This window comes from Thermobia domestica, chromosome 4 (assembly GCF_964235325.1).
Source record: "Thermobia domestica chromosome 4, izTheDome1.hap1.1, whole genome shotgun sequence".
Taxonomy (NCBI): Eukaryota; Metazoa; Arthropoda; class Insecta; order Zygentoma; family Lepismatidae; genus Thermobia; species Thermobia domestica.
The window spans coordinates 162,579,174-162,651,262 of NC_137457.1; positions in this window are offsets into that span (position 1 = coordinate 162,579,174).

Below are 72,089 nucleotides of genomic sequence, written 5' to 3' on the forward strand. Positions count from 1 at the left end.
GCCGTTTCCCCAGCCCCCCACTTCAAACTCCTATAACTTCGTACCGGAAGTGCTACAATCGAAAATTTTTGCGGTGCATTCCGGCACAAACGTAGCACAAACGATTGGCATAGGTTTCGTTTCGAAATTCCAAGGTGCGGGGGTGCCGTTTCCCCAGCCTCCCACTTTAAAACTATTATAACTTCGTACCGGAAATGGTACAAATGAATTTTTTTCCGGCACATTCCGGCACAAACGTAGCATACACGAATGGCATAGGTTTTGTTTCGAAATTCCAAGGTTGGAGGCTGCCGTTTCCCCAGCCCCCACTTTAAAACCTTTATAACTTCGTACCGGAAGTGGTACAAACAAAAATTTTTCGATACATTCCGGCACAAACGTAGCACAAACGATTGCCACAGGTTTTGTTTCGAAATTCCAAGTTTGGAGGCTGCCGCTTCTCCAGCCCCCCCACTTTAAAACCCTTATAACTCGTACCGGAAGTGGTACAAACGAAAATTTTTGCGGTACATTCCGGCACAAATGTAGCACAAACGATTGCCATAGTTTTTGTTTCGAAATTCCAAGTTTGGAGGCTGCCGTTTCTCCAGCCCCCCCACTTTAAAACCCTTATAACTTCGTACCGGAAGTGGTACAAACGAAAATGTTTACGGTACATTCCGGCACAAACGTAGCACAAAGGATTGGCATAGGTTTTGTTTCGAAATTCCAAGTTTGAAGGCTGCCCTTTCTCCAGCCCCCTCCACTTTAAAACCCTTATAGCTTCGTACCGGAAGTGGTACAAACGAAAATTTTTGCGGTACATTCCAGCACAATCGTAGCACAAACGATTGGCATAGATTTTGTTTTGAAATTTCTAGGTGGGGGGCTGCCGTTTCTCCAGCGCCCCAATTTTAGACCCTTATAGCTTCGTACCGGAAGTGGTACAAACGAAAATTTTTGCGGTACATTCCGGCACAAACGTAGCACAAACGATTGGCAACCTAATAATAATAAATGAAAAATAACCTAATAATAATAAATGAGGAAGGGAATCCACCAACATTTAAGAACAGTCAGGGGGAATCAAACATTGATCAGACAATAGCTTCTACAAGATTGAGTAATAAAATAAAAAATTGGAAAGTACTTGATTCAGCAACAATAAGCGATCATAATATAATAATATTTGATATCGTAAAACCAACCAAACAAGAAGAAACAAATTATTTTTAATCTTCAGACGAAACATTAATATATAACGCAGAAAAGATAAATTGGACAAAGTTCTGGCAAACGATAAATTTACCACAGATAGAAGAAGAGAGCAACTTAGATGAATTAGCCCAGAAAATAGAAGATACAATAAAATTAGCAATTAAAAGCTCAACAAAAACAAAAAAGACAACTAAAGGATTACACACGAAAACAAATACCTTCTGGACCAATGAATTACAAGACCTGAAAAGAAAAGCACGTAAAGCTAAAAAACTTTATCAACATACATCAGAAAATAATCTAAGACAAAACAGATTAAACAAATATAGAGAGTTAAAACAAAAATATGAAAAGAAAATAATAGAATCAAAGAAAAACAGCTGGAAAACATACATTGAAACTAATTTAAATCTAGATCCTTGGGGTGAACCCTACAAAATTATAAGTAATAAAGTTAAAATACCTACCACCCTCTCAACTCTAAAAAGAACAAATGGTACATATACAAATAATTGGGAAGAAACAATAGACTATCTAATAAAATCTCTTTTACCACAGGATATACCTGAAGAAGATAATAACTCACAAAGTTTCATAAGAAGAGAAATGCAATTACCACCTTTAGAAGACAGAATAGAAGTAATAGAAAACCAAGAAATAATAAGTAACATAAAACGACTTAAAAGCAAAAAAGCTCCTGGACCGGATGGAATAAAATCGGAAATTTTTAAACATAATGCTGACACATGGGCACCATACCTAGCAAAACTCTTCAACTTGTGTTTTAAAAACGGACAAATTCCAAAAAGGTGGAAACAAGCAAATTTAATCATATTCAAAAAGTCAGATGACAAGAAAAATGACGATCCAAAATCTTATCGACCTATCTGCTTATTAAATGTAATAAGTAAACTTTTCGAACGAACCATTGTGGAAAGAATAAACAAAAACAGAATTTTAAATAATGACAAATTGCAATATGGTTTCAGAAAAGGAAAAAGCACCGAAACAGCTGTAAAAAGACTAATTGACCTCATAGAAGAAGGTAAACTGGAGAAGTACCAAGTTGTTATTTATGCCGACATTAGTGGTGCTTTTGACAATCTATGGTGGCCCGCACTATTTAAAGAACTCAAAAAACTAAAAATTAGTAAAGCTCTTTACAACATCATGCTGGATTACTGTACTGACAGAACGATTACATTAAAATCTCCAGGAAAAGATATAACAACAATAAGCACCAAAGGATGCCCACAGGGTTCAATATGCGGACCTACAATGTGGGACATTACTTTCCAACCATGTTTAAGAAAACTAAACAATCTGAAAGAAACATTAGGTGTATTTGGATATGCGGACGATTTAGCAATTGTGATGATAGCATCCTCAAGAAGACAAATAGAGCAAAAACGAAATATAATATTAGAAAATCTAGAAAGATGGTGTATAGAAAATAAATTAACTCTATCGGTTAATAAAACGAAAATTACAGTATTTGGCCAAACTCTACAGAGAGAACCCATAATCAAAATTAGGAACACTAAAATAGGAATTGTGAATGAATTCAAATATTTAGGTGTATGGCTAGACAAACGACTAAACTACGAAAAACATATAACTGAAACAACAGAGAAGATGAAAAAAAATAGCCAACAAATTCTTAACAGTGGCTATGAAAGATTTTAAAATTGACAGAAAAATTTTTAAATTGTATAACAAAGCTATTCTAATGGCTATTGCACAATATTGTGCCGGAATCTGGGGTCATAGACTGTTTCTAAACAAAAACTTAAGGCAAAAATTAATAAGAGTGCAGCGATTAATGCTAATTAGAACCCATGGCATCATAAAAACTATCTCTGCAGAAACAATACAACTTTTGGCCAATGAAGAACCCATACACCTTCAGATATTAAGAAGATGTATTAAGACGTGGCTAAAGAATAATGAGAGAACGAAGATATTGGAAATTACGGGAGAATTGCCAAGCACCGAAGACGATATTAACAAGCTGATTAAACGGAAGTGGGAAGATGAATGGAGGGATTCGATAAAGGGACAAAGAACAAGAACCATTATCCCAAACTTAAAAATAAGAGAAGAAATGGGAACAATAAGCAGTGAATTAATAGAATACATCTCGGGACATGGACCGTATAAATCTCATCTGAGAAGACCTAATATAATTAATGACGATAAATGTACGTGTAATGAAGTACAAACACCAGAACATGTCTTCTGGAATTGCAATAATTACATAACAAATAACAAAATAAGAGAAATAAGAGACCAATTAAAAAGGGATAATATACAAACTTTAATAAACGATAAAATGAAATTAGGAAAATTACAATTTGTTGCAAGACATGTATCAAAGAACTTGTGGAAGGAAAGAAACGATGAAAGAAGAAGAAATTAACAAGACCCACATCCTATATTGTAAATATAAAGAAATAAAGAATTAGAAGAAAGTAAACTAATCAAACAGAAAAAAAACTAAGTTCTGATGACAATTCCAGAACTTAAACCTTCACGTTCCTTATTTGTGTTAGTGTATAGTGCCTTGTTTAGTGTTTTGCTAGTGGTGGCAGGATTTTAAAATATAACAAGTGTTTTAGAAGAAGAAAGAAAATAAGAAGACTTTATAAAGCTGGTGAGAGAAATTCAGACAGACCAAAACAGTTCTGATGTTGATTTCCAGAACTAACAACTAACGAAAAAGTGGAAATCTGGAAGTCCGATTTCCTTTCAAAGACTTTTCTTTTTAGTGGGAAAGACAGGTATGAATAACATCAAGAAATAAATTCATACAGGGGAGATAACTATTTAAAGACAAAAAAAGATCCTGGTAATACTTGTTTAAATTGTTTACTAATTATTTCTTTTCTCTTTTCAGCTTACCTTAACATTTTATGCAAGGTGTTTCCTGCTCATGTATATATATGTAGTATGTGTGTGTGTGTAAGTGGCTTTGTGTATCTTTTCAATTTTTTCTAGAAAAGGAAATAAAACAACAACAAAAAATAAAGAAAAAATAAAGAATAGGGCATGATTTAAATTTTGTATTAGGTATCATGCCAATAAAAGGTAAGCCTCGCCTCACCCTAACTGAGGCCAATCATAAAAAGAGGAGAGAAATCATACGGGGGGGAAAAAGGTAGTAGAGAGAGAATTACGAGTAAGAGGCAGTAGCGTCTGCCATTTAATAAGACCATATGAAATGGCAAAGGCAGGGGAAAGTGGAGGCTTAAAAAAAAACGATTGGCATAGGTTTCGTTTCGAAATTCCAAGGTGGAGGGGCTGCCGTTTCCCCAGTCCCCACTTTAAAACTATTATAATTTCGTACCGGAAGTGGTACAAACGAAAATTTTTGCGGTACATTCAGTCACAAACCTAGCATAAACGATTGATATAAATTTTGCTTTGAAATTCCTAGGTGGGGGGCTGCCCTTTCTCCAGCCCCTCCACTTCAAAACGATTATAACTTCGTACCGGAAGGGGTACAAACGAAATTTTTTGCGGTACATTTTGCACAAACGTAGCACAAACGATTGGCATAGATTTTGTTTTAAAATTCCTAGGTGGGGGGCTGCCGTTTCCCCAGCCCCCGCTTGAAAACCCTTAAAACTTCGTACCGGAAGTGCTACAAACGGAAATTTTTGCGGTACATTCCGGCACAAACGTAGCATACACGAATGGCATAGGTTTTGTTTCGAAATTCCAAGGTTGGAGGCTGCCGTTTCCCCAGCCCACACATCAAAACCCTTATAACTTCGTACCGGATGTGGTGCAAACAAAACTTTTTCGGCACATTCCGGCACAAACGTAGCACAAAGGATTGGCATAGGTTTTGTTTCGAAATTCCAAGTTTGAAGGCTGCCCTTTCTCCAGCCCCCCCCCCCACTTTAAAACTCTTATAACTTCGTACCGGAAGTGGTACAAACGAGAATTTTTGTGGTACATTCCGGCACAAACGTAGCACAAACGATTGGCATAGGTTTTGTTTTGAAATTTCTAGGAGGGGGGCTGCCGTTTCCCCAGCGCTCCACTTTAAGACCCTTATAACTTCGTACCGGAAGTGGTACAAACGAAAATGTTTGCGGTACATTCCGGCACAAACGTAGCACAAAGGATTGACATAGGTTTTGTTTCGAAATTCCAAGTTTGAAGGCTGCCCTTTCTCCAGCCCCTCCCCCCCACTTCAAAACCCTTAAAAGTTCGTACCGGAAGTGGTACAACCGAAAATTTTTGCGGTACATTCCGGCACAAACGTAGTAAAAACGATTAGCATAGTTTTTGTTTCGAAATTCCAAGATTGCAGGCTTGCGTTTCTGCAGCCCCTCCACTTCAAAAGGATTATATCTTCGTACCGGAAGTGGTAGAAACGAAAATTTTTGCGGTACATTCCGGCACAAACGTAGCACAAACGATTGGCATATTTTTTGTTTCGAAACTCCAAGGTTGGAGGTTTCCGTTTCTCCAGCTTCCCACTTTGAAACCCTTATAACTTCGTACCGGAAGTGGTACAAACGAAACTTTTTGCGGTACATTCCGGCACAAACGTAGCACAAACGATTACCATAGGTTTGGTTTCGAAATTCCAAGTTTGGAGGCTGCCGTTTCTCCAGCCCCCCCCTCTTTAAAACCCTTATATTTTCGTACCGGAAGTTGTACAAACGAAAATTTTTGCGGTACATTCAGGCACAAACCTAGCACAAACGATTGACATAAATTTTGCTTTGAAATTATTAGGTGGGTGGGATGCCGTTTCCCCAGCCCGCCACTTCAAAACCCTTACAATTTCGTACCGGAAGTGGTACAACCGAAAATTTTTGCGGTACATTCCGGCACAAATGTAGCACAAACGATTAGCATAGTGTTTATTTCGAAATTCCAAGGTTGCAGGCTTCCGTTTCTGCAGCCCCTCCACTTCAAAAGGATTATATCTTCGTACCGGAAGTGGTACAAACGAAAATGTTTGCGGTACATTCTGGCACAAACGTAGCACAAACGATTGGCATAGATTTTTTTTAAAATTCCTAGGTGGGGGTCTGCCGTTTCCCCAGCCCCCCACTTTAAATCCCTTAAAACTTCGTACCGGAAGTGCTACAAACGAAAATTTTTGCGGTACATTCCGGCACAAACGTAGCACAAACGATTGGCATAGGTTTCGTTTCAAAATTCCCAAGGTGCGGGGGTGCCGTTTCCCCAGCACCCCACTTTAAAACTATTATAACTTCGTACCGGAAGTGGTACAAATGAAAATTTTCCGGCACATTCCGGCACAAACGTAGCATACACGAATGGCATAGGTTTTGTTTCGAAATTCCGAGTTTGGAGGCTGCCGCTTCTCCAGCCCCCCCACTTTACAACCCTTATAACTTCGTACCGGAAGTGGTACAAACGAAAATTTTTGCGGAACTTTCCGGCACAAACCTAGCACAAAGGATTGGCATAGGTTTTGTTTCGAAATTCCAAGTTTGCAAGCTTCCGTTTCTGCAGCCCCTTCACTTCAAAACCCTTATAACTTCTTACCGGAAGTGGTACAAACGAAAATTTATGCGGTACATTCCGGCACAAACGTAGCACAAACGATTGGCATACCTTTTGTTTCGAAATTCCAAGGTTGGAGGCTTCCGTTTCTCCAGCCCCCCGACTTTGAATCCCTTATAATTTCGTACCGGAAGTGGTACAAACGAAAATTTTTGCGGTACATTCCGGCACAAACGTAGCACAAACGATTGCCATAGGTTTTGTTTCGAAATTCCAAGTTTGGAGGCTGCCGTTTCTCCAGCCCCCCACTTTAAAACTCTTATATTTTCGTACCGGAAGTTGTACAAACGAAAATTTTTGCGGTACATTCCGGCACAAACGTAGCACAAACGATTGGCATAGGATTTGTTTTGAAATTCCTAGGTGGGGGGCTGCCGTTTCCCCAGCCCCCCACTTTAAAACCCTTATATCTTCGTACCGGAAGTGGTACAAACGAAATTTTTTGCGGTACATTCCGGCACAAACGTAGCACAAACGATTGCCATAGGTTTCGTTTCGAAATTGCAAGGAGGGAGGGCTGCCGTTTCCCCAGCCCCCCCACTTTAAAACTATTATAACTTCGTACCGGAAGTGGTACAAACGAAACTTTTTGCGGTACATTCCGGCACAAACGTAGCACAAACGATTGGCATAGTTTTTTTTTCGAAACTCCAAGGTGGGGGGGCTGGCGAAATGCACCTGCGCTAGTCTCCAAATCAACTAACCAATTTAGTTTTTTTCCTTTTTCCTATATATTGAAGATTTTTCTAAGCAAAGTTGCTTCATGTGCTAATGTTAAATTATATACAGTGATATTCGTTAAAACTAGTTGTTTCCCTTGTGTGTTCGAATCTTTGATTTCACTATACTTTAAGTTTGGTTAGTGCCTTACTCTGTATCAGACTTTTCACGTTTTAATTCAGCATCCTGATATTTCTTTTAATATTACCTTGAGTCCCTTGTTTGGATTTTTTATTCTATATTTCACACTTTTACAAAATATGTAGCAAGCCCACAACCAAAGGGGCTCGGGATACTGGCCTCAAAATATCTTGTGGCCTCTTAACAGAGGGACTTTTACTATAAGAAAATATAGATAGACTTTCAGTAAACATAGTTAATTGGCACCCCTAACTTTTCTTATCTCCCAAATCTTTTGTGACCTGCTGTGGGCTGTTATATAGCTATGCGACGAAGGACAACGTATGCGAAGTTTAGGCACGAAGCTTCAGTGAATACTGACAGGTAGATACTTCGTTAGTTGCTAATATTTGCACATTGTTAAATGTTAACTGATTAGTAGTAGTAGGTTCTATTTCAAAAGCTTCATTCTGTTTCCTACAGAGACAGCAGTTGATAGAAATAGGAGGAAATAAGGCTCCAAACTTTATCCGAGGGATATGTCGAAAACTCATCTCGGATCAAATAGCTTCTAACTTCAGTTGGGTCGGAAGAAAAGGAAAGAAATCTCTCATGAAGACTTATCCCAATCTGAGTAAACTTATAATTTGTAAGTATTAATTACTTTTGCTTTTACTTTGCGAAAAACTCAGCTTTAGAGAATGCAATCTAACTTCATTTCTCTCATTCCATTTAATTTCCGAAGGGATTTTGTTATACTGCTTCAATGGACCAGCAGTCAGTGACAAATATATTTGTAATATAACTTATGGAGTTACATTGCACATAAAAATACAAATCTTAGTCGTTTAAAAGAAGACCCAGGCTTCTGAGAACATCAATTTTGTAGATATGTCATAAGTTTCAAAATACATATACAACAGACGAGATATCAGTTAGTCAAAAATGTGTCAAGTGGCGTAACCAGAATATTTTTCCCGGGGGGCATGGCTCCTTACTACTGAAAATTGGAAGAACCGTTTAGAAGTCCTTCATATAATGCTTTTATAATACCTTAAGTTCAGCTTCCGCCGCCCTCACGACCACGTTCACAATAATAATAACAATATAATAAAATTCGTAAAGATTCCATAAAGAAATCATGGTCAGTAGTTGGATCTCTGGACCTTTAGTTTTAGTAGCAAACACACCACCAGCAAATACTCGAAATTAAATGAAATACTGTACTTTCTGACGTATAAGTCGCAATTTTTATCGGAACTTTTGGATCCAAAAGCTGGTCGTGTCACACAATAGTGTCTTCTTCCTTGCATTTTCCACTTTGTTGTTTTCGCGCAACATGTCTTTCAAGTTTCTAGCTTCTTGCCTTTGTGCTCATTGTTAGCCCAACACGTAACAAGATACTAGTAAAGTAGTTAATAATACGTGCTTTTGGTGTTTCTGTGCGGACTTGTTGTAGTGCTCATTGTGCATTTTTTTTAAATATCAGGTTACGTTTTCCAAGATATGGCTGCAAAAAGACATTCGTGCAATGCTGAGTTCAAGTTAAAGATTATCGGATAAATAAAGCTTGGTTCAATTACTTTATGTATTATATAAGGTATCATTTTTTCTAAATTTCGAATCCAAAAATCATGGGGAACAATGGATCTAATTTAACGTCCCAGGTTTATGCACCAAGGCTAAGTGTGATGGTGATGATGATAATGAGAATCGAAGGAACTCGTGGAATGAAGAAAGTGAGAGGAAACGGTAGAATCTTAAGAAAACCTACGCACACGGTGTTTCTTTATTATAAGGCTCCCTTGGCGCGAGTTTGGATCGTCCCTGGGTCCACGTACTAGAGACAAACGCTCTACCACTTAGCCACTGCGGCCCCCTAGCAAGTACTCGAGCTTTTCTAAATACGCATAAAGTGATTATAAATTAACGGAGAAAATTTTGTGGATTAAGTTTCACACCCTCAATAAGTTTCACGGTTTTCTCTTTGCTACTCACAGCTCTGGATTAAATGCAATAACACGAGTTAAAATGTTCTTCTTGTCAGTATTTCCACGCTCGCTCTGCAAATGTAATGATCTATACTTATCAAGGGTTGCCCCCTCGCCAGAGCTTATTTTAATGTAGAAAGTAGAGAAAGAAACGGAACCAATTACATTGTTTGGAAAGAAGCTAATCAGGGTTGAATAGCAACGATTGAAATAAAAGTAACGGAAGATGTCGAATAGTCACTTTTGAGTGGGTAATATATGCTTGTCCTTGTACGTAGAAGTTCAACAATCGCTTAACCCGTAAGTAGTCGCGCCATTTTTTGTAACGTAAGTACTCGCGTGGGGGTGCCACAGACCCCCATATTTTTTGTTGTTTTTAAAGCTATTAATTAAAATATTGCGGTGAGAATTGCTAGAGACATTCCTGATAACCTTTCTTTTCAACTCAGTGATTAATAAAAGGCAAAATATTGATGTCTCTCAGGAAGGTGCTGTAAGTGGCAGCAGTATAACCAACTCCATTTTCAACAAAATCACTAAGAAAACTTGCTGGGGGTCCAGTAGACCCCCACGCGAGCACTTACGGGTTAAGATTAGAACCTTAAGGATACCGCTTCTTCTTTCTGTTGTTTTTTACAATACCTTAATACAGGAGTTTGCTCTGAGAATCTTAACTATTCAAACATTAATATGCCATAATACTGGCTTTTCATATATATAAAGAAGAACTTATTGCGTCAATAATGTTAATTACTTGAGACAGTACAAAAATAGTTTACATTAATGAAGCTATTCAATTAAAGAAACGTACAGCGCAAGTTGAGAGGTTTCTATATTACCCACTATCACAGGGGTTCAGGGATTTTATTACATCCAGGCATCAGATCATATTTTTAAAAAATCGATGGGTGGACGAAATATAGTCATTAAGTGGATCAAACGCAAACACCATTAAAATGGTTATGCGTAAATTTAGGTAAATTTATTACATTATTCTCGTCCTGTAAAAAGAATCTAGGGGGTCAGCTTTGGTTTGGGGATGGCTAGTCCCCCCTGGCCCCCTGTAGTTACGCCTATCGTCAACTAATGCATCGATAATCTACCTGAATATTTTAATGATTCGAATAAAAAAATAACCTCTTTCAATTATCTCTAATTTAGAATGTCGCGAAACCTGGTAATTATAAACGAAATCATTGCAAACAGCTGTACTAGTTAAATTACTGCTGCAAATTTAAATTTCTTTTACTTCTAGTAACCATGTAAAAAAGTATGAAAAACTATACTGCAGCAATAATAAATTTATTTTACTTGTAAAATGTTAACAGTAACTATGTAGGAAAAGGAATAAAACGTATAATATGTACATTTCACAAATGTAAAATTTATATCAAATTAATTCATATTTAATATTGATGTATTTGTCTTTCACGTATGCAAGCCTTTCACTAGAATATCTTCGTAGTTCCTAATATGTATTATAATTTATATTCTTTGCTTTAGTTTTTTTTTTTTTTTTTGCTGTAGTTTAACGTTCCTTGGTGGTTATGGAGACTGGGACCTACTGATTGTAGTGGAATCCGAACCACTTTTTTTCGTTCAACTGTACCCTCACCGGGAATCGAATCCAGGACCACGCGCACAGAAGGTAAGTGTGCTAGAATTAGGCAAATCGGGTGTCTTCTTCCCTTTAGTAGTATTTGCGTTTTAACCAGTAAGTGTGTTACTTTTAGTACATTAATTTCCAAAAAATGTTTTATTTTTGAGGTTCTAAATTTTAAAATTTATTTTGTTCACTGAGCAGTTTCTGTCATGGGGAGGATAGATGGGGTGACGGAGGCATTTATAATTGATGTAGTTGGAAGGTGGTTATTTCAAGCTTCTTTTCGAGGAGAAGAAAGCCGAAGGAAAAACAGCATGTAAGTATATATTTTGTTGCCTAAATTAGTATGCAGAGGGGAAAAAATTTAATTATAGGTAGTTACGTGGGTGAGAAATTTAATAGTTAGAACAATTCAATTACTACTAAAGCAAAACATATAATTCGCGAGTGTTCTAAACAACTCGTTACTAGCAATGTGGATTTCAAAGTATCAATGTATCAGCGCCTGTTCTGTTGATGATTCTGGCGGAGAAATCTATTGTATTGAGAATATCGGGAATATTCTGGAAGCGATTTCCACGAAGTTCCTTCATCTTGACTAAATGTGGACCCGGTCGTACGATTCTCACTTCAAACATCATTCCAATAAGTAGTGTTTAACGTCCCACAGATAGGCGCCGAGTACTGAAGACGGTGATGATGAGAAATGAATGAAGAAAGTGGGAGAGAACGGGAGAATCCCAAGAAAACACCACGCATACGGTGTTTGTCCACCACAAAGCTCACTTGGCGTGAGATTTAATCAAACCAGGGACCCTTGCACACTAAATGTAAACGCTCTACCACTGAGCCTCGCTGCCTCTACCTAATTAATTCATTTGTACTCTTCTTGTTTAGAAACATAGACGAGAAGCTGACAAGTTGAAACTGCAAAAACGCAGTCGTCATAGAGGTATTTATGTATAGAACGAGGTTTAGGGAGACGGTGATGATGAACGGAATGGAGGAATGAAGAAAGTGGGAGGCAACAATAGAACACCGAGGAAACCCTTGCACATAGTCTTTGTCTACCACACAGTTCACTAGTGCGAACTGGGTACAAATGAGGGGTCCCATTCATTACTATTTGTTTATACAAATAAGAACGTATGCATATGTTAGGGATTTTATAAGTTTTGGCAAAAGATTTTTCTAGTAAGAAAATTGTTAAGTGCTGGCGCCGTTTACTAGAAAATTAAACATTCCATAAATTTCAAGACAAGAGATGAGTGTTACAGAATAGTAATTGAAAATTGCAGAGGCATTTACTAAACCGCAACACAATATATGTGTGGAGAAATTGTTTTCATGTAGTATTGGCATTGTTGTTGCCTCCCTTTTTCTCTATTGCTAGTGTTCGCAATCCCAGCTTCTGTTCCCGGCTAATACACATATTTTATGGTGTTAACTGAACGCTGTGAAGGAGATTGTAAATTACCAGCTTGTCGTACAATCGGCAAGGAATTTTGATAAACGGAAGTTCCATATGATGATTACGTCCGTTTCACCGCAGCGGAGTAGTTGATTCAGCTGAGAGACGGATGAAACCAAATACCCGCAAACTCAGTGATGGACGAACAAACCAGCAATACTAATCAATGCAGCAGTGGGTTAGATTACTTGTCAGCTCTTCCGTGCGTTCCCCTAAAACTTGTGGAGATGTTCTGAAAGACTTTATCTTCTTGTTTTCTCAAAACCTAAAGCACTTCAGGATAAATAAAATTTTATTTTCAGACGTTTCCTATAATTGTTAAATACAAATGGTGAAATCAATCTTTTTCATTAAAATGTATTTCCAACCACACTATTTATGAACCATAAGATAAGTTTCCGTAAATCCGGAATTTGAAGATTTCATTTCTTTCGGAATGTATATGAAAAGGGTCATAACTCATGACTTTTCTTTACGTCTTTGTGCACGAAGGTTATGAAGAACGGAATATAATCGTATTCTTATATATGAGCCATAACCTAGGCTTGACTGTTGTGTACAATTTGCTTGTATATGGTGTACAATTAGAGTATGCACAGTCATTCATGTGAAACGATTTCGGATCACATAGTCTTATTGCCCCTTCCCTATACATTATGTTATTGCCTTTAAGAAAAAACAATATGGATACTCGAGCAAACCTTTAGACTCTGACGTTACTATTTTTTTGAGATATGATAATAGGTACAATGACATCCCACATGTTAGAATATGAAATAATAAGTACATATTTTAAAGCTTAGTTTCAGTATAATAAAGTTTATTTAATGAATTTAATTTTCTTCTAATTTTGTATTTAGGCTAACGGAGAAAGAAACAGAAGAAGCACAACCTACTAATGAAGAAAATCCTGTTAATGACTAAAGTGATTTTATACGTACCAAGAAACATTTTGAAATTATCATATAAAAACAAACATTGAGAAGTATAATTAAAAAGGATTAAATGCATATACTGTTAGTAATGTGAAAAATGTGGTGCAAATGCTCTGAGGAGCTAAATATTTACTTCACTAAACTTATCGATAAAACACAGTTTCTGAAATGAGAGATTATAGTACTATACAATCAGAAAAGTGCTGATGAAAGTAATTGTTACTTGTAAATTTGTAAACTATATATTTTTATGCAATAAATATCCATAAAACATTTCAGTCAGCAATATGATATAAACAATTATTACTCTTGTGGATACTGTATTTTTTACGCTTAATAAATATTCACAGAATATTTAATACTAATAAAATTTCAACATTCAGTGAATATTTAATAAGCCCTCAAAACAATGAAAATAAAAATTTGCAAATATTTTTACAATTTTATTACATTAATATTTAATAAACGTATGTAAAATAATTCTTTTTTGCTTAATAAATATTCGTAGAATATTTCATAGTGATATAATTTCAACATTCAATGAATATACAATAAACAGTCAAAATTAGTGCAAAATAAATATTTACAAATATTTTTTCAATTTATCAAAGATATTACTTGAATATTTATTAAACTTGTGAACAATATTTCTTTTGGCTTAATAAATATTCATAGAACATTTCATAGTAACATAATTTCAATATTATATAAATATTTATTTAACTTGTGAACAATTTTTTTTCTTGGCTGATTAAATATTCATAGAATATTCACGTTAACATAATTTCAATATTCTATGAATATTTAATCAACTTGTGAACAAAATTGATTTTTGGGTTAATAAATATTCATAGAATATTCATAGTAGCATAATTTCAATATTCAATAAACATTCAATGGGCGGTCAAAATATGTCGATTTTCAACATTCTATAAATATTAGCAATTCAGAGGAAACAATATTTAAAAAATATTATTTCAACTTTCAATGCTGTTAAGGTGAGTATTTTTGCAATCGAAAATACACCCAAATTCCTCCTCTTTATTTAAAATAAATAAAATGTGCTCAACAGTTAAACTGGTATATTAGGATAATGAAAATTTAGTTTTACAAAAAAATGTTAACTTAGAATTCTGAAAGAGAAACTAAACAAACAGACGTTTCAAAGCATAAACATTTTGTGAGCAAACCCTTTGGATTATGGAAGTAATATTCAAAGTCACTTTCCTATCAATAATATACATTATTACTAGGGTTTTTCTTAATGATATCGAACAAGTTTTCGATTACTAGAGTTTTTTGGATCTCGGAGAAAAGTTTGTAGTACAAGCTAGGAAGTTTATTTCGCATGTTAGTCCTTTGTATTCAAGTAATGAAGATATTACTGATGCAAACTTCAGAACATCTATGTTTTTTTTTTCTAAAATCTTTCTATCCGTTTAAGCAGACTAAGTCATATACGTTTTGGGTATAAGATATAAACATATGCTAAAAGATAATGTTGAACTACTAACTGTATGTAAAACCTGAAATTAAGGGAGATTGACCCTGGTTATCCTAATTATAACCCGGCTTCAAGATTGTACTTAGCAATTATTAAATATTAATTGCTCTGATTTTAGCAGAAATGTATGTGCTACCCGTACTAAAAGAACCAAGAATGTGATAATATTATAATGAAACCACAATAGATGAATACTTGGTTTTCACTGAAAACTTGTTAGGTAAATTGTTGATAAATGTAAACTTCCCTAAGTCTCAAATTTTAATTTCTATACAAATGATTGAGGAAACAGAAGTTGCTTTTTATGATTTGTGTGAACATTAATTAGGAGTGTACATTACGCAAAGGTCTAGCTACAAACTGTGAAATAATGTGAGTTGAAGTAAAAATTGCAAAAAGTAAAAAATAATATTTTTTTCGGTTGTTACTATAGATCGAGCAAAAACTTTACTATCTCTATGCTCGAAAATTTTAAGAATTCTATACTTGCAGTCCTTAATGAATGTGATATTGTTCTCCTTTGTGATTTGAATTTACCTATAGATTGGATATATCCTAGACGGGTGTACGTAAGTATCCCTATGACGACTGGTTTTTATATGTTTTTCCAAGGTTTAACTTATTTCCAACTCGTCCTGAGAATTTTCTTTAATATGTGGTTTCCGCCCTGAATGATCTTGCCACCACCACACATAGATTGTTTCTTTCATCTAACTTGAATCTTTGTACGTTGATATCCTTATTTCTAGGCTGTCATCGAATAAATACAGCTAGGAGCCTAAACAGTTTATGGAAGACGGCACTTTACATATCGTGCTCTTAATTTAATTCCATGGTGTATACTGAAGAACGGTAATATTAACGGTGCTATTTCAAGTTTTACTTATATTATTTCGAAGGTTATTAAGAACTTTCTCCCGCGGAATCTCAAACGGTCGAGTCTGTTGTTTCCGAGGTTTGATGCAGAAGCACGTTTATTTCTTCAAAATAAACATCGAGCTTGGATCTTGTGAAAGGAGTTTTCGAGAGAACAAACTTATAGCCTTATTCTTCTTCGAACAATAGGCGACATTCGAAATATCCCCTAAGTATGAAAATAGGACATATGTGGAAACTATCATGCTAATACACTTCTGAACCGAATAGTTTCAGGATGCTCATAAATTCCTGGAGGCAAGAACTCAATATCCCCGAAAACGTAGACTACAACGGATATATTTTCGACGGAAAGCAGAGATCTGTTGCCTTGAACGATTATTTTTGCAATAGTTTTCTAAGCTTCGGACTCCCCCTCTGTACCTAAGATCCAATCTATTTTGTGAAGATTGGCTGACTACAATTACCATGTCCCTTGATGAAGTGAAATCAGTAATTTCCTCAATATTCTCTCGTCGTTCTTCTGATCCAGATAATATCACTACAATTTTTCGCTGTAACGCAGCGCATTCAATTGCACACCCTTTGTCTTTGTTATTTAATAGATGTTTCCCCTGGAGGTGTCTTTCCCAATCAGCGTATGGTTGCGAATATCATACGCATGTTTAAAACCCGAGATAGAAAATAAATTTCATCCTGCTGACTAATCTCTCTTCCCTTTTCTGTATCGATCCTTTGTTAGAAAATATTTAAAGAAAGAGTGTATCCTGCTGACTTATCTCTCTTCCCTTTTCTGTATCGATCTTTTGTTATATAATATTTAAAGAAAGAGTGTACAGCTTTGTGAATCCTTTTCAGGTAGCTCTCAGTATGATATAGTACCTGAATCATCATGTCTTACAAATTTGCCATTGCTAGTCACTCATGCTGCCCAAGCATTCAATAAGTTGTGTGTAGTTTATGTTGACTTTACAAGAGCCTTTGACACAGCAAACACCAAGTTGCTTCTTTACAAACTCTTTATTAGACATAAGATTCATGGCAACATTTTTCCTTCCTAGATTTATATCTCTCAGGGAGAGAATCACGTGTCACTCTTTCTGGATACGTGCCTCTGTATAGTCCCACCTTATTTGAAGTGCCTCAATGAAACACGTTGGGTCCACTTTTGTTTTTCCTCTATCTGTGCGACTTACGTAATATCTTCTCGACTCTTACTCAAATATATTGATTTTCCCTAATGACTGTAAACTCTTCAGTGTCGTTAACATTGCAGACGATGCTTGTTCACTGTAATCAGACGTAGATATAGTATGTAATTCGGGCTCTACCTGGAATCTCTCTCTAAAGTCTTATACATATACTACAATCTCTATTTCCTTAAAACAACATGTTCTTCGACATATAATGTTAACAGTGTACCTATCAATGTACTTATCTCAAGGAGATTTAGCTGTTGTCGTTTATGAAAATCTCTCTTTTGCGGATCATAACAGATGGAACTCAACCAGAACGATGAAACTAATATTTCTACTCTTTAGATTTCCGGAAATACAAAGTTCCCCTCCTATTACGATGTTTAATAAGAGTTTTATATCCATTATTATTTAATTATGTTAACTTGTATGTACTATGCAATACCTACTAATATATTTCACATTGTATTAAACTTAAGTCTTGGCATTGTTTGATGCAGAAGTCCGCAACTACGTAGTAACGCAAGAAAGGAACTAATGTCTTTAATGAACTTATGTGGCCGTGACAAATGACGCCACAGAACTGCCTTACTTCACCCGTATAAGATCATCAATGGCAAAATTGATTCTGAATATTTTATTATTGCAAATTAATTTTCTTGTTCTTTAGCGGCGAACTCGCTCTCTTAACTTTCTAACATACTAGACATTTATTTTATCTCTTGTAAAGTGTTTTTTTGTTGTACAGACTAGCGCACGATAACAATACATTGTCAGACGTTACTTTTTACCTCTAAGAGAAACATTAGAACACAATTGGTCAGAGGTGTATATATTAAGATATGAACCTTTTCTTTGTATTTTATTATCTTATGTATTGTTTTTTTTCTGTCTCCCTTTATGCTGTACAGTTTCAGCTACTTGGCCTAATGTTGTGTGCAACATTGTGAATAAAATAAATTAAACTGAATGTTAGGTGTTTTTTGTTGAAAACGTACCTATTTGCCTTACTCCCTACTAGTGTCGGCATAATAATGGAAGTAAAAAATTTTATTTAATAATATTTATAAGTTTTATTTAATAATATCAAAGTAATTATTGGCGAATATAAGACCATATATTGGAAAACGTGTTGTCGATTGCCCGTGGTAAATAAATACATATTACAGGAAACGAGTGTGAACGTAGGAGGTCCACTTTTGAAATTTATAAATATGTGCATACCATACGTTTGTATTGCGTTAAAACGGTTTTGTACCGTAGAAAGTTTCGTTTTCACCGGTCTCAAATTCGAAAAGATCGAAAAATAAAGTTGTCCTTCTAAGTTCACGTGAACCTAGCAGAACCTCAATACAAGTTTCTACAAATTTAAAGATGTTTCTCTACGAATCGTTTCTTCTGCGTTTCTACAGGATTGTACTATAAACATTTTCGTTCGTATAAGTCTCAAACTCCAAAAAGTTGAAAACTAAAGTGGTCCTGCTAAGTTAGAGATAAGAGATATTAGAGATAAAATTAGAAATTAGAGATAAGATTAGGGATAAGATATAACCTAAAATTTCGATAAACATGCTTATAATTGTTGCAATACTCAACAATTATTGACATTATATTGGCATTAAAACGTGCGGTCTGAAAATTATCGGTGCCTTACAAGTGAGAAAACTGCAAGTATTGTTTCAGTCCAGGATTGATAGTAATAAAAGATTCCTTTAAATATATTCAAAACAGTAGTTTCACAATTGATAAGGCAAATGCCACCTTGTATAATTTCCACATTAGTTTTATAATAGAGCCCGAATTTTTATCTGGAGTTACACTGCCAACTTCTTGCTGAACTTCTCATTGTCACAGTAAAGAGCAATAATGCATAGAATAGAATCAGTAGCTCATGTATTTTTGCTGCGTTTGGGACATTAAATACTGTTCCAAAATTTTTGCGGTACAATTCGGTACAAAAGCACTACAAATGAATCACTTAGAAAAAAAATTCAGAAATCAGGAGAACAAACGATTCGTAGATAAAAATCTGATTTGTATCCTGGTCCTGCTAAGTTCACGTGAACGTATCATGACCACTTTATTTTTCGAATTTGAGACCGGTATAAACGAAACTTTTTACGGTACAAACCGGTACAGACACAGTACAAACATATAGTATGAAATATTTATAATTTTCAAAATTGGTCCTGCTAAGTTCACTTTCGTTATCAGTAACTGTAAAATAACTTTTTAAACGTGTTATTACTCCCCTTTACATTCTGAATATTTTCCGATTAACACAAAATCCAAAGAGAAATTCGGAAGTACTTTTTGGTCATGGTAAACAGTAAGCATCGACTCATACCAAAAATACGGTGTATATTGCGCACCTTGAAGCATTGTTTGTATTTTCCAAAGAAGCTTTTGAAAATCGTGTGGACATTTGTCGGTAGTTGTTAGAAATGGATTCATGTAATAGCATGTTTATTATTATCACATATTATGTTCATCATTATAACATATTATGTTCATCAGCACAATTTTCTAGGAACGGGTAACTAGTGCCATTATATAGCAATCGAAAATTTATTAGATATGGCTACTTCACTAAACAAAATGCTTCTTATATCATGCATCTTACATTTTGAGTCTTTCTAAATAACATTCTACCATAACTACTTAATGCTCAAATATGTTGTTGCACTTACTAAGTAACTCTTCTGAAAAAGAAGAAAAATTCTCTCAGAAATAAGAATTGTTAAACTAAATTATATGTGCTACAAGTTTTATTTTTATTAGAAGAAAACATTATTCGGGGAGAAAACATTAATATAATGTATACTCTACACTATAAGGACATATAACTTACAGAATATGATGCTATTCCGTTTGTTCATAAGTATCAGATTGCGAATATTCACAAACCAACATTGAAATGAGGGGAATATTATTCCCCATATGATTATTTTCTGATTTATTGCGCCAGTAGTTGTTCGTACTCAAATATATATTATGAGTAGTTAGGGATGGTTACTTCTGGCGCATTTACCCCCTCCTAATATTTTTGATCAGCGCAGAAGGAACCAACTAATTATACAAAGTTACACAGCGCAAAGTATTCCCATAACTACAATGTTAAAGTGAGATTGAATATGCTTTTATGACATCTAAAATCATAAAAACTTACATCTAAAAACTTATAATCTAAAATCTTACATCTAAAACTACAACTCTTCTAACTTATAATGACCCCATGGTAGGGTATTGATCCCATCCTTTAAAACACATCTCTTATCATCCACACAACTTAAAGCTAACTTATTTACTTCTATACTATACAAATCGTGCTTATAACTTCTAATCAAGTTCATCTTCTTATAATATTCTTTTTGATTGAACAAGCAGTCTTTATAATCGCTAAATGATAGTTCTTTACTTACAACATTTTTCTTAACTCCTTTTGCTTTTTTACAACATTTATCTTTTTCGAACCTGATTGAGTACATTTTTGATCTTAAACCCATAAACTCTTCTATGATTGTGCCTTTAATCTCATCCTTCATCTTACCAAGTATTTTCTTATTGACTTGTGGTATCTTATATCTGTTATCTATAGAGTAATCACTCGTGTCGAAGTAATCAATGTAATTTTTCATGTCATCGTACACATCTTTTGTTTGGATATGGTATATATAACTATCGGTATCTGTATAACATACTTCTATTTTGTCTTGATATTTTGGTTTCATCACATTATAATGGAAATCGTACATTAAATATTTTGACAAATCTAGAATTGACATACCAACATAAATCGGTTTGTTAAATTGCACTTTAACCTTGTTCATGTGAACTGCTACTAAATTTTCCGTAAAAACTGTAGTACTCTTATAATTCGGTTTCGCCACAAGCTTCTCGTATTTTTTCTCATCACTTACAAGTTTAATATTAACTCTCTTTCTAATATTCTCCATAGTCTTCCCAAACACTGAATTGTTCATGAGCTTATAAAAGTCTTTTTCAAAATCATTTGTTGCTTTCGTTCTCATTTGTGTGTTTAAATCAATATATTTCTTTAACCAATCTGATTGTTCGAACTCTATTACACGATGTATCTTGTTAAGTTTTAATCCAAGTGAAAGACATTGTTTTAGGTTTCGATAGTGAATTACATATTTTTGTTTGTCACATAGGGTTGTTAATAGCTTTGATTGTTTTGAACCAGGCGGGCATATATTTTGAGGAGCTAATGGGTAGTCTTTGTGATAGTCATGCAATTCTTTAGGATATTCAAGATCAACTTCTAATATGTAACCACTATCAGAATCATCAGGTATATTTGTGAAATCTATTTCTTCAATCTCATCTTCACTTAACCATCTAAATCCCTTATACGGTAAATATTGACTCATTGCCCATCCATACAAGTTATTGGCATCTAGATACATTAAGTAAGAATCTTCTTTGTTCTTATCATAATCTTCCATATACTTATTGTTTGCTTTTACATACCTTTTTGAGCATTGACTAATTCCATCTCTTATACCTTTCTCTACCATTAATACCATATCATAATCCCACAACAATTCTAACTTTATATTCGTCATCTTTAACATTGCATCCCAAGCTAAACCTGGTGCTGTCATATACCAAGCTGGATCAAGATCATAAGCTTTAAGACATGTTTCTCTAAAGTTCTCAAACACATCTGCTAACAATAATACATCTGTTTTCAAATATAAATCATGGTATTGTCCGAGATTCTTAATGTCAAATGTTTTCCATACTTTCTTTGCGTGTTCATAATCTTCATCACTTATATGTGTGTTCATAAGCTTGTTGAAGAATGCTTCTTTTAGGGGTAATTTTCTTTCTCTAAACCTATCCCAATTGTTAACATAATCATATGGGTAAACACCTTTTCTTATTACAAGTTGAAACTGTTCTTGATTAGGATAAAAGTGTTGCGTATGTATCATTTGCTCAAGTTTCAAGTTCGATGACAATTCGTCTAGACTAGAAGCCATAAATCTAAATGAATCTACAAATTTCAATTTAATAGTTCCAACCTTTTTACTGAATGATATGTATCTTTCCTCGTTATTGGGTATTAGATCTATTTCTTCTTTATTACATCCAAGCTCTTTTATAAACAAGTGAGAGTCATATCCTGTCAAGTTATGTATGATCACTGGTACAAATTTTGGTACTTTGACTTTTAAATTGCAGTTATTACATAGAGGTGCTACAAACTCTCCTGTTATATGATCGTGATGTTTAACTTTGTGGTTTTCTGGTGTATATTTTACTTTACAGTAAGAACAGGATTCGGATTGGTTGAACTCTTTTATCTGTTTACGTGTTAATGGTAGTTCATTATTTTGACTATATATGTTTGATATTTGTTTGGCTTCTTTCTTTAACATTCTTATGAACTTCTTAGCTGCATCTTTACCTCTATACACAACAGGATTGGTTTTACTTCCATCGCTCTTTATAGTCCGGGATCCACAGTACATGTCCGTAAAAATTTGTGGGTGCATGGAGTTTTATTGTTGCATCGTGTTCTTCGACCTATCGCTTTCTATTTTTTCTTGGGTAGACATCTCAATTATGGTCGCTTACCTCCACAGAAGCCATTTTCTAATATGGCCGCCAAATAAGCAATCACCTTACATAACTAAGGAACTAAGTCATCTAGGAAAGTGATCTTGGTGTCGAATCATAGGTTTTCGGGGTCAGAGAATTCAAATATTACCTTACATTTGAGATATATTGAAGTCTTGTATATAATATAGCCAGGGGCGTACGCAGGAATTTATTTCGGAGAAGGTCCCAAGCTGACACACCGATACCAAGTCATTTCAACTTAAGAGACTTTACAATAGGAGCTCTTGACAAGTTCGACTTTGAGGATATTCACCGCTCTCAGATACATTTGAGAGCCATCGTATTGCTGTGGTTCTTTTTCGACATAAAAGATCAGAAGAGATCCGCAGAAAAAAATACTAACTGCAGTGATGAACAGAACTTGTAAACTTTTGTGTGAGCTATCGTGTCGAAAAAAAATACTACCTGGTAATTCAAAGGAAGAGTACCAACTCTGCTTTTCCGAACAACTTTAAAGTAGCTGAAGATGTTGGTATTCATTCATCTGATGAGGCATCCACATTTACTCTAAAAACTGAGTTTGTTATTTCTCTTACTTGATGTGGTGCATTTTCAGGCGACGGTCAGCTCGTATCACCAACATGGAGAAATATACACTCTTTAAATTCATCCAAAGTTGTACAAATTAAACAAGTTGGGTTTCTGCCAGTTATTCCTTCCCCAGTCACCGATTACGCTACTGTGTGTACTGCCCTTAAAATATTTGAATTTGTGAGAAAACTATTGAGACAACTCAACCTTCCGGTCTTCTGAGACGAAGGAGTATTCTGTACAGTTGTGTACATAGTTCTAAGTAACCAAAAGGAATTTTATGACATATTTCCAATGCTTAGAATGTTTCATTCCACAAAAGTGGCTCTATGGTGTGGTGGGAGGTATCTCCTTGGTAGCGGTTTCGATGATGCTCTGGTTGAAACAGAGATCTTCAGAGTAAATTCAGTTAAGAGTGTACTAAATGGAAAATATTATGTTCGAGAGTTTCAAGGAATGTTAATTGTCTCTGAAGTACTCGAGAAAATGATTTGGGATGCTCTCTGGAGTAGTAACGAAAAGGAAGCATACAACAATTTGCTTAAAGAAGTAAATCAGTTTCAACTGGCCTTGCAAAATAGAGAAGAAAAATGTAAATTTCTCCATACGCAACTGTTAGTTTCAAGTCGACAACTAAGAGACTGCTATTTAAGATTTGTGAATGAATGTAACGAAAAATCAAAACTTTGCAGTTACCTCAACAATTTCCTTAATATTGAAGGACTCATCAAAATATTTGTAACGGCTAATCGAGAAGAGACTGGAATTTACATGTTGAGACCGTTGGGTCATTAGTCCCTATATTTAAGCAATTCAATTACCTGAATTATTTACGTTATGAATCATGATACTTGGAATTAATTAAGCGCCTTGGAATAGATTGTCCTTACTTGCATGAAAAGTTCTTGAATGGTCAGTTTGTAGTTTCTGAAAAGCCGGCACCACTACACGCAGTGGGTCCAGATATGAAACAATTCAACGAGCTCTAAAAAGTACGAGAGGAATAATTGGACAAACGCGTAAAACTCAGTACGTCACTGAATAGCAACTGACCTATCACGAAGTCTCGCCATTGCCAATGTTTGAAACAATCTTATACATGCACAGGTAATGTCTCACAGCAACTGAATCGTTTGCTTCAGTTCATAATAGCAGAAGGTAATCCATTCAAATTTGATGGCTCTTTTATTTTACACAACATTGCGACAAAGCAAATTGTTTCTGAGGATGTGAGGGCGAAAATTTTACGTGTATTAAGAGATACAAGGAGTAACAATGAAAAATTTAGGAAGGAGCTCTTCTTTACCAAAGAGAGGAAACTGACGGACAGAATTGAAAAGTCTATGCCCCCGCTTTCGAAACTCTTACCACAAACAACGTAGCTGTAACACCTGCCATAATCAAATCAAGGGATTTTGCACAGATTCAGAAGAAAATCACATTACAAATGAAAGAGGTTTGACAATGCAAGAAACATTCTCTCATGATTTCGTAAATTCAAGTTAGTTGTTTGAAGGTGATGCACCTTCGAGACCAACATAGTATGATCAAGTATCGCATCTGGAGAAAAAAAATGACAAGAGTACCTCATTTCATCCAAAATTTCAAACACGGACTACTGTAGTTGTTGATTTCATGTTGCAGATAAGAATGTTGAAAATGTCAGTATTTAATAACTTTGGAGAAGCAATAAACGCTGTTATTGAACGAACCACTAAAGTATGCCCAGCCAAAGAAATACACTTTATTTTTGACAGTTGTTGTGATAATTCACTCAAAGAAAGTAAGAGAGTGCGTCAATCAGGCACTACCGGATCTATTCCTCTCGCTTGCCTTCAGTCTCAGACTCATATACCAATCCAAACTGAAATTCTGGAATGCTGTTCAAAATAAAATAATGCTGCAAGCATTAGCAAAAATAAATTATATTTGAAAAACCTTCAACAGACTTAATTCTTGTTACAAGCGGAATGGTAGTAAATGACAATATCCTTCCTGCTACCGTAGGCATAAAAGGAAACGTAACTAATATAGAAATGCTCACATCAAAGATTGAAGAAACCGACCAGAGAATTGTACCTCACACATGCTGGTAAAGAACTCGGCGGGCAGCGACTTGTCCAATGATACTGATGTGGCTATTTTGTTACTAAGACATTTTGCAACCTTGAGTAGTCAAGGGCTGAAGCAATTGTAGTTAACGTCTGGAGTGGGAGAAAAGAATCGTTTCATTCCTATTCACCACTTATATGATACACTTAGAGACAAAATGAGTAGCTTCGTCCTCAAGGCTCACATTTTCACTGGCAATGACATTGTAAGTAAAGTGGGTACAAACAATGCAGCACTGAATGCACAACCAACAAATTATCTTCTTCATTTTGCTGAAACAAGCAGTCTCTCAGCTGAAGACATGAGGAATGCAGACACATATTTTACGAAAGTGTGGGCGAAAACGACTAAAGTTGAAACTTTTTGATGGTTTATGCTATGAACGTTATCGACTGAGGCCTAAACTCATCAGAGCTGCAACTCACTTCATCTACTATTCGAGGTCCCATTAAACGCGCGTACTTGGTCATCGGAGAATCTCTGTTGTCATTAGAAAAGGAAAATATTACTGAAAGACCTGTGAAATTTGGATGGGAGGAAGTAGACGGTTTCCTGAGACCGAAAAAGTGTTTCCGATCTTTACCAGATACTGTATTGCGAGTGTGTTTTTGCAAAACAAACAATTGTAAACAATATATATGTAAGACATTTCAACTGTTGTGTACAATGTACTGCTTTTGTTACAAGCGCTGTGAAAATTCTCAGCCATAAGTCATATTCATTTTGTTTCAGACATAAATTTGGACGCATATTAGGTAATCTTTAATCTTTATTTGCAAAAATAAACTACTTTTGGTGGTTTAAATAATAAGGTAGCTCAAATGTGAGGTATAAGATATGTGCGGGAAAGACTTAAATTGTAAAAGGGTAACGCAGTGCTCTTTATGAAACCACTTCATTTTATGTGTTGATATTGATATTTTATATTTTGACACAAAAATATAGCATATATTAAACATGACAAAATAATATTCGAGACTGTAAATATTGTGGTTGCTAAAATGTTGTGTATAATATTGTTTATATGTGGGAAATATTGTAAGAATACTCAGTTGTTTAGCCACATCAGCACCTTTTCTAATGGTTCAATTTGTTTATATTTATGATATTTTCGACCATTAACAAATATTAATTCTTAGTGGTACTAATAGCACAATATTTGATTTACTGCTTTTACATATATTGTAAACGTAAAGTCATTTTGTATATTAACTTTGTTTCCGAAATAAAGCCTTTTCAAAAAGACAAATTTTTGATTTCTTATAATTTTGTTAAAATCTATTCGAAATAGTCAAATCATGATGATAGTATTAGACACTAAGGTGCATTCGATATGTCTTGTCCCGTACGTCTCATTTGCGTAATTATTATTTCAGAAGCCTTCAATCTTTGGTTGTTTTCAATGTTTGTGATATTTTAGCGTCGTTAGTTTACAACACTGAGCAATAAGTGTGGTATTGTTTGTTTTCTTTTTAAATGTAGATTTGAAATTTGTAATGACCTGACGTAGAGACTTTTAAAAAATACAACGTTGTGATGGATTGGCAACACTGTTAATATGTTGGTATTGAAGAGTACGCCAAAATGTATCTCTCTTTGTTGTGAACAAATATAATTGAAAACTTCTGTTGATTCGGTTTGTGGTTTTCGAGATATTTCCGTGAATGAATTAAAATGGTCCACCCTGTATATACATAGTATATCTTTTGTCTGTAATATATACAATTCTTCAATATATAGCAATTTTATGATAATATTTCACTTTCTTAACCTCGAAAACCTATGATTCGACACCAAAATCACTTTCCCAGGTGACTTAGTTCCTTAGTTATGCATGTTGGTTGCTTATTTGGCGGCCATATTGAAAAATGGCATCTGTGGAGATAAGCGACCATAATTGAGATGTCTACCCAAGAAAAAGTAGACAACGATAGGTCGAAGAACACGATGCAACAATAAAACTCCGTGCACCCACAAATTTTTACGGGCATGTACTGTGGATCCAGGACTATTACTACATAATAACAAAATCCAGATGGCTTATGTTGTTGATATTTTTTCGTATATGGCTCGTCATCCGGATAACATTCTTTACAACCCATAACTTTATGTAACAAACATTCAAAATCAGCATAAATCACAAATGGCATTTTCATTATGTATTGGTAGTTTTTAAATTCAACGCATTTAACTTCTTCGGGCATTATTATTTTTACTGGCTCATTTAACGAACAATCTTGCTCATGTTTATTTAAAGCGTTTTGAGAGTAAAAGTATAACAAACATCTGTCACATAAATATTTTCGAGCTCTTTTTTTGTTATTTGAGTACTAACTAATCTACTTAGGTCTTTAATCCAACAATAGAGCGTTTTAACTTGATGTTCATTTTGTTCTTTTATATATAATAAATTGACATGATTTTCTTGCTTGTTTTTTGTGTGATGTAGTATATAGATTGAATAGTCTTTATCATATGCATAAACATTTATAGAAATATTAAGTAATTTTTCAGCTCTTGGAATATCGCATAGTTTTACAGGAAAATGAATATTTTTTTAATTTTTCTTTTAAGTATTTGACAGCTTGCTTGTACTTGGAAGGTCGTTGTGGATCTTTATTAACTGGGTATAGCGCAGAACAAATTGAATATAAGAAACATTTTTCATCTTCATTCTTTACATTAACTAGTGCCTTTTTGTTTTGAATTTGTTTAGGTAATTCTATGTATGTTGATCCTCTATATGGTGTATATTTGGCGATTGCTAGTTGTAAAAAAGTTAATGTTTATAAGAGCCCAACCAGAACCTCTAGCTTGGAACTCATCCATTCTTGTTCTTAATCTTTGTTTCATCTTAGTTATTTCTTCCTTCAGATTACTTAATCGGTATATTTCCTGGTTTTCAGTTTTAAAATAGAAGTTTTGAGTTTCTTCACCTTTTTTATATGTACAGCTTATATAAAGATTAGCTTTCAATGAACTATGTTTACTTAAGCCAATTTGTAATCTGTTTAATATAGCTTTAGATGTTGCAGTAATATATTGTTCAAGTGGATCTTGTTGTTTGTAATCTGTTGTAAATCTCCATGTTTCTAATCTTGATTTTAATGCAATGTTCTGGCTTTTTACATCGATTGGTTGTGATTCAACTTTGATTCTTGGTTCTTCAGTTACTTCTTGTTTAAATGGGAATATATCTCTAATCTGTCTCCTGCTTTGTTCATCGTCATATTGTTTTAGAAGGTCTATCAGTTCTGCTTTTCTTAATCGGGAATATCTTCTGATTCCCCTCTCTTTACATAGATGTCTTAACTCTACTACAGTAAATTTACTATAATTACTCATCTTATTTATTATATAGAAAATCTTCAATTTTTATCTTCACCGGATTATTTCAGTTCATTTTCATTTGTCCTAGTACAACGCTTAACATTGTACATCCCTGCCATTGTCTACATATTACACGTTGTATTAGAACACGGCTTTTATGGGATTAACCCATCAAAGTCACATATGCACATTTAAAACTGAATCATTTTTGTAAGCTTACTCATCATCATAATCATCACTACCATATTTATATTAATCATCACTACTCAAATCAGATGTTTTTTGCTGCATTACTAATAACTCTTTTTCCTTTAACAGTGTTTGCTTCTCTAGTAGTGCTGCTAAAAGTTTAAGATCTTCATGAATGAGGTTAAGTCTATCATGTAATAAATCAAATTCTTTCTCCATATTTATTATATACAAAACCAACAAAAATGAAATAAATTTAAAAATCTAAGAATAAAAACAAACATGACTAGTGCTAAGGAAATATTATCTTACAAACCTGTATTTGATTGTGTATGTAAACATTTAGATATTGGTGGTTATAATGACGAAGACAAAATAAATTTTAGCGTGTCCATAGGTATGTTAGATCATTTGTTCAAGAAAGCCACTAAAGAAAACAACTCATTTCTTACACAAAACATTCTCTATGCAAACGTTATGGACTTGTCTGATGAGATATTAGATTCACTGACTGATGAACAATGGTTATCTATAGGTTATGATGATTATGAGGAGGAATATAACTATGATCACATTACAGAAGACTTCATACGCAAATATCTGCATAAAGTTAATTTGAGCGAAATATGTTTATGGAAAAATTTGTCGGAAGAGTTTATAAGAGAATTAGCTGATAAAGTTGATTGGGAGATTATTTCAGGAAGCCAAGACTTATCAGAAAACTTTATAAGAGAATTTGCAGATAGAGTTGATTGGAAAGAAGTATCGTATAATCAAAAGCTATCTGAAGAATTTATTAGTGAGTTTATAGATAAAGTTGATTTTGATGCTATATCTTATGGAAACAAACTCTCTGAGGCCTTTATACGAGAACATGCAGATCAACTTTCTTGGAGGTGCTTATCTGAAACTCAACAATTATCAGAAAACCTTATAAGAGATTACGCTGACAAAGTAGATTGGGAAGCAATTTCATTGTTTCAAAATTTAACAGAAGGATTTATTGCAGAGTTCAAAGACAGAGTTCATTGGCATAACATCTCAATTTATCAACACCTCTCTGTAGACTTTACATATTTATTTAGACATTACGTAGATTGGAGAGCTACAATAAGAAAATATCACAATAATCCCAATTTAGGTGATATGTTGAATGTAGCATTCACTGTTGCAGCAGAGGGTAATGTATAACTAATTATATTTTATGGCTATTATACCATAAAAGTTGTTACCTTTACAAATATCTAAACACACAACTTATTGTTAACTAGCAGCGTTCACCCCGCTTCGCTGGGGTCACCCCGGAACGCAATAAACTTTGTTACTTAGATAATTTTTACTTTTTCGCTTTCAAGTGATATGATAAAAACCATAGAAGATTGGAGTAAATGTTAACATTATATCGCCTGTCATTTATGTTAACCCGCCGAGTGACACGGTCATGTGGGTTGCATATAAATACGGTTAGATTTAGCTATGATGAGCTAACAAAGGATTTGTACGTTATGCACACTTGAATGGTCAATTATCTCAAGACACTGGTAATTGAAAATTAAAGTGATATGATAAAAACCATCTAGGGTCCAAATCTTAATAACCCCCCAAAAATGAAAGAAATTGGTTCAGCCGTATTAGCGTGATGAGCTAACAAAGGATTTGTACGTTCTCTTTTATATATATAGATTGTCTCTTATACTCAAAAACAAGTCAACAATAAACTCGTCGTCTTCTTCAATATCCACATGAAAACCATACGAAACAACACAGCTGTATTTTTCTTTGACTTTGTTTAGGAGGTTGACCGAGTTTGGATCTTTGGTTTCTGATAACACTGACACGCTTGGGTACTTTTCTTTGAGACACTAAAGTCTTGCTTTGATGTTGCGCTGTTGAACCCTTCCAACCCAATATTTGTATGACTCATAACGCCGAACCTGATCATGTTTGTCTGTGTCGTACTTGTCTACTTTGTCTTGAAGCTGACCAGCCGTGAGGTTATTTTTAACAATAACTAGTTTGTGTATTTTCCCCGGATTTTCTGTATGTCTTGAGCTTTGTTATCTCCTTTGTTTGTTCTTCGTTGTGTATTTTGAGGTCAGCCATTAGCTGTTCTACTTCTTCAACTCTTGCTTCTAGGGCGGTTGTGTTTTGTTGGAGATGTTTAAAGTCTTGAATAAAAAAATCTTCAATAATAACACTGCATTTATCGTAAAAGTCAAACGACAACCATGAAGCAATGCTAAGGAAAATTCTCTTGTGTACATAAGTTCCGGATATAAGATTGGTGAGTTTGGATCTTCCTACGGGTTGAATGTAATAAGAAGGCTTTAGCTCCCCGACTCCCTGGGAAGCAAACTTTGTACTGTAATACTCAATAAGCTCCTTAGAGTGTTTGTTTTCTAACCAATGATCAAACCTCTTACCATCACTCTGACACAGCTTAGTAGCATTGAAGTATCCTTTACTCTTATCTATAATCAATTTAAAATCACCGAAAATACCATACCAATAGTTATCTTTGATCTGTTCATAGCAAATATCATTTAAACTAAGAGGACTATCCATAGTACCCATATTTATTATATAGAAAATCTTTATTTTTAACTTCATTTTCGTTACCAGCTAGCCGGCGCCAGATATCCCGCGTCGGCTTTGGGGTTTTTTGTTCTAATACAACGCTTCGTACTTTGATGGTTAACCCATAAAAGCAATGGTATATTTAGTTTCTCGTACTTAAATGTCTCTTAACTGAATAAACCTGTCAACATTATCTATATCACTTAAATCTGTGTTCATATGCGAACCGTGCCAAGTTATTCTATCATCATAGTGTTCTTTAGCTCTGTTGTATAAGTTGATAGAGTTTGGAGTCTTGTGATATCCATAAGCAATAGCGAGAAATATCTTTTTATACATATATGTTCCTGAGATTAGATTGTTTATTTCGTTACCAGCTAGTTTTACTGTGTAAGACGAGTTTCTGAAGTTCCTAGCTTCGGAGGAATTTCGAAGTTTGTTGTAGTAATCTAATAACTCTTTAGAATCTTTATTTTTCAGCCAGTTGTCAAACCTCTTACCACCACTCTGACACAACTTAGTAGCATTGAAGTATCCTGTATTCTTATCTATAATCAATTTGAAATCACCAAAAATACCATACCAATAGTTATCTTTGATCTGTTCATAGCAAATATCATTTAAACTAAGAGGACTATCCATAGTACCCATATTTATTATATAGAAAATCTTTATTTTTAACTTCATTTTCGTGGGGTCCACCAGCACTGGACCCCTTTCAAACATGCATACGTTGCTTCTTTGAAGTGGTCTATATCTAGACCGCTTATCTCGTTAATGAAGATTGTATGTTGTTGTGGATTAACGCGGGTCCCCGTTTGCCCATCGCCTCTTTTGATAATTTCCACAGCTTGAATACAAGCGCTGGAAATATATGTTATGGGGGGTATCGTTTCGTTACCCCCTTATCTCATTTAAACCAACCTTTTATGGCTATTATTCCATAAAAGACAAACATTTATATTTACACTACAACATTACTTTTATCTATCCAACTATTATGCGAATCATCAAACCCTAACCATTTGACATATACTTTATCACCTTTCTTTCTCAACATCTTTTCTACCAAGTATTCATCCTTATGTTTCGTCTTTAATAGTTCTGGTTCATAAAATCTACCTTGCACATCCTCTTCTTCTAAATCTTTAATTCTATATGTAGGCGGATTAGATGGAATAACTTCACTAATAACAAATACTTCTGTTGACCAATTAGGTGTATATCCTTTCTCAAATAAACCTTTCGACTTACTTATACGAACATGATCACCTAACTTGTATTTAGGCTTAACACGCTTATATTCTTTTTGATACACTTTCTCCAATATTGTTCGCTCATTCTTCTTGTTAACTTCTATAGGTTTTAAACCAATTGTTCTATGAATTTGATGATTATACTCTTTAACTAGTGTTGGTAATATCTCTATCCATTTGTAATTCCCTTGTGTCGTGAACCTTTTCCACATGTTCTGCTTAACTGTTCGATTAAATCTCTCAACAACAGAAGCTTTCTTACCACTATAGGTTGAGTAGTGATTAATCTTATTTTCCTCCATTAACTTCTTAAATTCTTTATTGTAAAACTCTTTACCTTGATCTGTTTGTAAGTTACTAGGCTTCCTCGTTCTTAATATGGATTCGAATGCTTCTGTAACATTCTTCCCACTCTTATCTTTAACAGGAACAGCAAACGCATATTTCGAGAACACATCTATAATCGTTAGCAAATATTTATAACCTTTATTGATTTTGGAAACGCATTTTAATATTCCGCTATCCATTTCTACAAGATCAGCTTGCCAAAGATCGTCGATACCTTTTATAACCACACTTAATCTGTCAAAGTTTTTTCTAGATGGTTTGTGAATTTCTTCTATAATGTCTTCTCTAACACCTTTACCTTCTTCTAGTCAATCAAGCTTTTTAACGAATTGAGTTTTAGTAACACCACATACAGAACAAATACCTTTCTTTAAATATCTTCCATTCTTTGTTTGTTCAATTCTAATAGTATCTCTGTTTCGTATCTGTCGATTTCTTACACAATACATCCTTACACAATACATCATTACACGATTTCTTACACAACACAATACATCCTGTTTATTATATAGAAAATCAATAACTATCACTATTTAACATTATGCTATCAACATTCTCACCATCATCATCACTATCTTCGTCTTCTCTTTCTACATGCATAAGAAGCAATAGTAATTTACCATGTTTCAGATCAGAACCTTTAGATGGTCTAACTGCTAATTTATCATTTGTATTAAAGTGCAATGGAAAAGTTTCAACTAGAGTTTCAACAGATGGTACAATACACAATTCAAGTTAATAAACAATACTCTTTTCGGATACAGCTCCCTAAAGACCTCGTGTAAGTTTTCGAACTCATTTATAAATGTTTCCTCCATATGTTGTAATTTTAATGGTTTTTGATCGGTAAGGTGATAGTGTATTAAATCGACATCATCATAATATTTTGTGTATTTGTTTTTCTTTAGTACTTCTAGAACATCTTTTGTTCATATTAAATCTCTTGGTATATCTCTAAGTTCATCATTTAACACCTTGAGCACCTCTTCGGGAATAATTCTATCCTGTAAAGCTTGCAAACGAGATAACTGTAACTTAAATCTTTTTGTAGTATCGTCCCATGGTTTTCTTACGCAAGCAGCTTTCGTTTCTTCACAAGTACTGTAAACCCAACCACTCTCTACAAAACAATCATCACAAATGTATCTACTCATACCTTTTGTTAATGACTTACTACCACAATAATTGCATTGTAATGGTCTAGAGCTGTAATTCGACAACAAGTCCTTTAAGGTAATTATTGGACGTAACTTTTCCAACTCTTCTTCCGTGTACAAAAATTTTGGTATTAAAATTTTCCATAGATCAATAGCATTATATACGTTGTTTTTGTCTTTTAAGTCTATCTCGCTAACATGCTGAAAATACTGATAAAAATTATATCTATCTAGTGCATCTAGTTCATCCTCATGCTTCTCAAAATAATCTAAAAATCTATTGTGTATAGCTTCCATATTTATCTTAAAGAGAAACTTTTATGGATGTAAATCATAAAAGCGCTTAATCATTTTTAATCATATACATAACATCACTAAAAGAATACCCCTGATTTAGAAGATTTAAAGTTCAAGTTGTTCTTCAGTTAGATTCTTTTTGATTACGACGAGTCTATGAATCTTGTCTGGGTCTTCTGTGTATTGTCCTGTTCGTCTGATTGATGGTAGTACTTCGGTTGTTATCCATCTTTTAAACTCTTTAGCTTTGGGCTTCTTTGATAATAGCACTAAAGAGTACAGACCAGACTCGTTGATGAAGATTGCTTTACCATCACAACGGCCGTCGATTTTCCCGACGTCTGTAAAAGACTTAAACTCGCGCCTGTCTTCAATATCAACGTGATTGTTTACAGCGTCTCTAGTGTTTTGGTATCCAAGAATTTCCCCAACGTCCTCACCTTTGAACCATACGGCCCCCGCTATCATCAATCACAGTTAGAAGGTCTTGATCTTGAAATTTAAACACGCTCATGGTAACTGGCTGACTTATGGTTTTAAGGCTTAGTGGTTCATTTTTGTTAGTGTGTTGAACCTGAGAGACTAAGTCTTTAAAGCACGTTGATGGAGTTAATGACAAATAGTTCTTGGGTTATACGGCTTTGGAGCAGGGTTTCGCGTTTAAACAAGTTGTAGCTTAATTTGTCTAATGCGTTGGAAAGGGTTGTTAGTCGTATGTAACTTTGTCTTCTTCATCTACGTGTCTTTCAATGGCGTTGCGGTCTTCTCATAACCAAGTATGTCAGCAACGTCTTTACCTTTGAACCATGCATTGCCTTCTACGTCTAATAATGTTAACAACTCTTGATCGTCAAGCTGGTAGTATGTGCCTGAGATAAGTTTGTCTTCCGTTGTTTTGTTTTGTGTCACGATGGTGTATTTTGCAATCGGAAAATCTTCCGTTCGGGAGTTTGTTTGTGTTTGTATAGCTGTATAAATATTGGCATTGTCGGAAAGTCGACCGAGGAAAAATTTACCAAACACCTTAATCATTCTCTTACTTCGTTTAATTTCTTGCCAATGTTTTAGTTCCTTTCCGCCATCTTTAAAAAGTTTAGTTGCGGTAGTCGTCGCTCTTAATCATGATAACGACAAAACTTTTATGGATACAAACCATAAAAGCACTTAAACTTAATCATTTTTAATCATATACATAACATCACTAAAAGAATACCCTTGATTTAGAAGATTTAAAACCTTAACACAAAGATGACCACATATAACTGAATTAAAGTCTTGTATTCGTTCATCATTGTACAATAAGTTTTCAGTACCAAGATATTGTGCCAGTTGTTTAGGAGGAACACCACCATAAGAATCGAACACGTACTTTATGTTGTTATCTTTCCAATGGCATATCCAATGAGTACCAATGTTTTCTGATTTATCAAGGTTAACTATACCACACTCATTTACATAAGGTTTTTATGGAAGTTCATCACTCATAAATACACCTCTAAATCGTTTTATCTTTAGTTCTTTAACCAACCTCTCTATATCGAAGTTGGTCAATGGTTTTAGTTTTTTGACTTCTTTGGTTTACCTGCCCCCTGCTTTTCTTCCATAGCCATATTGTGTCTTTTTTGTTCTTCAAGTTCTTGTTTGTTCTTCTTAGCATCCAGTACAGTTTTAGTAATCGCTGCTGCACCACCTGCAAATGAGCCAACTGCCCCTAAAGCTGCTAGAATGGCTGGAATTGTAAAGATAAAACCGCCAATATGCTCTTTCTAAATCTTTTTCATTTGTGCAGTAGTTAAAGTTAAATCCATTCCTTTACCTTCTTTAATTTTCTTGGCTTTATCGTTAAGTTGTTTCTTTGTTAATACATGATCAATATTTAGATCCTTTAGTTCGTTATAAGGAACACTAAACATACAACCTTTAATAGAACACATCTTCCTATTTATCGAAGAGAAAATCTTAGTTTGTAAAAGTACAGTTGTTGTTGCTCCACCAAAATCAATTAAGGAATCATTCTCATCTGTTATCCTTATCTCAAAATTGTCAACCTTGTCTTTGGATATGGGGAAAAATAATGGATAAGTAGGCTCGTAAATAATACTATGTTTGAACTCAGCATCTGTTTTAAATGATGCAATAATTCCCGTTTCTCTATGTGTGTATTCTGTATCTCTGACAAACATGCCATCAGCTATATTACAGTGAACATTTATAGTATCAAACGGATGAACCTTTGGCAACTTACTTCCAATATGTGTTTTTTCTTTTCTAAAACTTCAAAAACATTAAACCCGAGGACAGTACCTATACTCCCAATTGTAACATCATTACTATCAATTTCAATTTTAACTCTATTTCTTAAATGATCTTCTGATAATGTTATGTTGATGGATTGAGATTTTAAATATTCATTAAGACTGTTTAAGCTGTATTGCTCTTCTGGTATAAAAACTTGTCTATCACCATATGAGAAACTGTTTTTTTGTGTTGTTATGTTTGGTGTCAGATATGTACTGTAAAACCCAACTAGTCCTATACTTAAATAGTTGCTCTTGTTGTCTAATTCGTAATGGAGTTTCTTCTTTAAAACAGAAGTATCACTCGTTAGCTTAAATACCTTAGCCATTTATTATATAATAAATGAATGAGTTTGATTTACCCAGAGATATTCCAAGAGAGAAAGTAATCAAGTTGATAGAAGATGTCATTCGAAAGTTAGAATACAGTTTAAAGAAGAAAAAGAGAAAACTACAAATTGTTAAATATGCATACTACACTTTGATCACGTTATCAGTTATTCTTTCTGCGACAACTGGGTTTATTAATATTTTTATGCCTGTAACAATTTACTCCATATTAACAACGTCTCTTGCAACTGGAAGTGCTATAATAACAGGTTTGTCTTCGAAGTTAAACATAAGCAAAAGAAAAGACGAATATAAAACCATTGTCACTTGTATTAACTCATTTAAAGAACAGTTAGAGATGATAATAACATTGAATGGTGAAATGGATAGCGAATATATAAAAGATACGTTGCTTAAGATCAGAGAACAACTTAAAGATATAAGATAGGCTATGTAAATACAAGTCAAGTCTCTAATCCTTGGCCCTTCACATGTGAAGGGCCTGAAAGTCTTGGAAACGTTTCAACTGTTTCCTTCGCATCACGTAAGACCAAAGTTTCAGAGTAGATTTGAAGACCTGGAGACTACAAATGGTGTCCGCGTTACGGACACCCTTCCAAATGAACAACCTCACACAACCTTCAAAAACGAACCGGGTCTGTACTAGTACTATGAGCAGAAAATTAATCATCGGAATTCCGAGGGTTACAAACAAGCATCATATGAGGTCAAAGGTGACGATTTTCTCTATAATAAATGAGTAAGAAAACTATTAGTTGGGTTGTAAAAGAGATGATAAAAGAAACAACAGCTAAGAAAAGAAATGGAGAACTTATACCTGATGATATTCGTTGTCTTATCGTAGGTTCGTCGGGGTATGGTAAAACGTTTTTGCTATTTAACTTCTTATTACAGCCAGGTTGGTTAACCAATAATTACTTCTACATATATTCTAAAAGCATGAATCAGCCAAAGTATGAGCAGTTAAAAGATCGATTTGAAAAGGCAGAACTAAAGTTTAAGAAGCAAATTGCAACGTTCTTAAGCGGTAATGATTCTATTGTGCCTATTGATGAATGTGAAGAATACTCTGTTGTTGTGTTTGACGATTACATTTTAGAGAATCAAGATACTGTTAGAAATTACTTTACAAGAGGTAGGCATAGACATTTAGACTGTTTCTATCTTGCACAAACATATTCAAAAGTACCTAAACAGCTTATAAGAGATAACGTTAACTTCCTATGTATATTCAGACAAGATGATACTAATCTTAAACATGTGTATAATGAGTTTGTTGGGGGAGATATGTCTTATGATAAATTTAAAGAGATGTGTTCAAAACGTTGGCAAGAAGATTATGCTTTCATAGTAATTGATATGACAAGGAAAGTAAACAATGGTAAGTATATGAGCAAGATAAAACACTTTATAGACGTTTGACGTTTTAACGTTGGACGTTCTTTGACGTTTATTGACGTTTTTTCACGTTTATTGACGTTCTTTGACGTTCATTGACGTTTGTTCGTTTGCTATACAATAAATGGATGAGAAAGAAATTGATAAGGATATTAAGTTGAAGGAGTTCTTGATAAAGGGCTTCAAATCTTGGAAGAAAGAAAGAGCAGGTATATACGATAAATTTAAGACACAAGAGCAACTTGTAATTGATGCTATTCAAAACTTGGGAAGTGAGATCAAAGAAGTAGCAGAACAAAATAAAAATCTAATAACTGAACTTGTTCCAGTTGCACATAAGACGGCTTCAATAGATTCCAGTCTACTAGAAACACCTAAAAAGATAACTTATTATAGTTCTCCAAGTAGTAGCGATACGCCTATAACAGGAGAAATAAAACAAATGAGAAAACAAATTAAAGACAAAGTGTAAGGAGTAGAACCTTTAACAACAGCACAGTCATTTGGTAAGATTGCAACGAAATATTATAGTAAAAGAAATGATACTGTGTTTGGAATAAGAACTGTAGAAGAAGATGGAAAAATAATAAACAAGATAGGAAATTTGGAAGTTAAAGTAAATGGCGATGATTTGATAATTAATGGTAAAACTTATAAAGGAACAGAAGGTCTACGGGAATTGTTAACGACGAATACTAGTAAAACCATTGAAGATTATGATGATGATGATTTTGAACAGTACAAAGAAATAATAATAGACTCAGATGCTGCCTTCCAAAAATATAATCGAGATAAAAAGGTAGCATCTAGTAGAGGTTCAAAGTACATTAATATTATCAAGCCTATTTGGGATAATTATATTAAACCAACTTTACCCCCAACTCCTAAAAAGAACACGACACCTAAAAGGACTGGTGAAGGAATTAATCAATATACAGAGATACCTAAAGAATATATATGGATGGATGATGTGAGAAAGTTAATTGATCGGCTAATAGTTATAGATGGAGAAGAAAAGGCTGGAAATCATAACTTTTACAATGAAAAAGTAGGTATAGTGAGTATGATTAATAATAAGCTTTCGCAATTTATTCCTAATGATCCAAAAGGTATGGGGTATTTGATTAAGATCTTAAATACATTACCACCGCGATTCTGGAATGATGAGAAGCTTGGAAAAGGGTTAGTAAATGATTTGATTAATAAACTTCCAGTTGAATTACATATTCCAGGTTTTAGATTTTGCGGGCCTGGGACTAAGCTACAAGAAAGATTAGAAAGAGGTGATAAAGGCATTAACCCATTAGATGAGGCTTGTAAAGAACACGATATATACTACAGAGAAAATAAAGATACAGAGTCAAGACATATTGCAGATAAGGAACTAGAAACTAAAGCATGGAAAAGAGCATTTAGTAGTGATGCGCCAATTGGTGAACGATTAGCTGATTTTGGGGTTGGTACTGCCATGAATGCTAAGGTTAAGTTGGGATGGGGATTATAAGAAGGTCGAGAGAAAGTCCAAGACTTCAGCATGTATATTTTTGGTAGCACCGATCGGAGCTCCCTATCTGTTAAGTTTTTAATTGTTATTATGTATGAGTCTTTTATGGGTATATCCCATCAAAGCGTTGTTTCAAGATTTTCTTTATAATAAATGGATAGTGTTGAGAGTTACGAGTTACAGAGTTTTAAGGCTAACACAAGAACATTTAATAATTTGAATGAAGCTAACAAAGATATTGAGTTCGATTTCGACGTGGGTGATGGGTTCGTACATCCACACAAAGCAGATTGTCATGTGACTTTTGAAGTTGTTGGTGCATCAGTTGGAGGAACATTTGGCGCAAACGATACTATAAAACTTGTAGATCACTTCTTCCCATTCTTCTTTTCTCAAATTGAGGTTAGAAAGCATGGTGTTGTTATAGATAAGATTGAACTACCAGGAATAACATCTACAGCTGTCGGAACATTAAAGATTTTCAAGCCAGAAGTTGAATATCTAAAACAAGCAGGATTTGAAACAGATGATAAACTTGGTCTAAGAAAGGACTTTAGTGTTTTGTATCCACTAAGATTAATTCCAGGCTTCTTAAGTGATTATAAAGAGGTTATGTGGAAAGGTGGATTGAGAATAACATTTACGAAAGCTAACAACAATAACGATGTCTTGTACAAATGGACTGGATCGGGAGCAGCTCCTCATGATGGAAAAATAACAATAAAAAGTATGGAGATAAGAATGCCTATTGTTGAATACGAATCTAATTATGAAAACAAGCTAAAGTTGAATATTCTTAAAGAACCAAAAATCATGTTTTCATTCCATACTTATCAATGTGTTCAGAAGACTGTTGTAAGTTCTTTCTTGGAGTTTGATGTTACTACTCAATTTAATTCTAGAAAATTTGATATAGCTGATTTCGTAGTTGTAATGTTCCAAACTGATAGAAGTGGCAAACAAACAGCAGATGCAAGTAAGTTTGATCACTGTAAGGTAAAGAATATCTATCTTAAGAATGGGAGGAATGAGGTATTTCCAAAAGAATCAAGAAACTTAGATATTGCTAACAAGGATTATTTTAAGATGTACGAAGATTATACTGCATTTAAGAGAATAACATGTGGCAATACCGAAATGTACTATGACCCTAAAGAGTTTATAGATAACAGACCAATGTATGTGATTAATTGTAGTAAGAGGAAAAATGTATCGGCAAATGAGAGAACAAACATACAGATTGTGGTAGACTTTGCAGAAGCTGTGGCTGCTAATACTATATGTTATGCGATTTTAATTGGACGAAAGAACTTTACATATGATCCCAAGAATGAGAAAGTGGTAGAAGAGTTTTAAATAGTTAACAAAATATCAAAAACAATTCAAGGATCTAAGGGTCAGTATCACTGGCCTTTTATCAGTTAGCCATAGGCGACTTCTAGGGGTATCGAAAAGATACCCTTGCATCCTCTAACTGTTTTCATTAACGATTGTTTTATGGAAGTTTTTCCATCAAACGAAATTGATAAAAATGATTAAATATTTTTAGTGAAGATAAAAATTGAAGAGTGGCCGTTAATTTTCTATATAATAAATACGATGGCAAAACACGTTGATTTTTTAAACAAGCTTGGAAGTCCTAAGCAGAAAGAAGTTGTTGGATTAAGAGAATTAGAATTAAATACGGAATATAAAATTGTAAAAATAGAAAAGATTAAAACTAAGTTTGGAAAGAGCATTTTGGTCGAGTGTGAGTTGTTCAAGGTTTTTCTTCCACCTAGATTTACAAAACACTTAACAGATAAAATGATTGCTGAGATCGTTAAAGATGGAATAAGAATCAAATACACTGGTCTAAAAGAAAACTATCCAACTGTTGAGTTCTGTATGTAAATCCAAAAAATGAACGAAAATGAACAAAAATATGTTGTCATAAGTAAAAAATGGAGTGTTTAGAAATGGATCCCCCAAAAAAGTTCATTCTTACTAATAACTTTAATGTAATTGTGAAAAATGTGCAAACCGAAGTTCAAGTAGTTTTTGATATTAACGGTTGTCTATTCAGTTTGAATTACGATCAGTGGACAGAGTTTAAGAAGTCATTGTTTCCTATTGAGAACGAGGTTAGCAGAAGGTTCCATTATCAGTATCCGAACTTGTAATTTTAAGTATGTTCTAAGTGTATAAGTGTTTTTATGGTAATAGCTAAGGCCATAAAAGCTAAGACCTTTGGATATACAGAACATAATACCATTTGAATTTTAAAGATACATGTATAAATAAGGGATTTAGAGTTTTTTATAAATATATCCTTAGAGTTATGCAATTTATAAGACACTCAATAGATAGGAAATTTATTTGTCTATTGATTGTCGTTCGAATTTTGAAAATCGGTTAATATTTGACGAAGTTACAGCAAGTTCAAAATTTCGGGAATTTTTACGGGTTTATTTTTGAGTTTTTGGGAAAACGTTATTCTTTAAAAAGGTCTTAAAATTTTATTTGACTTACGGCAGTATTTTTATTTTTTTCGATTTGTTGAAATTTTGTGGAGATATTGAAAAAGGGAAAAGTATCCTGTGAGTTATGCAACCAATTATGCATTTTAAAAAATTGGTTATGTTATTAGTATTCATTTGCCGTTTGAATTTTTGAAATCGGTTAATTAGGGACCGAGGTATTAAATAATAACGTTATTTGGGGGTGGGACTGCAAGTGTTGCCAACTCACTTTTAACAATTATCATATTTATTAGTAATGGGGTGAATTCATCCCTATATGTTTTAAAGCGATATCTTGAAAAATTAAAATCCTGGAACGTTCCGAAAAAATATATTGAGTTGGGGACACTGACTTTTTTCTTTTTTGAACATTAATGTTTTAGCTATATTTACCAGCTAGGTGGCTATGATCAATAAGTTACTCACCTACTCAATAGATGGTGTTGCATATCATTTAGTTTATCACTGAGTGCTGATGGAAAGGAAGGAGAGAAAAAGACTCAAGAGATATTTTGTTGCAAATTCAGTGACGTAGTCTCACAGGTATTATACGACGTCATCATTATACTGCTCCCTATGTTGAAAACAAAAAGAGTGCTTGAATATGTATATGTGACGTAGTCTCACAGCTATTATACGACGTCATCGGTATACAGATCCCTCTGTTGAAAACAAAAAGAGTGCTTGAATATGTATATGTGACGTAGTCTCACAGCTATTATACGACGTCATTAGTATACAGCGCTCTCCTCGGCTGCTAGCTAAAAGTTGTGTTGGTATGAGGAGGCTAATGCATATATATGTATGTCAGTGTGAGGAGAAGGATAGAGAATCGGATTGGACGGTTCTATGCTGGTACTGGAATCGTTCAAAATGAATCAGTGACAGATCACCTGTTTCTGAGTGTATGTATTCCTTCTCATTGAGTTTTTAACGCTAATTATTAACGGATTTTCATGATTCAAGTGTCAAATGAAAGCTTATAAACTGGAGATTAATATGCGATAAATACCTTTTGTGTAGGATTGTAAGTTTTTATGATTTTAAATGTAAAAAAAGCATATTCAATCTCACTTTGGGGTATCCCTCTGTGTTAAAGTGCACAGTGGCGGCTTCATAGTTTTTGGTAGTTAGGGGTGGGAGGAGGAAATGCGCTAGAAGTAACCATCCCTAACTACTATTATGCGTCCAAAACAATTTTATTACATATTCTTAATTTAGAAATACATGGGTAAGTGCACATGTTATCTATAAGTTAACCGTAGCCAGCAAAAAATTTAAGGGGTTGTGCGGTAGAAGTTAGGGCGGCCCGATCCAATCATATTATAGTTGATCACCACATTAAAGTTCATTTGCAAGCGAACTGTGAAAATTTTAGGGGAGACAAATATTTACGGGGACCTGGCCCCCCAAACCTCTCCTGGATACGAGTGTCTTCCCCAATGACTTAAACATTACCAACATCTATTGGCCCACTTGACTATAAATGTCGATCGTTGATATAGCGATACGTCGAAAGAATTCGTCTAGTACCACTAGTGGCAGGATTTCGGAGAGTAGAAACTAATATCTAGAGTTGGGCTTTTAAAGTTTCCACCGCATACTAGCAAGAATTTCATTTTGTCCCGCGCATCTGGGAGCTGAAAATCGCGAAGGAACCAGGATGAACTATCACCAGTTATGTGCATGCGGTTATTATTTTTCCGTGACGAATTGTTCCTAAACTGAGCTCCGGAGCTCAGAGTAACCCCTGCTTCTACATCATGAAGCGAAAAAGCTTGAGATGAATGCGTATAATATTATGAATTTAGGTGGCAACTGTTTCCGATCCTTAGAATTAGAGTGTGAGAGAAATATGAAATAAAGTAAATAGACGAGTGTTATTTCTTTATAAAATTACATTTCAAATGCATTTTACTTTATTCCAAACAGTTATCGTAGAATATAAATGGTTAAAGGAGCTCTCTGATTATCCAAATTAAAACAACTTCAACGATTTTTCCTTCTACAAGCGATATTTCTTTCTACTGGCAAAGTGGCGAAGTTGAAATAGAATCTGACTACTAATCATAAGGTTGGTGGTTCACTCCCCCCGGGAATTTTTTTCTTGTTTTTTAAAAGTGTTTTCACACTAACCTTAATATAATGGGCTGTGACATATAGGCGAATTAACGTATGCTGGGAGAGTAATTTTGTGGTTCATTTGTCTTCTGTTGCCTCTCTGCTGCTGATTTGCCGCTGGTGGTATCCATTTCAAAACGGAATCAGAACCATCACGGATCGTCGCCGTGTGGCCTACAATTTCTGACTAGGTATAACTAGTTTCTCATCGGTTCTAAACCGACGCTTACAATATGGGATCCATTAGGTTAATAAAATATTTAAATAATCTTTAAATAGGTCATCCCCATTACAAAACGATAATAAAGCTTGCAATATGTAAGAAACATAGACTGATTGGCACTGGTGGACTTGGACATCTCTGACTTAAGTAAGGGTACAAATTATTCTATAAGCGAAGAATAACAACAGTGAAAATGCACTGTGACCACAGAAGACGAAGCGTTATAACACGCTGCAACCAATCTTTTGAATATCGTTCATTCCTACAGGGTCTAAAACAAGTTTCTCATGTTGAAGCGTGAATATATACATCGTTGTACAGTCACTTACATCGCTGTACAGCCACGTATGTCTGAACGCCTGGAGAAATGCAACCTAACTTACACGGTACTTTTCTCGACACGGTAACCCTGAGCTATATGTTTATACAGATCAAATTGTAAAGTAGGTGACTAAAGAGAAAGTTCTCCATTCTAACATTTATCTTTATGGTTTTGATTGCGTTGTCCAATGAACGAAATATATTAACCTCAATATTGCTGTGCATGTAATGTATTATTTCACTATATACTGGATGTATAGAGAAATAATAATACTGAACACGCATAAAAATGCTTATAACTTCACGAAAATATCAAATCTAAAACAACTGGCGGAATTAAGTTTGTAAATCTTTGCCTGCATTCACAGACCTTCTGCAATCCAGCTCATTCCAACAAATCTTTCTATCTAAAGAGAAGATCTTGTTTGTCACTGAGTATGGATTGATATTGAAATTGAATCTTTTAATGGGAAGTCTACCCATCATCAGAGACTTCAGAATCTCCATAAGGTAACATGTAAAATTTAATTCATAAATATCTTATAAAATACTACACCTAGGAACTTGCAATTTTCTATACAAATGCCAAAGAGCAATACAAAGGAGATAGTTATCTCAATTTTAAACTTAATGACTTAGATTGATTGCAATAATTCCGTAATGACGGAAACACTGCTTCAGTTAAATGGTCGAAAAAACACTTTCATACTTCATAAATTACTACGGGTGACATTCTTTCAAGAACACATGCTGGGGAGGAATGCATTGTGTGTGAGGAGCGAAATTATTGTCTACATCTCCATTTTCATAATCATTTACGCCTTGAGCAGCCTTCCTTCCCACCCTTACCCCCACTTCCCTACTGAGTTCCTACAACTTTACGACGGCAATATAGATCAAAGATAATGATCTTTGAAACCCCAGTATCGAACATACTGAAGGATTTTCCGAACGACTTTCACCTCTGCCACTGACAACTATAGCACTATACAACTAAAGAAAGTCTGAATGTTTCTTATTTGCGTATTTGTTTTGTTGTCTGGATGGATAGGTTTCTTTTCGTTTTATATTACTCATCACAGAAAACCACAGTAAGATGTTTCTGCCGTTAAAACGAATTAATTGTATGCAGGGGTAGCAAAAAACAAGTTTTAATTTTTTTTAATAACTAGTTTGGTTTACCAAAACTTCTTTATATAGTTACCACACTCTAGTATGCATGTCTGTCCATGTGTAAAAAAAAACAACTAAAGAACCACTTCCAAGATCATTAGCAAATTTGGTCAAAATATAGAGTCGAGTCAGAAATTGAGTTTCTTATTAAGACCATTTTACAAAGCGGAAGTAGTTTAAATAAACCATTTTCAGTTTGATGATTGATTTCCATAAATTGTAAACGGTAATATGTAGTGAGATCCGGTTTTTTTGCTTCGTAACAACACATTTAACCTGTATTATTAACTCTCTACTAAAATCGAAAATGATTCAAATTAACTATAATTTCTGGTTTCAATAAAGATTGAACTACGTAGAGTAAAAACGGTAAAAAAATAGATGAAAGCAGTTTCCTCCAATCGAATAGTTCTCAAGTGTCTCAAGTCAACCTTTCATCTCCTCTTTTGATCTTGAACTGAAACCTGAAGTTCTAGAAATTAACCACTTCCGGTTTCAGTAGTGATGTCCATAGAACAGGAGGGACAAAACCGAGAAGTGGTTTTTTACTTTCTATTCAGCCCTCTAAAAAACTACTATCTTCACTCTTAAGCCTCTATTCAAACCAAAAGAGATGGAAATCAACCACTACCGGTTTTAACGGTGAAAGCTATAGAAAAAAACTGTAATATACAACAAAAGCGGTTTCTCCAGTCAATTAGGCGTCACAAGAATCTATTTCGACTCTAGTCTAGTCTCTCTACTAAAACCGGAAGTGGTAGAAATCTACCATTTCAAGTTTCAATATTGATTGTGAAAATATGGTACCGCAGAGACCAAACTTCTTTGCGTGATGTACACGTGGCACTGCTACTTGTTTTTGAATCATTTTCTTTACCTTATGGATATACGTGGCCTCTACTTTTTTAAACCATAAAATAAGTCCATCTCGATGTCATACGTAAACTAGTTGCCAGTAGAGCACAAATTATTTACTAGTCTGTCCATCACCACTGTTCAAGATTGAATAACAATAAGCCAAACCGAGTAGCGCCTGTGAACAAGGGATTGTGAGTAATGGATACTAATATATAAAAGTATTTTCATGAAGCTAAATCTACTTTAAATTTGTAATAAGTGTTAAGAAATTGTAAGCATCTGAGAGAAATTGAGTTGAGAAATTGATAAGATCTTAACATATATTGGGTTAGAGCTAAGTTTGGATAAAGCTGGAAGTATAAAACCTTCCACTATGCTGTTCTATGTCAACCAATTACGTTACATAGTCTTCAATAAAATTCTGTAAGCGCTTACACATTTTATAATGAAAGTCTTGATTCTGAGCAGAAAGAGCTAGTTGACCTTTGAGCTCGAGTTGGACCGGTTCGCGGTTATTAATAAAATATTTATTTCACAAAGTTGTCTGGGTCATGATTTTTAGAAAATCGAAACTTATTTCCAAGAGTAAACTACAACGTGGATTCTTTGTAGGACAAATGAGTTACACTATACTGTCAGGTTACAAACATAATGGCTTGGGTCAGTTTTTTATCGTCAGAAAAGAACTCAGACCAAGACTGAAATACTTCTTGTTTTTTTTTAACTTATAACACAGTATAGGGTAGTAAATAAAGTATTGATGTATGAAACATAAAGAAAATCCGTTGGAGACGTTTCCGTTAATTTTTTTTTCATAATTTTCACCCTTCAGGAAACTACTCTTATTTTTAAAATACAAGAAAATTGCGACCCCTTTGCTGGAAAATCCTGGAAAACTGACACACTTCCTATATCCACTAGAACAGCGTTTTCCGCCCGGTGTACTGCGGCACGCTGGTGTGCCGCAAAAGGGCCGCAAGTCTGCCGCGAGAAAATGGAAACCAAATTGTTAATTCTATAGTAACCAAATTGCAAGTCGCATGAACAATGTGTATTTCACATTACTATGAACTTCTACAATGGAAAAATTACTGTAATTGTTGTATATTATTGTACATACGTTACTTTGTAAAGGATATTTGTAAAGTATTTCGGTAATAGAATTTTATTTGCAAGAGCCCAATACACATTTTTACGGTTAGCTGCTACGTTACGCTTCAATTGAAAGTCCATACAGACAAGTGGAATGAACTTTCAAATTTATACCGTTTTCATTTTGTAAAGCGCTCTCCCAAACAACTGAGGGATAAATTATATTTGATATAGTAAGTGATTATTTTGATGCAGCAGGTTTGTCATGGAAATCTTGTTTGAGTGTTGGCACAGATGGCGCTCCCTCTTTGACAGGTTCCGTAAAGGGATTTTTTGCATTAGTAAAGCAAAAGAATCCGGAGATAATATTTGCACATTGTTTTTTCCGTAGAGAAGCACTTGTTTCAAAATTACTTGTTCCTGAACTTGCAAAAGTATTAAATCAAGTGGTAAAAATGGTTAATTACACAAAGCCAAGACCTCTTGAAACAAGACTATTTTCAGGTCTATGTTCTGCAATGAATTCTGAATACAGTCAGTTGCTTATTCACATAGAAGTATGGCGGTTGTCTCGTGGTCGCATGTTGTCAAGATCTTATACACTCAAAGAACAACTTCTCCTATTCTTTCTGTCAGAAGAAAGTGAACATGCCGATATCCTTAGTAATGATTCTTCTTGCAATAAAATACCTTTTCTTGCCGGCATATTCCAAACATTGAATTCACTAAACAAAAGAATGCAGAGAAAAAACGAAAATATGCTAACTTTAAGTGACAAAATCAAGTCAACTCAACTAAAATTTGTTCATTTAGGAAGAAACTCTAACTTTGGTAGAACAAAATTAGCCCGGGAACGGTCGACAGGTGAGCGCAGCGTTCACCCTGGTTTATGGTTTCGTTTCAAATCTGCCCTAGTGGGGTCACAGATTTGAGGCACGGTCTAGCTGTCTCTTGATGTCTCTTATGTGTGAGAGTCAAGTGTAAACTTTTCATGCTCTTCTGTTGGAGTAGCATTTACCTTATAAATGTGACTCTTCTTTTTCCAGCCTTAGAAAAAAGTAGATGTAAACAAACCCACCTGACTACCAGTTTGTCGATGACCAATAATTGGCTGTTGGTCTTATGCACTAGTATCCTTCCGCAATATAATCCCTACTAAAATAATAATTTCAAAATAATCTGAATTTATCCTACATTCTGTGATAATAAGCACATTATATATATTATTTAACAAGAGATGTAGCTTTATTTCAACCTCACCCGTATCTGGAAATATAGTATTCACTGCGCATGCGTATTTGCTCACGAGCCTTCCCCACTCATTTAAAATTATTGTAGAATGCAGAGTTTTCTGGCGGCGATGTGTGACAATAATCCATTTTCGTCTCGTGTTATAAAACAAAAGAGGGCAACAGTAATAGAGATAACCTTGTTTATATAAGTATTTAAGAAAATATATATCTCCAACATAGCAGTAGTCAGTGTCAGTCCGTTAATTATTTACCAACAAACTGTAGCCTTATAGTCTGGAAATTATGGGACGACACTAAGTAAGCAGACGATCTTTCTATTCACGTCTCTCGCTGCCGACGCACGTGTGAGACGGGGAGTAATTCGTTTCGCTTTGTTTACGCCTACTTTGTTCTAAAGCTGTAAAGACATGCGTAATTTGTGAGCGCCACGCTCACCTGTCGACCGACGGCGTGATTGATTTTTCCGAGATTATGAACAGCAACAAGGAGCAGATTCAGCTATGGCTTGCGAAAAAAAAACTGTATGAAATGCTTTCTGTGAAGTACTAATCTGTAGGAAATACAATGTCAGTATCTGCTAGAAGTGTAATGGGTAACATCAAGATAGTGATGAGATATGGTGTAGAACAGCATCTTATTGAAATACCTACTGTATGTATCAAGAAACATAAGTAGAGTCTTTAATTTCATTAGAAATTTTTCCGAATCAAAATATAAATAGTATGAATATATGAAGAGCATATACTGAAAGCTAGCTCAAATTATGTGAATATATTTTCAGAAAATGTAATCCTTAAGTGATAATGATAATAAAAATGTAATATTACGAGACAATGATAATCAACTAATTGCATTGCTTATGGGATAACAAAAAACTTGATTTCATGAAAAACTTTGATAATAAAAATAGATATAATTTGTAACAAAAATATATAAACACCTTATAATTTTATAATAATAATAATAATAATAATAATAATAATAATAATAATAATAATAATAATAATAATAATAAATTACAAAATGTCAACATATAGAAATGTGTTCAAAACAAATCCAATATAAAGTCATAAACAACTATAGAAACGATTATATTGTGAGAGCTGCGCTCACTTGTCGACCGCTCGTGTCACAAATCAACACTCGACCGTTCCCCGGCTAGGAAACAAAACAAATGTGACATTTTTGAGCTTACAAAGTGCTGTAAAATTGACACAAACCCCTCAACAGTCATTTCAGACACACTGCCTTTGTTGTGTACCAAAGTTGAGAAGTATTATCCTACACTTTCGTTGATTTAATTGGACTGGGTGAGGGACTCCTTTGCAAATTCTCTACTACAGTGAGCAGAATTAAATGTTCAGGAAGAAACTGAATTGGGCGATGTGAGAAATGACCGAGGTTTAAGGCTCTAGCACTCACAGCAAGACAGGGCATCACTCTGGATTTCTCTCCAGCAGCCCTATTTCTACAAAGGCTGTGAAAGTTCTCATTCCTTTTTCTACATCCTACTTAAGTGAAGCAAGATTTTCTGCAATGAACAAAATTAAGTGTGACAACAGGCCACAACTGTTACATAGGGAAGATGTGAGGGCGTGTTTATCAACTATCTGTCCGCAATTGAAAAAAGATCATAAAAGGATATCAAGCTCAATTTGCACATTAATTTTGCTTCGTGCACCCACTCGTCTTTCTTATTTTTTTTAAAAATATTATCATTAAACAATTGTAACATTTAATAGATATTATTGAAAGATTGTTACATTACTAATATTACTTAACAATTCTAACCTTCATAGAATATTTGAAAATTGTAATGTATAATAACCATGTTAATAAATTATAAGTTTCCTACTGTGCTACTATTTTTTGTACATTTTAAACGTTAAAAACAGTATTTAGCACTATTATGACCATTATTGCTTCATTATTGTTGCAGACTATTTCATAACTTGAAATTTTAAAATACCGCTAAATCCTTTCGACAAATCAAACATGCATACAAATTACAAACATGCAAACAAGCAAACATGCATGCAAACATGCAAACATACATACAAATTGTGTCTTAAAAGTACAACAGATTTGCTTGTTCGATCGTTATTTAGTGATATTCCTTCTTAGTGAAAGATTGGATACAGTTTTGAAAAAGAAAGTACATTTTTGAAAAAACTGATTCCTATTTTTATTGCAATTCTTTTCTATTTTTAAATAAGAATGAAAAATGTACTGATTTACCACGGGAGAGAAACAGTGATCGAGCTTTCTTGTCTGTGAGAAAGAGATCAGTAATCACAGAAAAAAATTACCATTGTATTTTATATTTACAAATAATAATAATAATAATAATAATAATAATAATAATAATAATAATAATATAATAATAATAATTATTATTATTATTAATGAGTGTGCCGCGAGAATTCAAGTTACACCGGTAGTGTGCCCCAAGTTGAAAAAGGTTGGTAAATCTAGGCTGAAAATAATCACTTATCAAACATTTCGCTTTCTAGTTATTTCTTTTTTGTACTATTACAACCAACATTCTGCGGACTAACTAACTAACTAACTAACTCTATGGTCTATGGAAGCCGGAGGTTCAATGCCGCGTTCACAAAATCTCTCCACTGACTTCTATCCTTAGCTAACTGTATCCAGTTTTTACTTTCTATTCCAATCTCTGTGAGATCCATCTTAATATTGTTCTCCCATCTGCGCCTAGGTCTTCCTAATGGTCGTTTTCCAATTGGTCTTCCAGTCAAGACTTTGAGAGCGTTTCTACTTTCTTTCATTCTAGCTACACGACCCGCTCACCTAAGCATCCTAGACTTGACGACCCTAACAATGTTGGGTAGATCATATAAATTATGTAGTTTCTCGTTATGAACATTCTGCGGACTATATCTCTGAAATAAGGCATTTGTGCACCAAGATTGTTCTGTAGGTTTTTTCACGTTTACGTGTGAGGATTCACTTCCCAATGTTATTTCCTAACACCAAGTGCATACATTACACTTACTTACTTTCGAGTAACAAGAACTAGAAATGTTCGAAGCCCTAGTTTTACTTATATTTATAACCATAGTCTGAAACATTAGAAAATCGCCACGTAGTCTAAATTAAGGTGACATTACTGCATCAGTCCTTTATTAGTTTGGTTGGCTTTGTGGGTTTAGAGTTTAGCTTCCCTTTCAGCACCAGTGTTGTAAGAGACTGGTGATTACGGAGCCTCCAGTGGGATCCGTATCCTTAGTAACGCATTGAAATTTAAAGGCTCTTCCACCGGGTATCGAACCCGAGATCAGTGCTCCTAAATGAGCGAACAAGGCACTATACCAACGGGAAGAGTTGCTGTATTTTTGAAATATTACTTACGTATGCTTATTCACAGGCAATTTGGTTAACCTGTTTCAGTCCATCGTTTCTTTGAATGGATATTGAAGTAAAGTTGACTTTTTTATTACTTCCTGAAAATTTGAATAATGTTGCCAGGAAGTGGAAGTAACTACCAGCTAAGAATTTCAAATTCCAGTCAATAGAGTGAATTATGTATTTTGTGTTCATGTAAATGTCTCATACAAACTTAGATCTGCAAAGGAACGCTAAATTTCAACCATGATCTATATCGAATTATTGATCCTACTAACCACAGTAGACAGCTAAGGCAGTGTTCTTATAAAGTTGGAACTAACTGATGCAGCATTGGAAAATCGTAAGAAGCAAAGAGTTCAAATTGTCATGTTCTCTCTTTCTGGCGTTTACAAGAAAATCTACCTGCTCTGCAGAAACGAAGGAAACAAATAGGATGAGGGTGGCATCCCGGGGCGTTCTGCAACACACATTGGAAAAGGACTTCAGAGGGGGAGGGAAATCCCTGCCTGTCAGCAGCACATCTGTTTGTGAAGACGAATTGGAGCGGGCACCTTCAACCTCTATGTAATATGCAGTTCACTACAATGTTACCAATAGAAGTTAATTACTTGCAATCTACGTCATTAAGCGTGGAATTGAAATAACTGTTTAATTTCTATTGATGTTCTGTATTCATGTGGAAGATTTTAAGTTGTTACGTACCATATTTCGTTAGATATTCAGGAAATAATATTTACATGTTATCTTACATGGACTGACAAAATAGAGGTAAAAGATATAAGATATGCTTAAAAGAAGGTTCTGGCATGTCTTAACTTGAACTGAGGTCTGGCCAATAGAGGTTCAATGCGGTAACCACGTAACTATCGCCTCAATTCATCTACCACTCAACTATTACCTAGTTAAAATCATTGTATGGAAGAGAAGATACAAGATAATATCGTATACGGATAATTTCGTTATGTGAATGTCAAAATAGCTTACACAAGATTTCCTTTTTTAACTCAAATTAAGTTAAATTGCTCTTCTTGAATGAGGAAACATCACGAATCATTCTTCAAGTTGAGGCTACGTCATCACTTTCAACAATGGTCCCAATTCACATTCTCACCTTCAGTTATAATTTTGAAATAACAAAGACTGCAAAAATTATGTTAATATATTTTTTAATTTTATATATTCGTATAGAAACAGAAAGTTCTCTGTTTATGTTCTGTAACTACTAGTTTATTTTCTTATTTTCGTAAGAAGAATCCACATCAGGATTCTGCCGCCTATTGTCAGACAATTTGTCCACGCCAACCAGATGCCGCGGTCGGATTGCCGGCGCCGGAAACCGGCGTCTTTACGCGCGTTTTTCGACCGCGACAAGCAAAAAGAGATTCGTTTACTAAAAGAAAAAAAGAGGGTTAGAAAGTAATTTGTTGCTTTAAAATACGAATTAGGGCTTATATTTCCCTCGTAAAAATCTTTCTCGAAACAGACGGCAGACAGTCGGACGACGACAGCAAAAAGAGACTGCCGGAAATTTCATGAAAAGCGACGTCGGCGAAAGTTTCAATATCGCATACCAGGGCAAAGAGTCGAATTTTGTAAAATGAATAGAGCCTGTATCTTCTTTAATGATGGAGTAAAAATTGAAACTGCCCGAAGGTTTTTCTTGTAGGTGGGCACTAATTCTATAAAATATGTCTTGTGGAAACGGAGACGGCAGAAAGTCGGCATACAGCGGACGGAACGACCGCGCCAAATGATGGTTGCAAAGACGTCGAAACTTTGACGGCGTGCCGACCATAAAAAAGGTAAATCTATGAAAAAAATTTAGTAAAAGGTATATGAGAAGTAAATATTTAAAAGAAAATTACAAGTACAAGAGGATCATTGACAAACATTTTGGAAGAAGACGGCAAAAAGGCGGACGGGCGACAGCGGCAAATGTGGTCGGAAAGACACCGAAACGCTGGCGGCGTGTCGACTACTAAAAGAGCCGAAAGAACCTCGGCAAACAGCGGCCGAACCAACCTTGGAAAGATGCTGGGCAGGCGAGGAGCCGCCTATGCTGCTGAAGAGCCTGATTGCAGAAATCGTAGTCTGGTCGCGCTACCTGTATGTTCGGTTCGCGTTCTTCTTTTGTCACATGCTAATGCAGTGTAGGTGAACTGCTTCAAACAAAGTTCGTTGATTGTTATAGTCAAGTGAAGGTGACTTTAGAACTGGGGAAAATTGCTTCTGATAAGAATATCTATTCATTGGCAACTGTACCAAGTTGCTGGTTAAGCAAATATCACGAAAACGTGATTTGCAAGTGCCCCTGGTGGGGAAGACGACGAATAAACTAAATATTAACCTGCAAATAATATTCCATGTGCAACATGAGGAATCATGGCCTTAGTACGAAGTGGAAGAACTATATACATGTGGTGAGTTAATGTAATATTATGCATATACATATCAAATTGTCATAAATTTTATATGTTGTGTTACATATGTTAATTGTTGCTGCGCATGAAAAAGATTCGGTTATATATGTTGCCGCGCACTAGCGTCTCCGACATATAAAATTGGGTGGTGCATCAAAGAAAGTGATTTAAATGATACTACCTAGCCCAACCTGTTTATTAACTTTGATTCTATTTGTTACCTTTCTGCTTACCTTCTCGGACCCCCTAAGGTATAAAAGAACTCGAGTACAATTGTAGGGGCCACGGTGGCTCACTGGTGGAGCGTTCACATCTGGTGCTTGGGGTCCCGGGTTCGATTCCAGCTATCTCCAAGTGAACTCTTTGGTGGACGAACACTTGTGCGTGGGTTTCCTCGGAGTTCTCCCGTTTCGATCCACTTTCTTCATTCCACCATTTCATTCATTACTCATCATCACCGTTTTTAAGCCTAAGCGGCATGACTGTGGGACAAAAAAAAACTTAAAGATTTCAATTAATTTTTTATTTATAAAACGAGCGACAGTTAAGAAACTGTAGTACACGGTTTTCCTCTTGAAATTGCAAAACTTTTCAAACCTTCTTTTTTAAGATACATGACTTCTAACTCAACCGCAATGCATTTCTGCACAGTATACGAAAGTTGTATTTTATTTTTACAACTGAAGCTTTACTAGTATCAAACCATAACAAGTGATATTGAAATATGTGTGATTTCAGAACCCACATATTTTCACTACCCTCGCTTACGCGTATACGCACCATCACTGACGCACTTGCTCCCTTTGGAAATACCCTCGCCCTAACGCGCGGGCCCACCAGAGTTGCCCGGTCCTGACTCAGTTATATAAAATTCGTGCTTTTTAGTGGCCAACTAGCATCAGGATGCAGGAGGAGCGATCGCTTCTCACTCCCAAAAGAGGAAACGTTCTTATTTTGTATACAAATAAAAACCCATTGCAGAGTGTGGAGATCTCAAAAGTAGCTCTAAATAGTAATATTACAACCTACCGCCCCCCGAGAAGTCCGTTCTGGATTCGCCGCTGACTAGCACAGGTTGGTTTGCGATTTTTGCACTGTAGTTTTCATGCCCCTAACGTAATGTAAATTAATCGAACATAACCTAATCTAATACAACCAAATATAACCAATTAGGGTACGTTTCGGTGCATTTGTTTTTGATTTTCAAATTGGTCATGCGATACAACAGTAAATCCCTAAATTTAGGTTAGGTTAGTTTGGATAATTTTAGACTAAAAGTTCTGACTTACTGCTAGAGGTGATAACTTGATTTTGTCTTTTTGTTAATAGTTGTTTCATAATAGAGAGAGAAAGTGACCCGCAAACTTTTATTATGGGAAAAATACTTAATAAAGCGAGGTGGTACACAGGCTGCACCCCTATAATACAATCAAAAGAACGCTATTTCCAAGCTATGATTATAATTCTTTCACCAATTTCCTTGTATTGTCCCCTAGACGGTTTCCACTGGGCGGAATATATTTTACTTGGCATAAATAAAATTCAAGTGGCCTCTAGAAGTAATTGTTGAAAAATTACAATTCTTTTATGATTTGCGTATAAATAAAGCTTCCAGATGTCTAGCATAAAAATAGCGCAAAAAACACAAATCAATCTGTGCTGGGTGGACACTAAACAGCACGAATGCTATCTAACCAAGTCAGATACGGCGAAGCTGGTGGGCCCGTACGGGGATGCGTCAGAAGGGAGCAGTCACGTCAGCGATAATGTGTATGCGCAGAGGTGAGTGTAGTGGAAGGAAGTGAGTTTTGAGAATGATACGAGTTTCAACAACACTTGTTTTGGTTTCATATTAGTAAGTCACCACTTGTAAACAAAATACATGTTCTGCACACTGTGCAGAAAAATGATGCCTTTGTATACGGTGCGGAAATAAGCCGCCCGTGGAAAATAACATCTAATAGAGCCTTTTTTCATATGCAGTCATTTGTTTTATTCGTCGTAAAGCACTTGTAATGATTTTACGCTAGTAAACCTAAGATACAGTTGTATTACATTGTATGTAATTAAGTTATCTGTAGAAATTTGTTCCTTATAAAGATGACTTTCCGTGGAAGGTATTAAATTTTTCCTGTAAATCTTCCCAAATGTAATACACGAAAACTACACCTGCACCAGACTGACTTATTTTTTGTGGGCAGCGCTGGCTCAGTGGTAGAGCCTTAGCATGTGGTGCATGGGCTTCGAGGTTCAAACCCTGCTCCTGCCAAGTAAACTTGTGATGGACAAACAACATGTGCGTGGGTTTTCTCGCGTTTCTTTACTTTCCTCCCACTTTCTTCATTCCACCATTTCATTCATCTCTAATTCTCCCCGTCTCCTTTAGCCTAGCCAGCATAAACGTGGAAGGTAAAAGTCAAAGTTTTTTTTTTGATTTTGATTTTATGTAATTTGTAAGAAACAAGTCACAGCAAAATACTTCTCAAACAGAATACAGCAAATATCTACAAACAGAATGATACGAATTCCTCTGCCACTTCCTCATTAAAACGTAGTGATTTTCTGGCGTTAGAAGTCAAAGCTTTGTCCATATGGATCGTCACCTGTTTCGCGTCTGATAGATACAATTGTGGGATTTCTCTCCAGTAGGTAAATATCAGAATGGATTCTTGGAGGTATTTGGAATCCCCCTTTAGGTGTCCTTTGACTTGCGTATCATCAACACCCTCATATCCGAATCCCATAAGAATCCACGAGAGAAACTCCCGCCACTGACGAACAAAGTTGCTGCGCCGTTTGCCGTCAATGTCATGGTCAAGGATCTTATAAAATTGAGGATCTGCTCATACATCAAAATCGTAAAGCCCTACTTTACAGTTTTGCCACACCAACTCTGCCCGCTCCGCGCCACTAAGATAACAATGTTTCAAGCCAACAATCATGGGGGAAACGAGAGTAGTCAATGAAACGTACCGGCTCAAACGATGCTTGGATATTTTTGGCTCATTGAGTTCACAGGATGAAGATACGTATAGGCAGATCCCCTATTTTAAAACATCCTTGGTCACGGTATGTGGTATAGATATATGACTTTCGATTTGGAACCCGTCAGGTACTTTTTATAAAGTTTCCCCTGCAGTTCGTCTTACGTTCGGAAAGTGACGAGATAGAAGATGTACTCGGGACCTTCGCACACTTCAACCTGAGGCGCTTGCAATTCTTTTTTGTTCACTGTTGAGGGTGCGAAGTGACATCAGTGGACCATATCACGTTGAGTCGGGATATTTTGTTTGCACTCGATGAATTCCCCTTAGCACTGCGGGTGTCACTTTGCTTGTAGGCCTTCTTCTAGTAGTTGTCCTGAGTGAATGTTTCGCAACGGTATCCTGTTGTAACGGGCCACAATAGCTTTTGCAATTGTCACCCCGTTTTACCCTTTCTCCCGACACTCACAATGTGTAGGTACAAAAACTTGGACATCGCAAATTTGAAAAAAAAATTAAACAATTCAAGATCTGTAGAAAACCATTGGTGACTACTATTAAAACTATTTTGAGGAGAAATGTTCATCATCAACTTGGAACTTTTAAGCGTTCAACTTCTTAATTTTTGATCTTTATTAAGGGTTTCCATCCAGGTAATAATTCAGCAACAAAACGACTTTATTCTCACTACATCTTATCCACTATTTAATCGTGGGAAAGGAAGATTCAAAACAGGAGCTTAGTCAAGCAAAATTCGTTTTTTAGCAGTTACAGCGGTGATGCCCGTTCTCGAGTTATGATTTTGTGCAGATAGTTGCACATTGGCTAATACTTGCAGTAACGTTTTCTTTCTTGTTTACGAATCGTGACAGTGACAGTGATTTATCATACAATATTAATGGTGTTTCAGTGGAAAGTACAACGTTTTAATTGCTTCTTATTGTAATAAGATAAATGAAGTGAAGCAGTTTCTTAAGTTTGAAGTGAAGCTAAAAGTTTTACGATATAAGTGATAATTCACAATCTCGTCATTAGTTCCGAATTTATGACTTTAATGTGAAGAGTTGACTTTCATAACGGTTTATGAGTAATCTAAAATACTACTAGAACTGTAGTTTGCTCAAATATGCTCCAGTTTATTCGACTTAGCTTCAATAAAATTATTAAAACTACCTATTTAAATGGAAACTTAAAACTATTTCAATTCAAACAAAGACTGAAGCATAAAAATAAAAATAATGAATAAAACTTCTTTTAAACTCAAGCATATGTAATAATAAAATAATTTGTTTGCTGTATATTAAATATGTTCTTTTAATAACGTAACACGGTTTATGTATTATGACTTATTCTTTAAATGTTGGAATCTCTGCTGCCGAGGTGTAGTTTTGTGATCTCGAGGTTTTTTAAAAGCGTTTTCAAAGTTATTTGTTCATTCGATTGAATTCTTATTACAGATGGTTTGTGTTTAAGATGTTACCCAAATTGACTCCCAGGGGAATATAAAATGTATTTGTTTTAAAACTTTTATCATTTTTGTCCACCTGATCAATTTTACCTGTAGATAATTTAAGTATATGTTCATTTTATTTGTTTCACTAACAAGGGTTTATTTTAAGGTGTAATATTTTGTATTCAGACGAATATAAAATTCTCAATTGCCAATACAATAGTGTCGCTAAACCCTGACGCGTATCGAAGTTCTATTTCAAAGTAATATTATGCGATCTTCACTAAATATAATATTCTATTTTGAATATCCTTTTTGTCTGGTGAGGGTTTTATTGTTTAACTTGCAGCTTCAAAGTAATGTTTCAAAGATTAGCCAAGAAACTCCGATTCCTACCACTAGATACACGGCAGGATTTCTTTTCTGTTCAGATTCCCCTTTGAGGTGGCAACCGTACTGTTGTAATAAAGATTAAGTAAATGTTAACGGTTTCGAATGTTGATTGAATTCTTCATCAGTGACTATAGTTTTCACTGCTCTTACAGGTTTTCTTGACATTTTTAAATGTTACTTTGTATCAAAGTAACTTACCAGTCTATTCGGTTCTTCGTGTTCTTCGCGTATCACTGTCATAGTAAAGCTGCTTTGTAAACATTTTGTACCATCCATTAAAATGAGATACTTTTAACAGCAAATATGTTTATTAAAGCATAACACTGGGGATTTAGAAGCGAATGACTGCTTACATTTTAAGAATGAAATGAAATATCTAGTTTAGCGTCTCACGTTTACGCATTGAATGTAAGACTCTAATGTAGACAGAGACGATGATAAATGAATGAAATGGTGGAATGAAGGAGGAGGAAACACAAGAACTAAATTGCTTTCAAATTATACAAAATATGGTATATTCATAAATACAATGCTAGAGGGCCCACATGAGCTTTGGAAGGTACGAGCCCCTCGGCCCCCAGGATCGGCGCCCTAGACCCTGGTTTAAACGGTACGTATATGATGCATCCGTATCGTAGGCTTAAAATTATTTCCCCACACTTTCGACCATAGCCGGACTTAAGTAGACAAGTGATCGCTCCGGCCACTTTTTTTAACCAAAGTTACAACAAATGCAGAGACAATTTGTTTTTAGTGTAGTATAAGAAAATGAATGCATTCAGAGACGCACGCATGGAATTGCTAGTGAAAAAATGTTTAACATTGTGGCCAGTATTTGAATCTTGATTCATATACACATAATCCCGAACTGCTGAGCTATTCGGATAACCTATATTATACAGTATTATATTTTAATTAGTTTATTTGACTCTGTGAATAATTTTTAGAATTAATTTTGAATTCACTGTCTATTTGCAGTAAAATAAACAGAATATCAAAAACTCTGCAGTATGGAAATGGAAAATAGAATTCACGCTAAGGGCGGTGGGACACTCGGACGACTCTTTATAACATTGTTCTGCTTTTATTTCAATTGTTTCATACTGTGCACAGTGTATAAAAACTCATAGAGCTTCCGTTCTACCATGTTTTACAGTACTGTAAAAGCTTTATGTTTTACAGGATTATAAAGTGCTTTATACATTTCAGGGTTAAAATTGTGTATTGATTTCAAAGATAAAATTTTATGTTGAACCCAGAAATGTGTCTCAGTATAAACCTTTGAACAACTTAACATTGACGTGAAACAAATCCATTATATAAAGCTAAATTCTTTCTCTTTTATAAAACTATACAGTATTCGACTTTCTCCAAATTATACAGAAAGGTAGTAACATAATTTTATGGATTACTAAATAGACCCTCTACTCTATTTTTAGAAACATGTTATGTTGCAGCCGAAATAATTTTTCAAATATCAATTAGTAAATTACTAAAGGAGATTTAGGAATTGCCATTTGCCATTGCATTGATAATTCTTTTCTATACTCTGTTACACAGTTAAGCGTCTAAGTCTTAAGCCAGACTAAAATTATCGGGTGACACGCCCGCGCTTTTCTAATTGTGTGTGTGAAAGAGAAAGAGATAAAGGAAGAACGGAGTCAAGCGAGGCATTGATTGTATTAGCAAGCTAATATCTCATTGACACCAACCCACACGCAAGTAATAGTGGCATGACCCTGGCTCTGATTTACCTAAATCACAGTGCTGGGTCGCTGCTGTAAATTTATTGCACATCACGCAAGCAATAGGTACATAAAAACAATATGTATTTGGAACTAAACGTGAAATAAAGAGGTATTAGTAAATGTAAAATAGATACTTCCGCCCCGGCGTGATGGGTAAAATCACAGAAAAACTAGAAGCCTTGGCCACTATTGGGCATGCGCGTGAAAAGCTTCTTCAAGCTCGTCAAGGCTCGTGATGCCAGCCCTCGAGCTACGTAAAAACTAGCAGAAAATGCGTGGGACGATGTCGCTTTATGAGCGAGGCCCTTAGCCGAGCTCAAGTTGTTCTCCTGCATCTTTCCTCTGATGTACTTGGATTTTTGGAAGGGACGCTCGTCATAAGATCAGGTATGTGATTTTTTTCTAAGTTCCCTTGATATGGGACGAGAACTTGAGACTTGTTAGAAATTGACATTAAGTTGCAACTTGAAAATGAGATTAAGTTTCCACTTCGGAATTTACCACACCCCCTTTTGCCCTATGCAAGTTGCAAGTACAAAGCATCAAAATTACCGTTTTCAATAAAATCGTGGCCTAGCGTGATAACCTTCTAGCACCCAGTTTATAATGTAGGGGTTGTGTCCATACATGTCTTGTGTTAATACTTTAAGCTTTCATTTTCATATTTCCAAATTGTAAAATTCTTTGTATTTTCATTTTTTTCTTTATTTTTATAAATAAAATTAATGACGAAAATGGTCTCTTAAATTTAGTCATGCTATCCCTCCGTATCTGGATTCAGTCCACAGTCTTCATGAGTTACTTGGGTTGCGATTTCCAGTACGAGTTCTACCTCTGAGATAGAAGTCTCCCACATTATTGAGACTTTGGAGCACTTTTTCATCATCTTCGAACCAGTAAAGCCTAAGACGTCCGGTAATCGAGGCTTTAAGAGAGTTGGACTCACTAGCAACTTTGACATACCAGGTGGAGAGTAGAGAAGTGTTTTCACGATTCACGAGTTCTACGGTTTCACGAAAGAAAGTGTACTCAAAACACAACGACAATATCAAAAACACATAACAGTTTTATGGTGTTCGGTGTTAGCCGGGTAACGAACTGTGTTCTTGAATCCTTGGAAGAAGTACCTGGTGCTCGCCCACTTTGCTGGTGACCCAGAAATCTCAGTTGTGCTTTAGGGCAATTCGCGAGTAAATTTTATCGAAGATTTTTTTATACATAAAAATGTAAATTGTACGGGGAGAAAAAAAGTGAAAAAAAGACGCGAAGCTTTTCTTTTGACTAGTGAAGTGGTGTGTTTGTACTATGTAAAGTCATTAAAGTTCAGTGGCGTACTTGGCCTCAGCACCTTGGTGGTGTTCAGCTTATGAATCTGATATACAAGTATAATCCTTCTGCTCTAAGTAGTGCGTTTTACAAGGAGTAAAGTAGCGACGAAAATTTTATATTCTCAACTTCTCTCTCTTTAAGTTGTTATAAGTCGGCGGAATAGTTGCTAGGTGTCGCAGAGCAAGACTCAGTCTACCTCACGACGTTTTCTTGTGTAGTGATAGAAATGTAAAATCGGGACGCGAGTGTTAAGACAGAATTCAGCTTTTGTCTCATGTACTTGCAAAACCCTAAACCTGCTTATGCTTCTGCTAGCTTTGGGGGGATCACAGTTAGTTTATCTCTGGGCAACAGAACCGCCCGTTTCACGGAATGAAAGTTCGACACGTTTGTCCGGCGATAAGTGGCTAAAATCCCTAACGTGTACTTTTGGGGAGGATCACAGGCAGATTATCTCTTGACAACAGAACTGCCCGTTACAAGGGATGAAAGTTCGTCACGTTTTGTCCGGCGATAAATGTTTAAAATCCTTTCCTATTCACGCTTGGGAGTCACAGGCATATTATCCTCCTGGTTCAGCAGGGCCCCCCTTGTCTATACTAGCCGTGTACGTCCGTCGGCTGCCTGAGGATAATTACCTAAAACACTTAATTAGGCAAATGCTACAAACTAAAAACCAAAATACAGGTACATGATCCAATGGTTGGATTGTTTCGTAATCCCCCTGTGTGCATTAAATAAAAAGTAAAGTTAAAACAGTGAAATTAAAGAAGCTCAGGAAAAGAAGTAAAAAGCAAAATCATCATAAGTGAATAAATAAGCATTTCCTGTATAATAAATAACTATCTAGTCATTTTCCATTTCCCGTTCTAAAAAGTAAAGCAAATATATAAAGAAATGGAAGTTGAGTATTCAAGTTCAGACGAAGTTTATAAAAAAGTAAGACATTAAAATAATAGTATGTCTTTTAATATCTTAATTTGACTTAGCATTTCCGAGGGAAGTAGCTGTCCGTTATTACATTTTTACTATATCGGAGGAAATAAGCTGATTACACACTGCCCTGGTATATGAGGCCAACACCCAATGGGATTGCCCATGACACACACGGGCAAGCACCTTTATATTCTGGTTTGGTGGAATAATTATTATTGTATTGAATGTAATAAAGTGAAAGTACACGGGCATTCTCCTCCTCAATTTCGCCGTTAGAAAAAGAACCCATTACCGAGATATTCGGATACGTGGAGTCAGCCCAAACATCTCCAACCAACGACTTCTAGCCCACAAATTCCTGACGTTCTGGAGTACAGTGGGGACACTTCGGGATGTTTTTTCCTACTGCGCATGCGCAAACAAGCCACGCCCCCTTCTCGCTGATTGGCTGGCGCCGGACCCCGCCCCCTTCACCCTGATTGGCTGGCGCAGGACCCTTGACAACGCCCCCGGCCCCGTCCACCTTGAACCGTCCACCCACGGTCTTTTACGATTTACATTTTAGGAGTACCTCGGGTCATGCCGCGCTGATTGGCTGGCGCCGGACCCCGCCCACTGGACTCACGTACTGCTCACCTCGGGATATGGTGGTTTACGAACAGGCCACATACCATAGCAGATAATATATAAGATTCGTTCCCTTTTATGAACACTTTTAACATAGCAGAAATTACACAGAGACTACTAACACATAGCAAATCGATAACGTATTCTCCATACACCTATTTAACATAGCACATATAACATAAGACTATATAACATAGGAAAGGTGTACTCGTTCTCTTTTATGAGTACATTTTAAGGGGTGGGCCCGTTCCCATTTATTAGCACTTTTAAAATAGCAGAAATTACACAGAGACTACGTAACATGGCAGAGCAGATAATACATAAGATTACGAAGCATAGTAGGGATGTATGAGTACTTTTATGAGTACTTTTATGAGTACTTATCTCATCCCATATTTTAACATAACAGTGGAGACTACAAACACATAGCAGATCAATAACACATTCTCCAACCGCCTATTTAACATGGCAGAGCTAATAAAAGAGCATGGCTTATTATCAACTCGTATTTTAACATTGCAGTGGAGACTACGAACACATAGCAGAGCAGATAATACATAAGACTAAGTAACGCCCTGAACCGTCCAGCGAACTCCTTTTCAGGAGTGTATTTGTTCCCTTTTATGATCACTTTTTCCGCCCCTTATTTTACCATAGCAGAGAATAATGGGGGTGTATTCGTCCTCCATTTTGTATTCAAGATGGGCGTTGTGACCTCAGAGATATGGAGGCCAATTTTTGACCTACTGCGCATATGCGCAAACTTTTCCGATTCCGCCGGAGCAGTTTACGCACAGCCATAATACTGCCGTTCTCTTTTACGAGACTATGGCAACATAATAGAGCAGAGATTAAAAAATAACAACACCACACACACTCACACACAGACACACACACACACACACACACACACTTAAATACTTACGCGAATTAAATTTCCAACTTATTACACATTGCACGCATTCGCAGAAAAATTACAGTAGACTACAGACTAAGAGCACATAACAGACTGTTCCAGTTACATTGCCAACTCCGATTCAGGAGCAGACTACGTGCAACGAGTAGGTTGTAAAAGCCTATGACCTATTTTTCATTCCCTAAATAACATAGTATACACCCTTGTTACCCCGACTTCTGGTTCTGATTAAACACACCCAAACACCCACACTTGGTTGCGTATGCCAAATCCAATTTAGAAGAAATAAAACGCATGCGCAGAAACATTTGCATTTCCGGTTCGATACGCCCTTTGAACCGATTTGGATAAAACTAGGTATATGGGAGTTTTCGGACATGCTGATTACGAACATCATATTTATTTCTACCTGTGTGTTATAGTTTATGTGGGATACGCCCTTCCTATGACAATTTTATACAATTTGGATGAAACTCTTCATATTTGGGTTTTCGGACATGCTGATTACGAATATAATATTTATTTTTACCTGGCTCTTGTAGTTTATGTGGGATACGCCCTTTCTATGACAATTTTAACGGATTTGGATGAAACTCGGTATATGGGAGTTTTCGGACATGCTTATTGAGAATATTATAATTATTTTTACCTGGGTCTTATAGTTTATGTGGGATACGCCCTTTCTATGACAATTTTATACAATTTGGATGAAACTCTTCATATTTGGGTTTTCGGACATGCTGATTACGAATATAATATTTATTTTTACCTGGCTCTTGTAGTTTATGTGGGATACGCCCTTTCTATGACAATTTTATACAATTTGGATGAAACTCTTCATATTTGGGTTTTCGGACATGCTGATTACGAATATAATATTTATTTTTACCTGGCTCTTGTAGTTTATGTGGGATACGCCCTTTCTATGACAATTTTAACGGATTTGGATAAAACTAGGTATATGGGAGTTTTCAGACATGCTGATTACAAATACCACACTCATTTTTACCTGGGTCTCATAGTTTATGTGGGATACTCCTTTTCTATGATAATTGTAACCGATTTGGATGAAACTCGGTATATGGGAGTTTTCGGACATGCTTATTGAGAATATTATATTTATTTCTACCGGAGTCTTATAGTTTATGTGGGATACACCCTTCCTATGACAATTTTACCCGATTTGGATGAGACTTCGCATATAGGGGTTTTCGGACATCCTGATTACGAATATCATTTATTTTTACCTGGGTTTTATAGTTTATGTGGGATACGTCCTTTGTATGACACGTAAAACACAATCACTCGTAAAAGAAGCAGCATATTAGGTGGTGTTTCCACATTTAGCAATTAGTCATCAACCGCTGCAACTTCCAAAATAATGACCATGGAGGTCAAAGGTCAAAATACTTAAAACCTAATATCTCAGAAACGCAGAAAAATATTGAGGTGGTGTTTGCACATTTGGTAATAGTTCAACTACTACAAGTTCAAAAAATAATGACCAACGAGGTCAAAGTTCAAAATACTTAAAACCGAATAACTCGAAAACGGAGCAAAATATTGAGGTGGCGTTTCCACATTTAGTAATAGTTCATCAACTACTACAAGTTCCAAAAATTATGACCATCGAGGTCAAAGGTCAAAATACTTAAAAATTAATAACTCAAAAACGGAGCTACATATTGAGATGACGTTCCCTTATTTAGTAACATTTCATCAACTACTACAAGTTCCAAAAGTGTTGGCCATCGAGGTCAAAAGTGCAAACTCGTAAACGAAGCCACATACTCAACGAGCTCTGGTTTTCATGAACGTATTTAACGCAGCGTATATTTCAAAAAGTAATCAGTCTTGTGTGAGGTTATGAGGAACACTTAAAAATCACCACTTCGAATTTTGACAAAGTCCAGAAATACTTAAATTTTTGAAAATCAATATTTCAGTTATTTTTAACCGCAGCGAGCACTGGTTAATCATTTAGTAACAGATCATCAACTACATGGGCGAAAATATTCACTATTGAGGTCTAAAGGTCAAATAACTCGTAACAGAGCAACGGAAATTTTGCGTGATCTATTCAATTTTGTCCACAGCAGAAAAAATTGAAGAAGGAATAAATTTGAGAGGCTTATTTACTTTTGCATTAATGAGAAAGAAATCAAAGAAACACAATTTTAACTAGCTCAGAATTTCTGTAAATTCTTGGACTATTCAAATAAATGCGAAAATTAATTTGGATGGAGTATTTATTTTTGTACTAACAAGAAAGAAAGGACATATATGCCATATTAACTAACAAACGAAGGGATAAATTTAAGTGATCTATTCCATTTTGTACCAAAGAGAAACACAATTTTAACTAGCTCAGAATTTCTGTACATTTTCGGGTTATTCAAAATAAATGAAAAAATTAATTAGGATGAAGTATTTATTTTTAGACTAACGAAGCAAACAAAGCAAAGATATGCCATTTTAACTAGCAGAGAATTTAAAGAAACAAAGGGAACCTACTCAAATTTCTACCAACGAAAAATGCCATTTCAACTAGCTCAGAATTTATGTGCCTTTTTCAGCTAAGGTCTGCTTTAAGTCTTCTTGTACTAATTAAATAAACGAAGGAATATTGTGCCAATGAGAATCGCCATTTTTCTAGACCATGTTCTAATATTTAAACAAACGAAGGGTTGAATTTGAGGACCTATTCAAAGAGAACCTTGACCAAGATTGCACCAACGAAAAATAACTGCGTATTTTAAATCATTTTGTACTATTTCAATAAACAAACAATCGGATAAATTTAACTGTCTCAGAAGTTCAATGCTATATTATACTATATAAACAAACGAAGGTCTCTTGAATGAGCTTTCTAATTTCGTAGCAAGAAGGACCATTTTTTAACTAACTCAGAATTTCATTTCATTTTGAAATACTCAAATTTGGATGGAATGTTTAGTTTTGTACGAAACAGAACATTTTAATTGGTTTATTTCCTTATGTTCCAACTGGAAAAAGTGAAGGGTCATTAATCAAATAAACGAAGGAATAAATTTTAACTTACCAGCAAAGGCGAAGAAGGTTCATTTTATTTAAATAATCGAGGCAATAAATTAGGGTGGTCTATTTTATTTTTGTACTCATTCGAAAAAGTCAAATAAGGACCATTTTATACCTTTTTGCCATTCCAATATCCTTTTGTTGCAATGAGAACCATTTAAAACAGGCTTAGATTTTTATGCCTTCTTTGTAATATTTGTACCAAACAGAAAAAAGCTACACAAAGAAACAAAGGAACAAATTTGTAATAACCAAAAAAGCGAAAAAATACCATTTTAACTAACTCAGAATTTCTAGACCCTGTTGTATTATTTAAACAAACGAAGGGATAAATTTGAGAAAGCGAACATGGACTCAGAATTTTATATAATTTTGTAATACTCAAATTTCGAAGGATTATGTAGTTTTGTACCAAGCAGAAAAAAGGAATAAATTTATACTGGTCAGAAAAGGGAAGAAGGATCAGCATTCTATACTTTTTGTGCCTTTTAAAAAAATAAATTTATTGGGGTGTCCTTTTTCCTTTTGTAGTAACGAGACCATTTTTAACGATCTTAGAATTTTATACCTTTTTGTAAAATTTGTACCAAACCGAAAAAAGGAAGGAAATACCATTTAACAAACTAATAATTTTTGTGCTAACGAAAAAGCGAAGAAAGACCACTTTAACTAGCTCAGCATGTTATCAAATTTTGTGCTACACATTTGAGTGGTCTACCCAATTTCTATATCATTTTGTACTGTTTAGACAAACGGAATAAATTTGAACTAACCAGACTCAAAATTTTATATCATTTTGTAATATTCACATAGACGAAGGAATAAATTTGTGTGGCCTATTTAATTTTGTAGCAAGCAGAAAAAGGAAAGAACTAACATTTTGTACTAATCAAATAAGCGAAGGAATAAATTTGAGAAGCTTAAGCAAAGGAGGTCGATTTGTACCTTTTGTGCTTTTAAAATAAACGAAGGTTTAAATTTGAGTGACCTATTCAATTTTGTACCAAGTAGAAAGAATTGAAGAATGAATAAATTTGGTTTGCGATTAAAAAAGCGGAGAAGGTCTATTTTCAAATAGTTCAGTATTTATGAAAATTTTGTACTACTCACATTCTAGTTTCTGTAGCAACCAGAGAAAAACACAGAAAGACCATATTCTGCTACTCAAACAAACGAAGGAATAAGCTCAGAATTTCTATACCTTTTTGTGCTATTCAAATAAACGGAGGAACGAAGAAGGATAATTTTATATAATTTCGTATTAATCAAATAAACGAAGGAATAAATTTGTGTGACCTATTCACTTTTATAGCCTTTTTTAGTTTTGTACCAACCACGAGAAAAGGAAAGAACGCCCGTTATAACAAGCTCGGCATTTTTATACCATTTTTGTATTACTCTAATAAATTTGGGTGGTCTATTTCATTTTTGTAACAATCAGAAGAAAAGTAAAGGTGATACGTTTTAAGTAGCTCAGGATTTTATACCTTTGTGAGGGATTAAAATAAACGATTGGTTCATTTAGTTGTGTTGCTACATTTGGCATATTTTTGTGTAATCCAGATTAGTTTATTTATTTCCTTTAAAGAAAACAATACATTACTCTCACTGGCAATTCAGTTGCCAGTAATTCAATATTTTAGCTCTAACTATTATTTATATGTGTTAGTCCAATGTTTGTAATCTATTAAATTCTTAATATTACAATACTACAAATTGATCCATTTATAAAATAGTATAGTTAACAGTTTAATTCTCTGTAACGCTTTGTAATTTCTCAACTTACATCAAAGTATTTAGCTTTAATGTGTTTTTCTATTCATACACAATCAAATTCATATGCTACATTGTCTCAGTGTTCATTTACACAATTAAATAATTGTTTATCTTTCTCTAAAAACATTTGTACTATTTCTTTGATATAACAATCAAACTCTGTGACGTATTCATGTACCAGATTATTTTTTTCTGAACAGAATAAGTGTTCTTAATATTACAACCTTTAAAATGCTTCTTTAAATAAAGTTTATTGCTTTTCTCTCTCATTTCACGTTTAATTAAGATCGTCCACACCTTTTGTAATAATTTCGTAATCATACTGCAGCAAACAGTTGTGAAAATTTTCATTTTCATTATGTTCAGAACATGCTTCACATAATAATACTGAATTTGGTGTGTACTCATTAAATGATTGTATAACACATGTATCACTAATACTTTCAGTAGTACACTCGCACTCATTAGCTTCCACTTCAAAAGAGTTAATATTTGAAACACTGTCATTATCACTTTCCGGGAGTATTTAATCATTATATCTATTATAGCGTCTAAAATAATACACTTCTTTTATTTCTTTTGATGTATGTATGATTCTCACTTTATCACGTAATTCATCTGCCAGATCGGGGTCAGACGGGTGAATTAACAGTATAGGTTTTTCGTTTTCTCGCTGAATTTCTTTTTCTCTATGTGAAACATAAACAATCTTCATGTTAGTCATTTTTCTGCTCTTCAGCAAAAACAAATCAAATAAATAGTTTTTCAAGTGTGATTCATCTATTTATATACCATCAATAAAAGCATTCTATGCATTCTCCATTTTATATTACATTCAAATAACATTTTATTCGAATTCTCTGTTTAATAATATGTTTCAAGGCAATACAAAATAAATCTTTTCCATGGAACAATTCGTTAATATAACATCATGATGTATGTTCTGTTATTTTCCAAATATACTCCATAAACTTATATTTCATTATAATAAAATACATAAATGCCAAAATGTATATTTGTCTTTTTGGACTTCATATAATTTCATATAATTTACCTTAGACGAGGAAAGAAAGTTTAAAAAAATTATTCCATTAAGAAAATATAATTGAATCGTCGAGCAACAGGCAGTACCTTAGGACCCTCACTATACTAGCAATACAAATATTAGGTAACGCATTCGTAACGTTGCTTAAATATCTGCAGCAACAGAATGAATAATTCAGCACTCTTTATAGATAGTGTGCAACAATTAACTTTCAAATTTTTTCTTTTCCTTGGTGAGCTGATTTTTACTTTGATATGATTCCTTCTGCTGTAATCGAAAATGGCCAACCATGCTGTCATGATTTGTCGACCTTCATCAGTTTTCTTTAG